Raw genomic sequence first — 72089 nt, 5'->3', positions numbered from 1 at the left:
TATATATATCAGTTGGTCTTCTAGTCTCGTTTCTGGTGTCCCAGCATTTCGATGTCCTTAAACTGATAAAGTTAGTGATTTGAACTGTTAGAATTTAGCAGACAGAATCCTGTCTGGTGGGGGGTATCTTAATGGGGACACGGTGTAACAGGCAGAGGTATCAAATGGCAAAGGTATCCCGTCAGGCTCAGCAGATCGTGTGGCTGTAAAACCACTTTTGAAATACAGCCAACAAGACTAATTGAGGTTCTAGCCCTATAAAATAAAGCTAATGTGTTTTCCTCATAAGGGGGTCCATGAAGCTCTCGTCTGTGGTTGGAGGCCGCACTACAGCAAGTACATAGGTGCAATGTGCCCTAGGCCTGGAATACATCAAAAATCTAGGCAAACCAGAGTGACAGGAGGAGTGCGACAGGGGGCAGAGGTAGTGTTTAGTCTTCAACCCGGAAGATCATCCGAAATGAAAATGTAGCTTTCTGGAGTTCACTTCAAAATAAATACAGATGAAAATATGAGGAGATTGTGAATGCAGTTCTCACACTTCTGAATTTCATTACAGGGATGATTTATACAGATGACAAAGGCAGTAGAAAAGGAAGAACCTAGCTAGGAGACACGCCTTACATGCCTCAAACCTGTCTGCATGTCTACAAAGTTGGGATGATAATAAAAACAATATTGTTAGAAAAAATAAACAGAAAGGGATTGTCAAAATATTCTTAAGACTGCACAGCACACATAAAAATGTAAGGAAGAAGACTTGCATTTTCACTTAGCATGTAGGAAGCTGCATGACAATGTCCATTTTCTCAGTGTATCAGGAAGCTGAGGTCAACAGACAACCAGGGGTAGAAATTTCAAATGGTTACCGCCCCTCTGAGGGGAGAGAGGGTGCACGAATTGTTTGACCTTCAGAAGAACACCGAAGGAAGAGGTCACCATAAACGTGGTTAAGAAAAAAAATGATATTTTAATATTTTTTAAGTAAATATGTAGGCTACACGACAATTTAGATTTCTTGGAACCTCAAGACAGCAAAATCCTCATTCATCTGCTAGGCCTATGACATGCTAAAAGTAAAAACATACGATATCAGGGACTGCATTCAGCATAGGAAACAGTAAATGAATTTGAAGCTAGATCAATAGAAAATATTTTTACTGAAATACGGAGAAGAAAAAGAGTTAAAAAAAAAATCAGACCTTCCAGGAGATAGGGGACAATGTCAAAGGATCTAAATTACATGTAATTGGAATAACAGAAGAAAAAGAGAATGGGACAAAAGAAATACTTGAAGATATGATGACCAACATTCTCCCTAAATTAATGAAAGAAAACAACCAGAAACTCAGAGACCTTCAGGATAAATATAAATAAAACTATAATTAAACACATCATAAATGATAGCAGACTTCCCATCAGACACTATACAATCCAAAAGAAAATAGAACAGGAACATTAAAGTACTGAAAGAAGAAAAGCTATCACTTCAGAATTCTATCCTGAGCAATAATAACATTTAAAAATAAAGATGAATTAAGCACTTCCTTGGACAAAACGCTACAAGAAATGTTAAAAGAAGTTCTTCAAGGAAAATAGTACTACAAGGAACTGTAAATCTAAACACACAGAGCAGCATCAACAACAGTAAATGTAGTGAATATGAAGTTTTCAACATTTTAAAAATCATTAAAATAATTAACCATAGAAAGCAAAAAGAGAAAAAAATTGTGCGGTTTATAACAGGTAAAATTAAGATACATGGCAGTAATACCATAAAGGATGAAAGGGGTGAAGTGGAAGGTTACTGTTGAAAGATCGTTGCATTACCTATGAAGTGGAAAACTATTCGAGGAGGACTGTGGTAACATAATGATCCCTACTGTAAACCTGTCGCAACAATGTAAATAATAAGCCAGAGGTGAAGGCAGAATAAGAGGAAACAGGGAACAGACGAGACAGAAGAAAATAATTTTTAAGACTGTGGTTTTAAATAGATCAATAATTACATTAAATGCAACGGTCAAAACACACCTATCAAAATTTAGAGATTGTCAGAGTGTCAGATGGGATAGATTGACTCAAAGTGGAAGGATGTGGGGAAAAATACGCCATGCCATCAATAATCAAAAGAAAGCTATAGTGAATTTACTAATATCAGACAAAGTAAACTTCCAAAGAGTTTTGCTAGGTATACAAAGGTAAATTACATAATGATAAAGGGATATAAAAGGCTTAAACATGAAAGGCAAAAGCTGATAGAAGTAAAAACAGAAATAGAGAAATTTTGGACCTGGAGACATCGGCAATCCTTCCTCAGTAATTGGGAGAACAAGCAGACAAGAATCCTTAAAAATATAGATTTGAACATTATCAGCCAACTTAGCTGAGATTTATAGAATATTCCAGCCAATAATAATAGAATACACATTCTTTTTAAGGTATACATGAAACTTCACCAGAGCAGACAACTTATTATTGGCCATAAGACAAATCTTGACAAATTCATAGGAATTAAAGTAATACAAAGTATGTTTCCTTAATACAAAACAAACGGTCAACAACCAAAAAATATATGGAAATGAAATAATCAAATATTTGGAAATTAACTGACATATATTCTAAATAACTAGTAGTCAAAAATTTTAAAGAAAATTAGAAAATATTCCAAATTAAACATGAAAACAGAGCATATCAAAATGTATAGGATGTAATAGAGCAGTGCCTAGAGGAAAATACATTGTACTACATGCCTATATTAGAAGAAAATAAACATCTATCTTAAGAAAATTAAAAAGATGAACAAATTACAATATCAGGAAATCAGGAAAAAGGAAGAAAACAATACAAAGTAGCAATCATTAAAATAAAATGAGCAAATGTTGATTCTTTTAATAGATAAATAAAAGTTATAGAATTTTAGAATGACTAATTTTAACAAAGACTGAAAAAAATAAAAATAAAAAGACTGAAGAAAAAGAATACCAGAATTAGGAATCAAATAGGGGGACATCACCACAGATTGCACAAATATCAAAAGGAAAAAAGAGAGTGGTATAAATAACTTTAATAATGTCAGAAAATGGATATATTATTTGAAAGATGAAAGCTATGAAGCGTGCAGTCAGGAAAATTGGCTACAATGATTAGTCCTATTCCTATTAAAGAATTTGAAGTTTTAGTTAAAACCCTTCCCAAAAAGGCATCTCCTGGCACAGATAACCTCACTTGGTGAAGTCTACCAAACATTTCAGGAGGAAATAATACAAATTTCACACAAACTCTTCCAGCAAATAGATGAAGGTTGTTATTGACTGAATGTCTGTGTCCCTGCAAAATTCATGTATTGAAATCCTAACCCCCGATTTGGAGGTGGAGTCTTTGGGTGGTGATTGGATCATGAAAGTGGAGCCCTCATGAATGGGATAGTGCCTTTATCAAAGAGATTCCAGAGAGCTCTCTCACTCTCCCTGTCCTGTGAGGACATGTTAAGATGACCACAATTTATGAACCAGAAATTAGGTACCCACCAGACACCAAATCTGCAGGTGCCTTGATCTTGGATTTCCCAGAACATGAGAACTAGATGTTTGTTTGTTAAACTGCCTAGTCTATGGTTATTTGTGTTCCAGAAGTCTGAATGGACTAAGACAAGCATGTAGTTCTTCCCAATCATTTTATAACACCTGTTACCAAAACTTGAAAAATATATTTTAAAGAGATAAAAGACCTATATCCCTCATTAATAAAGATCCTTAAAATGTAGTATCACTTCAAAGCCAGCAATATAGAAAAGGATAGTATGTCATGACCAAGTGGAATTTATATCAGAGGGCGCAAGGTTATAATTCACTAGGGAGTAGACGTTGAAGGTAGGTAACACTGGTAAAGGGGTAAAGAGGTGCAAACTTCTAGCTATAAAGTAAGGAAGTTATGGGATGTAATGGACAGCATGGAAACTAAAGTTAATAGTACTGTACTGCATATGTGGAAGTTGCCAAGAAAGTAACTCTTGAAAATTCTCATCACAAGAAAAAAAATTATGATTTTTGTATGGAGATCAATGATAACTAGACTTATTGTGGTGATCATTTCATAATGTACAGAAACATTAAATCATTACATTGCATACTGGAAACTAATGTAATATTATATGTCTATTATGCCTCAACAAAAAAAAATTAAACAGGAATAAATTTAACAAAATATGAGTAAGATTTATATGCTTTTTAAAATGATAAAAGTTGTCAAGGGAAATCAAAGATCTACATAAAAGGGAAATATACTATGTTTACAGATCAGAAGATTTAATACTGTTAAGATGTCACATTTTCCGAAATTTATATAAATTCAATGAAATCCTAATAAAAATCCCAGCAAGTTCTTTTGTATATTGATAAGCTGATCCTAAAATGTTTGTGGTAATGGAAAAGACCTAGAACAGACTAAAGAATTTTGAAAAACTTCTAGAAGGAAACATAGGAGAAAATTTTTTGCAAACTTGAGTGAGGGAATGATTTCTTAGGGCAAGAAAAGCATGATCCGTTTTTTAAAAAATGGCTAATCGGACTTAATCAAATTAAAAACACCTACCCCGTGGAAGACAGTGTTATGACAATGAAAAGACAAGTCACAGAGTGACAAAAAATTATAAAACAAATCTTATAAAATCCTTGTGTCCAGATATATCAAGAACTCTCACAACTGAATATTAAGCAAAAGATTTGAACAGATACTTCACCAGAAATATACGAATGGGAAATAAGTACATGAAAAGATTCTCAGCATCATTAGTCATTAAGAAAATACAAATTAAAACATAGTGAGATACGAGTATACATTTATTAGAATGGCTCAAGTTTTGAAAATGGCAATGAATGTCAAATGGTAGCAAGGGTGCTGAGCAACTGGAACTTTCATACATATCTGGTAAGAATGAAAAATGGTAGAACCACTTTGGAAATCAGGTTAGCTATTTCCTATGAAGTTAAACATAAACTGACAACATGATTTTGGAATCTGGTATCTATATTTGTCCAGGTGAAATGAAAGCATAAATATCATTCCAAGGACTTCTACATTAATGTTTATGGCAACTTTATTCATAATCACCCCAAAGTGGAAACTACCCAAATTTTCACCAGCTCGTGAATGAATAAGTAAATTTCGGTACATCCATCCACTAGCACCCTCTCATTAAAAAGAAAAAAAAAGTGCTGATACATTTAACAGCATGGATAAATCACAGAAGCTTTATTCTAAGTGAAAGAAGCCAGACACCAATAACTACATACTGTATAATTTCCTACAGTCTTCTGGAAAAGGCAAAATTATAGGGGCAGAATCAAATCGGTGGTTACCAGGACCTGTGGGTTGGGTAGGGGTGTGACTGTAAAGAGGCATGAAGCAAATTTGGTGGGGGGCATATAGACAAAGTCTGTATCTTGATTTTAGAGGAGGTTACATAATGTTTACATTTGTCAAAACTCCTAAAACACTACATTTTAAACTGCATCTCAATAAACCAAGTGACTTGAAAAAAATATTAGGAAGTATCAGATTTTAATTCAGGTAAATCGTGGCATTTGCAGTCACATTGGTCTTCACAAAGGATCTCATTTGTATGTCTTTTAACACACTTTTGTGGTTTGAATAATGTGCTGGGTCTTTTATCTACCCCCATTCAATCGCTTTTCCGGCTGGATTTGACCACAAGTAAACGTCATAGGAGATTATATTGAGAAAGCAGAGTGAAATCTTGGTGTTTATTCCCTAAGTTCCCTCCCCTGTAGGTTGCTTCTACTGACTGGCTGTGTCCTTGGATGAAAGGTCACACTTCTGCCAAGCAACTTTGTCTACCCATATCCCTCTGTCTCTACTTACCTTTAATCCTTCAAGGTTAGGGATACCTATTATTGGTTCAGTATACTACGCTATCCTCTCTGGTTCCTCTACACCCTGCCCACATTAAATTCGCCTCAAATTATTCCATTTCAACATGCCATCCCTTTACTGTCACAATCCTGACTGATACAGAGAGCAAGGTTCAACTCCTGATTCCATCACTTTGTAGCTGTGAGCACTTGGGCTATGCATTTCACATATTTGTGCATTAGTTTTTTCGTCCGTTAAATATGAATAATAATACCTCTTTGGCAAGGTTGTTACGCAGATTAAATAATGATTATACTAGCTGAAAAGTTTTCGTTATTATTTTCTCACTTTCTCATCTTAGTCTCTCCCTTCTATCACTGGATGTATATTCTCTTTCAACTTCTTCGTGTGCTCTTGTTTCTACTCTGTCTTTCAAGGTAACAGACTGTCTCTCTCATGTATAAATGCATAAGCAATTTACACAGGGGTATATGATGCGCAGAACCCTGTATAAATGGCTTAAATGTACCATGGTTATGTTCCTGGAATAAACTTGCTATTTCTACTGCTGCAGAACAGTTAAGTCAAACTTTTGAATTAGGTCAACAAAATCCACAAATAGGGTGGAATCTTTGGACTGTCTAAGCAGGGACAGATCTGGAATAAATCAGCCACAGATATCACTTGTCAGCATGCTGAGAGAGGCATTTCAAATAAGGGTAGAAGGTACGTCAAGAGTATTGGCTTCTGGTAGCGTTATGATGCATCCATTAAATCTATATTGAGAGTTTTCCATCATGTGGACTCAAGCTAACATAATCGTTTTATGGCAGTAATGTCTAAACAGGGGTCCACAATTAGGCTATATTTTTATCTTGACTTGTGAACTCTCACGGCCAACTACTCAAATTTCAAGCTTGTTGAGACATATGTTATCCCTGGAAACCCTTCATAAAAAAAAAAAATGAAGTATTTTACTGTCCCACCAATTCAGTGTGCTTTGGTCAGTTCCCCTTCTAGATCCAAATTAACCATGTAATAGTTTCTACACTAGTGACTAGTATTTTAAATGACTTTTAAAGCAAAACCAAAAAGAACAAATTTTTTTCTATTTGCACAAAACATAATCCGGCTTGGATTCTTTTCCTAGCTTTTTATTTTTATTTTTTTTTTTAAGATTTTATTTATTTATTTAACAGAGATAGAGACAGCCAGCGAGAGAGGGAACACAGCAGGGGGAGTGGGAGAGGAAGAAGCAGGCTCATAGTGGAGGAGCCTGATGTGGGGCTCGATCCCATAACGCCGGGATCACGCCCTGAGCCGAAGGCAGACGCTTAACCGCTGTGCCACCCAGGCGCCCCTTTTCCTAGCTTTTTAAATAGTGAGACAGGATGAAGCTGTGGGACCAGAACTGGATATGGAATTAAGATGCATATTTGAAATCAGTTCTGCTACTAATTCCTAGCTGTGTGGCCTCATAAAGTCACTTAATGTATCTAGCCTCAGTTTCCTTATCTGTCAAATGGAGACCTAGTGGTGAATCAGATGAGCTAATAATGATCTAACAGCATAATACCTCTAGGATTTAGTAACTTATGTTTTAACAATCTGTGTGTGTAAGGTTGCAAATGTGATTAGTAGGAAATGGGAATGAAGAAAGTTTCAGCCAGAGGCAGTAATGTTTTGGTGAAAAGGAAATTAGAATACTGGAGAGCAGAGAAAGATAAGAATGATTACAACGTCTGCATTTATAGCCCACATGTCACAGTTCAGTATTTATAGGTTTGTGAGTGACAACCTTCCCAGTATAGCAATGTTAATTCTGAAGTCTCTGTCAGTTTCACTGACACAGCACTGTGCACCTGACCGAGGCTGAAACTACTCACCATTACCATAGATGATCATTGCATTTAAGGGTCCAAAATATACACCAATAAATCAGTTTGGGTTTCTGATTATAATCACCCTATATCTTATTTTGAAATACTCTAGTGAGTTTCCTTTTAACAAATCCTAGTGCATTTTTGCTTCCCAAATATGATTTGTAATTATCTGAGCTAGACTAAAACCTCAGGGAGAAGTGATGGGTCTGAAGCTGAACACAATACTAAATGTATACTTAAATTTTCCAGAGCCCAAGCTCCTATTCCTACTTAAATACCATGATCAAAGAAATAGATAAAATAAATATAGAGAAGAGTAGGAGAGGGAAAGAGAAAGACTGAGAGAAAGAGAATAAGAGAGAGAGTGGGGGGAGAGATTAAAGAGAGGCTTGGGAAAATGTTCAGTGGAAAATCTAGAAATGATGTAAGAGAAAGCAAAGGCAGGGATTGGAGTAAGGGGTGTATAACTGAGACTATAAAAACTCAGAGAGAAAACTCACCATCAGGGCTGAGTTTGGGAGAAACTGCACAGACAGGACTCTAAAGTTAGAATCTCCTCATTTTTCACAAGGTAAGTTAAATATAAAAGCTATGAGAAAAATTTAGGGTTTTTTTCCTTTGAGCTACTTTTTTTAAATTTTCACATACTTCTTAAATGTTTTGATTATATCTTGATTTTGAATGTTTATTGGTAATATTTCCCTCTCTAAACCGAGTGGAAAATCTAAGAAGATATTTTTGTAATACAAAATTAAGGTGGAGCTAATTGTTCAGACATTTCATAGCTATTGGATTATTTGTTGCTTTTATTTCCCATTTCAAAACAAAGGGAAAGACAACTCAAGATAATGATTCTCTATATATGTTAATAGTATTAATTTTGCTTTCATTGAAGATATTCAATTTAGTAAATGTTTAAATGTATAAAAGTGGTCAACTTTTAAAAGCCTAGGTAGAAAAGAAAGGTTTTCTCTTATCTTTATTTCTATCAAAGTTGGAGCTTACGAAATATCCCTAAATTAATCAGATTCTAAAGTCCATATTCTGTATTCCTCAAACCTAAAGCACCCTCTGTTTTTCTTCTTGTAAAACTCAAATATACAGGTATGACATTAATAACAGTTTAGAGTAGGCTTAAATCTCCTCTATTCTTTTGTATTTGAAGTGCTCTTGCTATTAAATGATTGGATTAAGAGTTAATCTGAAGCATACATTTAAGTTATGTTCAAGAACAAATTTAAAACTTTGTTTCAGGTTTTGATCCGTGGGAATAGCATACATTCAATAAATTCAGTTTACCGATGCAAAATATTGCTCCTTCAGATTACAATGATAGATGCTATAGGTTTAGGAATGTGATTATTTGTTTCTAAGTTATCTTTTTATAAATTAAATAATTTTAACAATAATTTGTGATGATTGTAATGCCCATGTTAGCTATAAAATTGATAGGTCTCCCCAAAAACATCAGGCACGGTGTGTGTCTTGTCTTTACTTTGGTACTAGTCTTCAGCACTCTTCCAGAATTTTTCTGAGGAAACTCTCCCATGGATATGAATTCAAGTCTCCTCTTCGTAAGTGAATTGCACTGTGATGTCACTCAATAAGGTATTTAAAGTTCACATTTGTTTCCCCCCCTTACTTCTCAGAGTTTTGAACGGATTCCTAGATAATGAATTGTGGGCAGTAGAGAAGCAGATATGTTTCGTAGACTAGATTTTGGGTCCTCAGGACTATAATTTTAACTTCCTATTCAAATACTTCCAATGATTTGAACCTTTGATTAGTAAAATCAGACTAACTGAACTTGTCCCAAAGGAATAGAACTCAAAGTAAGCAGTCCCAAAATACTATCCCAACTCTGTCACTACGTAGTTTATAACTTCAGGCAAGTCTTAAGCACAGAGTAGGGCTCAGTAATATCCTGTTATTATGGAAAGAGACAAAAGAGCTGGAAGTACCAGGGATACTGAGTGGGAGAATGACCAAGGGAAGCTCCCACATCATCCAGTTTTCCTATATTAGAGAATGAAGACTCAGTTTCACAGTATCTTGGGGTTAATCTTTACACATCACCTAATTTAATCTTCTTGCCTTTATTTTCTCTGCTGACATCCCTACCTAACAGACAACTTTTGCTTAGAGATTCTGGTGTCCTCAGAGGAACATGAGTTTTGGGGTCAGGAAACCAGACTTCTAATCCCAGTCCTGACTTCAGCACCTTTCACTCAGGCTTCCCAGGGCTTCATTCTTCCCTGGAGACCCGGAGGTAATGAAAGGTGAGCCCCAAGTTCCCTACTAGCCCTGGGCACCTCTCTACACAGGCCAACTCCCCTGTCCCTGAGATCTCTCTGGTTTAGAGGTCTCTTTTAACTGAGCCCTCCCTTTTCTTTTGCCAGATAGTTCTCAGGGTCCCTCTCTGGAGCAGTAGTTAGCATCACCTGTCGGTAATTTCCCGGGGCCTTGGTTGGTTTGAACTGACTGTAGCCCACCCTTACCCTTATCAATGTCCCATCAGCTCAGACCTCAGCCCAAGGCTGCTCCCACAGCAACAGTTCCTCTGCCCTGCCTCACTGGGCTCCCTCCTCTTCTTTGTCAGTCTTAAGTCTCTCCTTCATCTCCTCCCCCTTGGCCAACTTAACTGTCTCTGAGCCTTGCTCTCTCTATCTGTTGAGAGTGTTAAATTTGACGGTTTCCAATGACCATCCCCTCCCTTTCTAAAATTCTATGTTCCCATGACACATAAGGCTGTAACCATGTGGAAAATGCACTTTTATTTTTCTTTGTTGTTTTTAAAGATTTTATTTATTTATTTGACAGAGAGGGCACAAGCAGGGGGAGTGGCAGGTAGAGGGAGAGGGAGAAGCAGGCTCCCTGCTGAGCAAGGAGCCAGATGCAGGGCTCCATCCCACGGTCCTGGGATCATGTCCTGAATGGAAGGCAGGCGCTTGACTTGACCGACTGAGCCACCCAGGCACCCCTAAAAACATGAACTTTTAAAATACCATCCATGCCGCTAATGGCAATTTGGCTGTTGACGCACCAAGTTAGAGCTATGGTTCCCGTGGGACCACTTTGGTGTTTGCATTTCCCTGTAAGCTCTGACTTGTCTGTCCACACCAGGGCTCTAAGAGGCATGCCTTCTTCCTCTGCCTTCTCTGCAGTCCATCCCTTCCCAGCTCTTCCAATGCTGTGTAAGCTGAGGTCTGGTGACAAGATCCTTCATTCCCATAATGCCCATGGTGGTTCTGCTTTCATGACACAGCTGACTATGCTATACTGTCAATATCACAAAAACTCATGAAAATCATGATCCTAACAACATAGAAATTAAAAAAAAAAATCAATAAAGATATGAACTATAAAACAAAAATATGTATCATATAAAATTATATTAAAATTCAATTAAAAATTCATTTTTGTTACTATAGAAATTGAATAATTATGTTTTGAGTATAACTGAGATTAATTCCTTTTGTTTCTTCCTATTATGATATTCTATTGCATGCTAATATTTTCATAGAAATATTTCATAGAAATATTATTGCTGAAATTAATGATAATGCATAATATACTGTAACATCAAATGTTGGAGTGGTAGCCACTTATAACTCTGGCAAACTTTCTTCTCTTAATATTACTTTATTATAATTTATTTTTTACCACTTTGTCATAATTCTAGATTTCAAATAATTTTGTTCCTTTCAATGAACAAGGATAAAAAAATATTTTTCATAACATAAAAATGTAGTATGGCATATTTTGTTAAGTTGCCAGATTTGGAAGGCAATATCAGGATAATGATAGCTATTATTTGCATAATTAATTTGTGCTAGTCACTTGTACTATTTGTAATCCTTATAATAAACCCACAAAGTAAACCTTTGCCCCATATTCCTGATGAAAATATTAAAAACAGAGAGGCTGAGTAGCATGCCCAGTTAAGAGTCGTATCTGTGTAACTTAAGGACCAACCTCTTTCTACTAATTGACTTCATTGTATTAGAAGGTATACGCGTGCGACCCCTGGGTGGCTGTGGGTTGAGTGTCTGTCTTCAGCTCAGGTCGTGATCCAAGGGTTCCCGCATTGGGAACCTAGCCTGTCCCTCCCCCTGCCTGTGCTCTTTCTCTCTCTCTCTGACAAATAAATAAATAAAATCTTAAAAAAAAAAGAAGTATACACACAGTACAGGGAGTTAGGATACCAATATTCTAAAGTAACTCAGCTTATCTCAGTGCATCTATTTTAAAAAGTACAATTATAATATTTTTCATGTAGATCTGGCATGATTGATGTGGTGATGAAAGGAGATAAATTAATCTCAAAATAATAAAGTACTATGCAAATGTTTAAAAAATGGTTACTTACAACAATCGTACTTGAAAGAAATGGAAGCATTCCAGGAAGAGTCTGGTGTTGCAGGAAGAAATCCAGGGACATCAGGGCAAGTGGTCAAGGGGTCTCCACTTTGACCAGGCTGGGAGTAACTGGAGGACAGGGAGGGTGTCTTACTCACTTTTATATTCCTGGTGTTTGATATATAGTATATACCTAATAAGTGCATCCTGTTGAGTATGATAAAATTTACACTTTTGGCCCTTCATGTACATTTTAGACAGTATTTTTAATTGATTATATGGGCTAGCTTAACGTTGTTAAAATGTAAGTTAATATTTTTTTTGAAATATTATATGTAGATACAAAATGGGGGTAAAAGGTAAAGGAGGTGGTAACATTCCACAATATCCTGAGGCTTATATGTGCCATCTTTAATTGAATTTTTATCCTTTGAAAGCCTTTTTATGCCAGATAAAAATTCCCCATGTATCAAATGGCCAAGCAGCACATTTATGTACAATTCTCCAGCTTTTCCCTATCCATAATTTTAAAGATCCTTGTTTTTCTCATTATAAAGTATTAGAATTAAACAATAAATCCCCTTAGCAGAATTATCTATGCTCATACACTAAAGGGTTTTTCTGATTTCCAGGTCACATCGTTTTATTTCAAGAAACTTGCATTAATTCAGGGATCTAAGCACAAATTAAGGTTTGATAAGGAGAAATCTTAAACTCTACTAGGATAATTATTGGAGAATACTGATTCATGTTGCTTTCATTATAATGAGAATCTGAGATGTGAAACATTAATGGATTTACTGGGATTCTGGCATGAACTTCATCACATATTACTGTGGTTGTACAACTTGAGCATATCTCTTCCCCTCTCTGAGCCTTAGTTTCCATATCAATAAAGCTGGAATGTTAATATCTGCTCTGCATTCCTATTTACCTCCCACGTAAGGCCGCTTCATTCATTTATTCATTCGTTCATTCAGCACATCACGTTGACTCTAAATACTTCGTTAAATATATTCACCTGGGCTTTTTATTAATGCAGTCTTCCTTTTAAATGTCATTGTAGATTTCCTTGTTAAATTTTTTCAAGAAAGAGACTACTAGTATGATTGAAAAGTCCAACCAAGCTAAAGAGATTTAACAACAAAATTTTTGAAATTTTCAAAGGCAATAGTGTCTAAAAAAAGAATGAAAAGAGTGCCAAATAGAATAAAATCAATTAACACATGTATAATAGTAAATTATCCTTCTTCCTGATTCATAGCATTCAGAGAAAGTCCTTTTAAAAATGCAGGTGTTTACCACATGAAGAACATGTCATCTGTAAACATTTTACTGTATAAGCAGTTTGTTTTGGAAATGGAAAAATGTTTTAGACTTTTACAAACCGGTTATACTTGAAGGAGCATGAAACTGAGAGTCTGAAAATGTAAGTTGTTTTTCTAGCTCTTCGAACTGGCTCTGAGATTTTGGAAAACGTACTATTGCCGACTGAAGAGCAATGAGAAATGAGAAAGAACACATTCCTGATATTTTAATTAAAACAAAAAAAAATGGAAAATGTTAAACTGCTGTCTCAATTTGCATCTTTCTTTCCAGATCATACTCAAAACATAAAGCAACATACCCACCACACAATTTACTGAAAATAACAAATTTTACAAAGAGAATTTCAAATAAATGCCTCAGCAACACGAACCTTTTTCTCCAATGTATTTTTGTGATTTATATATATATTTATATATATATATATATACACACACACACACATATATATATATATATATATATATATATAAATTGATGGAAGCTACAACTTTTAATTCAAAATGCTTTGGGGTGAAAATCCTCAGTGATTTTCAGTCTTTTATTTATGACGATCTGAAAGCAATTCCCCACTCCTAAAGTTCTAAGTGCCACAGGTACATTGAGTTCTCTTGTTTGTGGGGCCAGATTCAGCAGAGGCAGGGAACTGAAGCTCTAGGAAGCAGAGACCCCCACCTCACCCAGTCTGAGTCTCTCCTTCCAGCAGGCAAGTGTCAGGAGCACCTGGCTACATCACTTTTCAAAGAAAACTAGTAGCAACCTTCTTACCACTCTGTTCAAATAGTGCCACTCATTGAAATACCAAAATTGTCTACATAATATATCCTCTTGGTTGTTTAACATACATGTTGCACCTTTTGATTCTTGAAAATAAGTGTTGCAGATTGTCTTTATGAATGCCCCCAAATTTTCAGTTCGCTATCTGGTTGCTGAGTATAAGCTTGCTGTTCCCTGGAAGGATTTGGCTTCAAAGATCTGCCTTCAGCTCAATTATGATTCCCTTGATACCACGTAATTAATCTTTTCACATTATCTTAGAGCTTACAAAAACTCATGTACAATTTAAAGTTCCCATTGAAAAGTTTTTACCTATCATAAAATAAGGATAAAAATGGTAGGGTGTTTTTTTCTTAAATAATTGTACCTTTATACATTTGTAGTAAATACTATTAAATATAAGATTAAATACACTTATTACTCTTATTCAGCAATCCTAAACCAAATCCATAATGTTTATGTAAATTAATTAAATAATTTTCAATTAATTAAAATTGAAATGTGAATTCATAAAGTGAGTTTTATCAGACAATTCTGGCAATCTAAGCATCTTGTTCAGGGTCACCAGACCAATAAAATAGCACAGCAAGGACGCTTCTCTCTATCCTTCAAATCTAATTCTGAGCTTTTTCTTCACCACCACAGAAATATTTTTCTGATGTTCTTGAATCCCTATTTATTGACTGAAAGAGTTATATTTTTAAAATACTGAGCATAATGACTTAAGCATGATGAAAAAAAGGAGTAAAAAAAAACCAAGGGAGCCTTTGAAAGTACATCAGATGTGCCATATTTCATCCATTCTGATGCACATTTTAACATCTCGGAAATTGGAATGAGTCTTACACTGGATAGCATATCATAATTTAATTCGTAGCATTTTTTCTTTTAAAATACATGTATAAAATGGGATCTCTTACTATAAATGACATCTTAAAATGAAAGACTTGGAGGCCTTCCCTTTCCAGCTGCAAATACTTTAAATTCAAGAGGAACATGTTTATGTCAAAACCTAGATGCAATCTTAGGCGCAGACTGGGTGATTTGAGGGACAGCAGAAAGGCCTTTCTAGCTAAACCTTCACCAACTATTATCATTACCTACACTGTGTGCACTTACACCAGAAAAGAGACAGACTCACCAACAGACTTTAAAAAGCTAGAAGTAACATTAGATGTCATTTAGATCGAGCCCATTTCACTCGGCCTAGAGAGGAAAGGGTTTGCCCAAGTGATATGGTTGAGCCAAGGCAGGGCCTGAGTCTCTCCAGACCTGGAGCAGGTCTCTTTCTGTTAAAGTGAAGCACACAGACTTTGTGTTAAGCATTGTCCCTTTTAGGTCCTCTTTTGAAATAAAAAATGATAGTCATTCTGTTATCGACTCTTCCGGAAGCTTTCCTTTGTTAACAAAAGATCTGGGTGACTATAACTTATGGAGCAGGGTACCGGACACACTGAACTTACTCTGTTTTACAGACTTGCTCAGGGCCAAGCTGACTCACCAATTGCTTAGATGACCGCCATCGCTTTCTAAGAAGACAGTGAACAGTGCGGGGAAGGCAGGCACACACAACGGTCATTTCATAGTGTCGGAACCAGGGACCCTTTCCCACATGTCCTAAATGTTTTTAAATCTCATTTACGAAAATATGAAGGTTTAATTAGTTTGTCAGTCCTCTATCCTTTATCGTTAAGCCCTTTATTTTTAGTTTTTATTGAAAATGAGGTGCGGTAAAGTCTATTTTGAATATTTCCAATCAAGTAACTAGGGTAAATTAAAAACTCCCCAAGTTACCAAGGTTCACGCTCAAACTCAGTACTCTTGAGACTTCCTAACAGATACTAACCATAAGTCAGCCATTGATGATAAAGTCTCAGGTTGAAGAGAAATGTTCTCAATCACCACAGTAGTTTGGTTTTTTCCAACACCAGCTCTCAAGACAGTTTAAAAGTGTGATTCAGAAGTGTGTGTGATCAGATATTGACTCACATTGTTTCTCTTTTCAGCTTAACCTCTCACTCTAACACCTCCCCTCATTAGTGTTTGCTTTCTCTTTTATATCTGTGGTTCTCTCAATCTCTTCTTTTTTTCCATCCCAGCCCACATGAGAGACTTTTTTTAAATAATAACAATGACTCATCACCTCACCAATTCTCAACAATGCAAACATCTTTCTTCATTTTAACAGAATTCTCATTTAATTCTAGCCTAAATATAATTAAATAATTTCTTTGCCACTGTACTTTCAGAGCCTTTAATATGTCAATATACACGCTCAATGTTCCTTCGGGGAATATACAATATAGGTTGCGTCCCAAACTTAAATGACAAAACTTCACCCCCCGCCCCCGCCACCACCTTGTCAGTGCCACTCCAGCTACAGATTGGAGGATTCCTTTGGGATATAATTCTGACATGTGGAAAAGTCTTTGAACAAAGTTTGAAAAGTCACGCCATGTGAATGTTTGTTTATTTAGCAGTATTATTTAAAATGTGAAAACGCAGGAACATAGTAGACCAATTGGCTGACAATGAATGAAGTACGCACCTAACTTTGTATGGCAGATCCCACGCTCGCAGTCTCTTTCAAAGCTCCTCACTAGCCGGAGGAATATTATTCAAAAATCACTCAATCCAAGTTACTGATGTCCTGAAAATATTGCAAACATGTCCACTCCGGTGTATTCCTACAATGAACATCCTTCAGTGTTCTTTCTGTGATTTGGAGTGTACATGGGGGCAACTAGACTTTAAATCATAGGTTATATTTATCCACTATCAACAAAATAGGGAAATGGAGCTGAACCTACTCTTTTCCTTCCCTCCCTATAATTTCCTCTGTTTCTAATTTTGTGGCAATCAAGTTTCAACAAGTTAATCAAATGTCTTTTGTGTGGCAGGTGCCAGAGTGTTTGTTTTCATTAGTGTACCAACTGCCATATTTAGGAACTTGGCCTTTTGGTTAACTGGCTACAAGCATGGGTTTAAACCATTAAATGTGTGTATTTAAACTCAGCATTTATTTTTACATCTCCCTATCCAAATAATCAGGATGTGGTTATCTGTAAGATGACACATTACGACTCGTTTCCTATATACACCCAAGCACAAAAATATATGCCTCAAACATAATCATCAATATTATAAATGCCCATCATCCTGTGCCATTTATAATACTGGAGAGATGGAGAGAAACCTGGTTTGTAAAAGGTACATAAAAATAGTTAAAGGAAATCCGCATGGAAAGACTTATAAAATTGGGCAGTTTCACACTTTGTAACCTGTTTTTTAACATGATAAAAAATGAGGAAGAAAAACATCACAATTGTAGTTTATCTTTGATTGAATAAGAGAGCTATTTTTAAAAAATAAAAGATATGCCAGAAATATAAAATCATTTTTAAAATAGTTAAAGTTTTGATATCTCTTCCTTTACATTGAGGAAAGTTAAAGAGACAGCAGCATAATCAGAAGGAAAAAAAATATGATTCTGTGGCAGATATTGTAAGAATAGGTAATGTGGTTTTTGTTGGTATTTTTACCTGATAACTGTTGCATTCTTGTTATTTTTCTACTGTCTCAATTTAGAGTCATAGTCATGATTTATTGTTTTTTGATACTTACAAAAATACTCAGCTCAGATATCAATTTGTCAGAAAGAGAACACAGAATTTACTGCCCCCTTCCAGAAAGGGTGGAATATAGAGAAGTAACTAGCGGTTAACATTACAAGAGTCCAAAATATTTATTGGTGGCATACTGAAGAACTAGTTTAGACTATATAACATGAAAATTAAAGTTATATTTGATAAATGTTATCAACAACACTAAAATACGTTTATGCCCATTTTAAATGCTAATAGACTTGGTTAACACAGATGCTACCCTGTAGGTATAAAACACTTATTTGTCTATATTCTAGCAGATAGTCTCTATTGCTAAAATCTACCCTGAGGTTTCACAGTAACAGGATTATAAGGAAGTGTTGTAAAAAAAAATCTTGGGTCACACCAAACCGAATGTATTTACTAAAGAGATACTTAGTATCAGTGTTCTTTCACTTAAAATTATAAATATATTATAGGATAAAAAAGTTCACACAGATCAATTCAATCCTCCCAAAGGTCTTTTGAGGTGAGAATTACTCCTTGCTTCATGAATACGAAAAATAAAGCTCAAGTAGATTAAATGATGGCGCATCCAACATCGCTAATACTGAAGCCACGAGGAGACTCCAATCTGGTTCTTCAGCTCCATCTAAGCATCCCATCCTTTGTGATCTCAGCAGCTTTCTGAAGGATTGTTTTATGGAAATAAAAGTTTCCTGAGACTTCTCACTCATAATGTATGACCTGGTTGGGGGGTGGGGGGACGGACTTTTCCAAAACCATGTATCAAGTGGTGAAGTCAGGCCCATTCTATTGTAATCCACAGCCTGCGAGCTTCCCTAAACCACGCAATGCCTCACCTTTACCAGCAGTCAAAGTGGCAACTAGCAGACCTATTATAGACCATAGATTAGCATTCATTGTCTGTATAGTGGATTTTAATATAAAAAATCATAAATGTATAAATGACATCTTTGTGATTACTACACAGAATTAATAAATGTACTATTTAGACATATTTGCTTTAAAATATATATATAGATATATAGATATATATAGATATAGATTAAAACTAAGTCCTGGGGCACCTGAGTGGCTCAGTCGGTTAAGCATCTGCCTTTGGCTCAGGTCATGATCCCAGGGTCCTGGCATCTAGCCCCAGTCAGGGAGCCTATTAATCCCTCTCCCTTTGCCTGCCTCTCCCCTTACTTGTGCTCTTTCTCTCTCTGTCAAATAAATAAAATCTTTGGGAAAAAAAAACACTAAGTCCCTATGTTTCCCCCATAATCTTATTTACTTCCTTCCCTCCAGAGAAGCAATCATAGTCATGAATCAAGTTCTATTGGTTTATACTTTAAATATGTGTATAGATTTCAAAATACATAAAATTGCTTTGTGTATCTACAATTTAGGTAAATATATATTGTTCTACAACTTCCCATTTCCTCGCAAAGTGGCTTCATTGAAATCCATGCTCATAAATAGACATAACATTTAAGTCATTTGTTTTAATAGTAGATACAGATATATTTAAGTCATTTGTTCTAGGGGTGCCTGGGTGGCTCAGTCGTTAAAAGTCTGCCTTTGGCTCGGGGGGGGGGGGGGTGATCCCAGAATCCTAGGATCAAGCCCCACATTGGGCTCCCTGCTGGGAGCCTGCTTCTTCCTCTCCCACTCCCCTGCTTGTGTTCCCTCTCTCGCTGGCTCTCTCTATCTCTCTCTCTCTGTCAAATAAATAAAGAAAATCTTAAAAAAATAAATAAATAAAAAGTCATTTGTTCTAAGTCCATACTATGGATATACCTCAATTGATAAACCCATTTCCTCCTCAGTGGAGTACTTGGGTTGATTCCAGTTTTTTATCACTGTGAGCAATGAGTCTATGAACTTTCAGATATATATCTCCATAGAAACATGTAAGAGTTCCATTGGAATACATACCAAGAAGTGAAATATATGTTTGATAGGTAAGACATGATCATTTTCAACTTTTCTGGATATTGTCTAATTTTCTCCAAGTGATTGGATTCGTTTCCAACCCCACTAGCATCACTTGTGTTTTACTGTTTCCAAGCACCACTCTCACATTTGCAATGTTCACTTTGAATTTTTGCCAACCTGCTGGATCTCTATCTTTTTTTCTGCATTAAATAAGTTGCATGTACTTTTGGATAATGTATTTTTGGATGTTTATTTCCTATTAGGTTATTTCCTTTTCTATGAAGTGCCCATTCATAACTTTGGCCATTTTTTTACTTAATTGTTAATTAATTGTTATTTTTAAAATTTTACTTATCAGGTTTTAAATATTTCAAATGCTAATCTTTCTTTTATATATTATATTGAAAATATATTTCATTTTGTACCTTTTGGATCTTAAAAAATCCTTACATGACACAAGGACATAAATATATTTACTTATTGGATATGTGGTGTTTTTGAATTTGTGAATTTAAATGCTTTTAGACACAGCACATTTTCTCAGGTTCACACTGACCTCACTGGACCTTATTTTCTAAAACCTGGCCAATTTCACACATTTCCCCTAGATATATGAGGTTATAATCCTTGGATTAGATAGTCAAATAATAAGATTACACAAACTAGATTTCTCAAACTTTTGTTAGTTCAAATTATGATTAAAGCTATACCACCCCAGTCTAGGTTTCCATGGAAATGAAGCCTTAATAGAATTCATTCCAGGAGACTGACAGCTTCTATTAAGTATTATTTGAGTTTTGCAGAGATGCACTCCAGCATCTAGAAGCTGAATAATTTGGTTTATCACCTGCGTCTAACAAGCTTTACCAAAGCTTTTGTTTTTTATCTTTATATGCCAGACTAATAAATGTTGACCTGATGTTTGTGACCCTCAGATGCTGGACTGGAGATCGGCAAATGCACATTTTATTCTGGCCGTGACGTTGGTGCTGTGGGGTGCAGGAAGAGTACGCTCAGTGGATGCAGCAACAGAGGTAATGGAAATAGCTTAAGGGACCATATATTTTTTATGAACATAAGCCATTTCTACTTATGTCAGAAGCAGGTGCTGCTGACAAATAGAGAGAGGCCTTGATAGCACAAAATCAAGGAAACAGACTTTTTTTCCTATTGTCTTGACTTCATTGTAGATTCAGAGAAGGCCGGTTATCTGAATGTTAAAAAATGAACTGGAAGTAATAAAGATGTGCATTCCTTGAGCAAAAGAGCATTAGGAGAAAATTCGTTATCATTTCAGCCATATTTTTAATTAAATCAATTACATCAAGATGAAGTGCTTTTGTGTGAAATTTGAAGCTGTTATGTGTCAAAATTTGAGTTGTTTTGGCCAAAGTTTGTATGACTGTACAAATGTTTTCTTGCTGCCATGACTAAAGTACACAGGAAAAGAAATGCGAGGATGTCTCCACACAGAGAAACATTAATGTGGCTCATTTGTTCTTATTAGAAAGTGTTCTCTGTATTTCATAAATAACAAGTGAGAATCGGAAATGCATTTTACTGAAGGCAAGTTTTACTTGAGTTCCATGATTTTTTTTTTCCTGAGGATTAAGAACATCTTTAAAAAGGAACACACTCTATTTTGTACGTGCGGCAGTTGGAAGAAGGAAAACATATTTTTTGGAGGATGCACTGAGAGATAATAAAAGATCTCCTATCTTTGCCCTTTGAAAGATTGTCTGCTGCTCTTTAGAGTTTCTTTCTCATGATTATTGCACCCTTCCCTTCCCCAGTTTCTAAGTCATTAAGCTGATGTAGGAGAGTGATAGACATTGAGATTTTAGGCGGAGTTTGTGGACATTATGGAATCTGCACTGGAAATAACAAGAACTATGAGAGATTTCTTATTTTCTTTCTACAGGATGAGAGTGTGTTTGGGTTAATTAGCTTCATGGCAGTATTCAGATGGAAGAGAAAAGCAGGTTATGAAGTGCTTAAGAGTGTACATACATTAAGCAGTGAGAGGAGCTGATGTAAGTCACTACTGATGGGAATCAGAAAGAGCAAGAGCAAGAGAGGTTTTCTAGGAAGAACTGACCAGACTTAGCACAAATTTGGTTGGTTTAGGAAAGGGGAGGCTCAATAGCTTTGAGTATAGTTGTCAGACTATTTGTATTTCACAAGAGGGTTGCAGGAGCCAATGATGAAAAGGTTTGGAGAATGCCACTCTTTCATTCTGTTGGGGAAAAATGAAGAACATAGAAAGAGAATGGAAGAAATAATCTAAGAAGAAAGACAGGAAGTGAAGAAAAAGAGTCTTGCCAAGACCAAGAGCTTGGCACAAGGAGCAATGTGACTTATAGTGGGGCAGGGGGGAGGTCCCTGGAGCTAGTTTCTTCCCACAGGGGAATATTCTCACTCTCTTAGAAAAGAAGTAATATCCCCCAAACTCCGCAATGACTAAAGATAGTTCATAGGAACACATTTTAAAATGCTGTGATCGGGCTTAGGAAAGGAAAAGACACCCATGCTTTTATGCTTTGAATGAAGGGCAAAGTGGCAATATATGTAACAAACAAGAAATTTTACATGGGAGGATAAAGTCATTGGGATAGTTCTGACTCACTGTAGACACTCATTAACATGTGGTAAAACATCACATGGAAAGAGATGGTAAACTTCCTGAGGCCAGAGACTGGATTTTGTTCATTTTTTTATCCATCAGGTCTAATGCAAAACCTGGTACATAGTGGGTGCTTAATTGCTTGAATCAATAAGGTGTGAATGAGTGGTGAAAAGATAACAGTGTGAAGTTTGCATTTTCAAAGTTCATTTAATAAGTATTTAGAAATTTACTGAATACTAACAATGAGCAAAATACTGGCCTAAGCATGACTAAGCGAACAAATAAAAGACTAAGTAGACATACTCAGGTTACTCACGATCTAATAAGCAACACAAATATATAGTAACCAATCCAATACAGGGGACAATGTAATGAGTACAATGATGAAAGATAGATAAAGTGCTATTGGAATGATACGGAGGGATGCAGCTGTTACTGGGAAAGAATCTAACAGAATGATCAGTTAATATACTAAATTTTAGAGGCAGGCCTGTAGTTTTTCCTTTTTTCCTGCGTGTTGGTGTGTGTGTGTGTGTGTGTGTTTTGTTTTAATTGTGTTTAGACATACCTCATCTCTATGCATTTTTGTCCCCGTAGGTCTTTTTCTGGGGACATAAATCCATAAGAAATCATGTTTCATGACAGGCAGGTCAGCTAAAGTTAGCAAAAGCCAAATGCCGATGATTATATATATTTAAGGGTTTTTTTTTCTGAACAAATGGAATCACCTTACTTGCCCTCTAGGCTTTTGATTCTGGAGTCATAGATGTGCAGTCACCGCCCACGGTCAGGGAGGAGAAATCAGCTACTAATCTGGCAGCGAAACTCTTGCTTCTTGATGAACTTGTGTCTCTGGAGAATGATGTAATTGAAACAAAGAAGAAAAGGAGCTTCTCAGGTTTTGGGTCTCCCCTGGACAGACTCTCTGCTGGCTCTGTCGATCATAAAGGTAAACAGAGGTAAGTGAACTCTTGGAAGAGGAATATTTTTATTTTTAATTTTTCCATTCTAATTTGAGAAACAGAATTCCACATAAAAAATATAATGGAAACCTTGTAGGTAAACATATTTGACAGTGTTTTAGCTAACTTGTGAGTTTAATAGTATGATTTTGGAAATAATGGTTTAGAAAGCAAAATGACTGCTACAGTGTGCATTGATATTCACACTGTATGTGAAAGACCTACGGGGACAAAAATGCATAGAGATGAGGGATGTCTAAACATGTCATACTTTCCTGAGGAAGCTTCCACTGCATACAAATGTAAAATAGTTATTATAAGACATTACAGCCTTGTGAGATGAGGGGGGTTGTGTGTATTATGGGATAAATGTTATGGCCACTTGAGTCTTCAATTTAACAGAGGTAACCAGAATTCCATTTCTATTTTCACCTATGATACAAAGCTTTCCAGAGTGTGAATGAGCCCACTTTCATATACCGAGAGGTAGTGAAGATCTCTCAGGACTTGGAGTCAGAAAACGTGTGTTTAAATCAAATTTGTGAACATTTCTAGCCATGTGACTCATACAAGAATCCTACTTCCTGTGATCCTCAACTAACTTATCTGTAAAATGCGGATAATTACTTAACCTCTACAAAACTCAAATGAGTACTTTGTAGGCTATTATAATAGATTTAGAGTGATTAAGTCTCCTTTTAATCATTGAGTAACTATCAATTTAAATTTTAAGCAGTCGTTTCGATCTTGATTCATTTTCCACCTCCTCGGTCTTTGTTCCTGATGCTCAAGAGACCACCCAATTACCAAGGTCAGGAACCTGAGGAATTTACTAGGATTCCTTTTGCTTACTTGAAACATTCCATTTCTCGTGACATTCTTCAAATCCTATGTGCTTTGTATCTTAAATATTTCCAGAATATCTTTTCCCATTAAGGCTTTCCTAATTCTGGCCTCAATTATCCTTTTCATATTTGTCTTTTCCTCCAGTCTTTCATCATCTCCACCTCTACCACCATCATTACCTCTTTAGCACCAAGGTATCCTCTGCTCTGCTACCAGAGGGATCATTTAACACCAAAATCTTTTGGTGAAATGTTCCCATTGCTTACAAGATGAAAGAAAACTCCTCAGCAAACCGTACAAAGAATTTCAACATCTGACACCCCTTTTGTCATGCACTCATTTCCATGTCTTTGCCCCAGTCTCACCTGCTTACTTGGAGTTCTGGGACTTGTCATGTGTGTTCATGGTCTCATGATTTTGCTGTGCTCCAGGACTCAGCATACAGGATGCAATTTGCTAGACTTCTCTTCTGAGAGTCTCCAAGCTACGTGAGGAAATAAAATCACCATTTGGGGACTATAATTTATCACACCTGTACTTGAAAAATAATCCCTCACCTATATTTTGAAATTCAGACCCTATTTTTTTCTTTTTTCTTTTTTTTTTTTTTAAGATTTTATTTATTTATTTGACAGAGATAGAGACAGCCAGCGAGAGAGGGAACACAAGCAGGGGGAGTGGGAGAGGAAGAAGCAGGCTCATAGCAGAGGAGCCTGATGTGGGGCTCGATCCCATAACACCAGGATCACGCCCTGAGCCGAAGGCAGGCACTTAACCGCTGTGCCACCCAGGCGCCCCTCAGACCCTATTTTAATTAAACACATACAAATTAGTCCCACTTATTGTTCTAGACATTGTGTTGGCTCCTGTTGAAAACAGGAGGAAGGTATAGTCTCTTTCCTTCAAAGAAATCACATGCTAATAAGAAATATGAAAATACTGATAATGAATTATAACGTAAAGCAAGAAGAGAGATGTTTATGAAGCGATTTCTAAAGGCCATGGAATTCCAAGGAATCAGTGGAATTTTAGAGGAGAAAATATTGTGCCTTCTAATAAATGTGATTTCTCTGATTCCTGGGTCTTGCAAATAGTCTATTAAATAATTGAAAAATCAATATATAGATGTTATATGTAAATATTTAAATATAAATTTATAATAGCATAAATACATAGCTTATATACCAAATACATATGGCATTGATTTCATAAATACATATAATCTATATTGAGGTTTCGTCCTAACAATTTCTTCAGGAAGTATCTGAAGGGGAGACCATATTGGGAGATATAATCTATCTCACATAGCTTAGCTTGCAAGAAAAAAAAAGGGAGATTAGCAAGCATTTCATACCCATTTGAACAGATTTTCACTATAAAGGCTAAAAATAAGCTGTTATAAACATTTTAAAAATTAGGGAATATTGTTCCCCTGAGCACTTCTTGCGAAAGCTGCTAGATGAGTTTCTTTGGACGAAATGACTGGAGAGATATCAGCACAAGAATTGGTATGAGCATAACTGGAATTAAAGTGAAATGATGGTTACAAGGAAAAGAGTGCTGCATGTTATGATTACACAGATCCATCTGACAACATAGATTCATCAAATATCTAGCAGGGCAGGAACAATAGTGAGAACATTTACAATTTGGAATGAGTTTTGATTGTTTCATGGCTACTCACTGGGAATCAGAGTTATCACTACAAATAGTTGCTTGGAGGCATGGCCAAGAAGGAAAAAAGATTACAAACTGAATTTAACAAATATTTTACTAAAAAAGAAAACAGCTGAAAAGAGCAAAGACTAAGATTTTCATATAAAAGTATTAGAGTAAAGAAAGTAAGAAGAAAAATTAAAACTTTCCCATAAAAAAGACATTAAAAACTTTATATAAAATAACATATATAAATATAACATTTAACACATGATAGATTCTAAAAAATACTGATTATATTAATAAATGTAAATAGATGTAACTTGCCTATTAAAATGCAAGTATTTTTAGATTGTCTGATAAAGGAAAACCCAACACTCTTCTGTGTTTAAGATACATATCTACAAATAAAGATATTTAGAAAGGCTGGCACTAAAAGAATGGACAAATTATATCGGGAAAAATTAAAGGAAAATAAATTATAAACAAATAATAAGTTAAAAATTTTAAAAGAGTGAACACAATAGTATTTATCAGAGAGAAACCACAGGGAATGCTAAGAAATAGAAACATATTAAGAATAGGAGACTTTAATTCATTTTTTAAATCCAAGGGAGATTATATATTTAAAATTTATAGAAGACATACACAATATAATCCATAAAACAGAATTTATAGATCTACTTTGAACCCTGAATTTCAGTAATAGAAAATATAGATTCTTCTCAAGTGCATATGGCTTATTCACAATATTTACTGTATCTGAGGTGACAAACCCTCTAGAAATTCTAAAGAACAGATATATCAAAAAAGTACTGACTAACTAAAATACAATAAACTAGAACTTAATAACAAAACCAGAAAACCAGTGGCACTTTTACCTAGGAAGTATAAACCATATTGTTAAATAGCTGTTGGGTCAAAGAAGAATACAAAATAAAATTACATACTTTATTGAAAATAATAATAATGAAAATGTAATATTAGGGGCAGGTAAAGCAAATATCAGATAAAAATCATGATTATACCAATAAAAATAAAAAGTAAAAATAAAGCAAGTGACACACAAGAAAATTTAGAAAGAACAACAAAACAAGCCAGGAAAAGCCAGGGGAGAAAATTTAAAAAAGCAGAAACTAGGAACAATGACAAAAGTTGAAATCAATGTTTGTGAAGCATGACATAAGATAAAAGAAATAAATGCAAAGCTGTGTTTCTTAAATCAAGAAAAATACAAGCCACTAGTTAACCTAATTAAGAAAAAAGTAGATGAAGCAAATTCACAAAATTAGAAATGACAAGATGGAAACACCAAAATAGAGAATGTTTAAAAAGAGAGCAACTTTGGTCAACTGTATATAAATAAATCGAAGACCTGAAAAAAAAGGATAAAATTTTGGAAAAATATCATTTACAGACAATGACCCCAAAAGAGATAGATGGTCCAATTACCATGGAGATTTTTTTTTTAATTTTATAAGAGGTTGCCAAGAAGAAGCAGATGTAGATATTTTCATGGGAGGATTTTACCAAATCTTAAATTATCCGATAATCCCAAGGTTATTTTATCTTTGTAGATCTTAATAAGCAAAGTAAACTTTCCAAGTTCATTTCCTGATACAAATATAATATTGATCCCCAAATCACAAACATTACATTTTAAAAACGTAATTTTAGACTCATCTCATATATGAATATCAATGCAAAAACTATAGATATGAAGTTAATAAACAGAATCCAATAAAACTTTAAAAATATAACACATCTTAGCCAATTGGGCTTATTCCAGGAAAGTGTCATTCAATATTAGGAATTCCTTTAATGTAATCCATCCTGTCAATAGAGCAATGGAGAAAACACATGTGATCATATCCATAGATGGCAGAAAAGGCATTTGACAAAATCTAACATTTATTATATTGTTTAAGGTACAACAAAATGAGAACTGACAGATACTTTCTTAATATGGTGTCTGTGCGTGTGTGTGTCTGTGCGTGTGTGTGTGTGTGTGTGTGTGTGTGTGTGTGTACTCCTCAACCCAAAGACAGTATCTTACCTAATGGTGACATATACTGGAAGTTTTACTACAGTGAGGAACAGAAAAACCACGCCCATTATTTCTACTACAATTTAGAAACACATTTAGATAAGAGAAAACATTTGGAGACATAAGAATTGGAAAGAAAGAAGTAAAACTATGTTTATTTACAAATGACAAGCTGGGAGCCCCTGGGTGGCTCAGGCAGTTAAGTGTCCGACTTTGCTCAAGTCATGATCTCAGGGCCCTGAGATTGAGCGAGCCCCCATGGGCTCCATGCTCAGCGGGGAGTCTGCTTGTGCTTTGACCCCTCCCCTTGCTCGTTCTGTCTCTCAAATAAATAAATAAAATCTTTTAAAAAAACAAACAAACAAAAAATGACAATTTGGAAAAACCAAGATAATTAATGGAAAAACTACCACAACAAAACCCTGTTGATAAAAATGCGAAGTGCATGAATATATAAAGCTAATAGCACTTGTACATACTAGCGGAGATCAGATAGAAGACCTCACTTACAATTGCGTAAAAATAGGAAAATATCTAGGCATACAGCTAGCAAAGAATGTCCATCACTCAGCCATAAAAAAGAATGAAATCTTGCCATTTGCAATGACATGGATGGAGCTAGGGAATATAATGATAAGCGACGTAGGTCAATCAGAGAAAGACAGACACCATATGACTTCACTCATATGTGGAATATAAGAACAAAACAAATGAACAAAGGGGGAAAAAGTAGGAGAGAGGCAAACTAAGAAACAGACTCTTAACTATAGAGAACAAACTGATGGTTACCAGAGGGGAGGTGGATCAGGAGATGGGTTATATAGGTGATGGGGATTAAGAAGGGCACTTGTGATGAGCACCAGGTGTTGAATCACTATATTGTACACCTGAAACTAATATTACACTGTATGTTAACTAACTGGAATTTAAATAAGAACAAAAAAATGTCTATATATGAGGAAACCTATAGGAAAAATGCTAAAATAGGAAAAGTAGATTTGAACAAATGGAGGCTCACAATGTTCCTGCAACAAACGACTCAAAAGCAGAAAAGATGGCAGCTCTTCTTAAGTTAAATTACAAACTTAACACAATTACAATAAAAAATACTATCAGGTTTTTTTGGATCTAAAGAAATTGGTTTCAAAATTAATTTGGAAAAATTAAAAACTAGCATAAATGGAAAAACCCCAAAGAAAGAAAATCCCCACCAAATATTTTAAAATTTCATGTTTCCTTTCCCTACAGTGGTATAATAGCTCATGGATGGGCTGAAAATAAAATTTAAAAAAAAATTTTTTAGTTAGCCGAACAGAAATTCAAGAAATAGACATATTACTTGATTTAAAAAGCAGTATCAGATATTAGTGAGCAAAAGGATAGACTCTGAATAAGTGACCTGGAAATATGGAAAACAAAAGATAAAATTGATCCTTTCTCAAACTATACATTATGATAAATTCTAAATGAATTAGAGATTTAAGTGAGAAAACAGATGAATCCATTTCAGTGAAGAAAACATTGGCGAGTTCTGTTCAGAGAAAGAGTAGGTAAAATCTTCCAAATTCTGGTGCAAAAATCCAGAAAAATTCAGAAAAAGATAAGGAAGGAAAAACTAGATACACTTGATTGATTATATATTTTTTAACGTTTCCATAGCTACAGGTACCAGAAAGCAAAGTAAAAAAGAAAAATAACAAATTGGAGAAATGCTTGTAACTTAAAGACAAAGTGTTAACAACTTTAATATATACAAAGAACTTTTAAAAATAGAGAAGAAAATGAACAAGTCAGAATAATGAGGTAAAAATAGTTCGTCAAAAAGAAATGCAAATCATGCACGATCACGTGAAAAGATGCTACCTGTTGTCATAAGAAAAAAAGCACTTAAATTTTTGCTGATATACTATTCTTGTGTGTGTCCAATTGGCAAAAATCCATCAAAGAGATAAAATAGTCTTGCCCCAAGACCCACCTCGTAGGTGGATTTTCAGGAAATACGGAAGACAGAGAAATCACTCCAGAGACACTGCAGAGATGCAAACAGCAAGAGTCAGACTATAGGAAACTGCAAGATGAATAATCTAGTTTCTTCAATCAATGAATACAAGGTTTTGAAGAAAAAGAGATGGAGGGGAAAGGGCATCCGAAAGATTAAAGCAGAATAAGACATTTATTAACCAGTCACATTAAAAAATAACTTAGTAAGAAACAATGGTGAACATGAATAGGGGCTACTTGATGATTTTAAGTAATTAGTGTGTACCTTTAAATATGATAATGATACCCTGGTTACATTAAAAGTGAGAGATTCTCATTCAAAAGTTTGATTGAAAGCATTTATCTTGGATTTGCCTCAAAATAGTACGGGAGTAAGAATGGAATGGAAGAAGCAGGATTTGCCTAACTGGTGATTGTTGATGTAGAATGAGGGATACTTGGGAGCTTTTTATACAATTCTATTTGGCAGATCTGAAATATCCCATGAGAAATTGAAGGGGGGGTGGAAAAGACTATACAATGAGAGAAATAGTAGATTAGATCTGGCCAAACAGTAAATGAATTCCTCATATGAGAAGGCTAAGGAAATGACTTCAGAATATATCAAAAGAGATGGAGAACAGAATAAGAAATTATAATGTGTAAATTAATCTAACAAGTGTTTAGTGGGAACAAATAGAACAGAGGGAATCCCTATTTGAGGAGATAATGGGTATTGTTCAATAATTTTCCAGAAAAGGTAAAAAAAATGATGATTTTTCATATTCAACAGTAATAACAAATTTTAACTGAAATAACTAGTACTGCTTTTGAAAGGTTAAGTGGATTAAGAACAAAATTATTTTGTGGAGAGGAAGTCATCTAAGAGATGGTTTACAGACTTGAACATTCAGGGCATGTTCTTGTGAGGGCTTAATAGCAATGGTATGGGCTCAGTATCAGATACAGATAAGAAGCAGGACAAGAAATGAACTTGTGAAGGAGATTTGGTGCCACGCAGGAACGCCATTTAAAAAACTATGTTCAAAAACTATACAAAACCCATATACTCTTTCAGTATCTCTGAAACTAGACAGTGAATGTCCCATCCAACGAATGTAAAGCAAGAGAGGATTTTAGGAGAGTAACATGATCGTAGGAGGTCGAAAATCGTAGTTTTCTATTTCCTTTTGTTCCACCTTTCCCTTCACCTCCAAATACTTACAGAAGTTGGAAATGAGTTAAGTAGAACTAATACATTACACAGTAGTTTCCCCATGAGCTTGAAAAATTGAGGATTGCCCTTAACCTAGATTTTTTATCTTGCTTCATCTCTGGAATTAGAATACAGAGACTAGGCTTTTCTGTACTCTCTGGCATACCAACAAAGGTGAGCTCCAATGTCAGGATTGTTTTACTTAGAATCTATTTAGAATGACCTATACATATTAACAATTTTCTTATGTAGATGTAAGTTATTTATGCATTTTATATTTTTATCTTCTGTAGTTGATGGTTTACTCTTTCAAATTAAATTCAAAGGGCACACCTTGTGGGTTTTTATTTTTCAGGATTTATTTATTTTTTTTTTTTTTTAAGATTTTATTTATTTATTCGACAGAAATAGAGACAGCCAGCGAGAGAGGCAACACAAGCAGGGGGAGTGGGAGAGGAAGAAGCAGGCTCATAGCGGAGGAGCCTGATGTGGGGCTCGATCCCAGAACGCCAGGATCACGCCCTGAGCCGAAGGCAGACGCTTAACCGCTGTGCCACCCAGGCGCCCCTGGATTTATTTTTTTTTAATAGGGATTCCGGTTCTTGGTCTCAAAGTAAATATTAAATTTGGTTTGTACATTAGGAAGGTGGAAAACAAGGGAAAATAAGTAGTAAGTCTTGCATAAAATATTTCTCTATGCCTTCTTGAGTTTTAACAGAAAAACAATTTTAGATTTTTTTTAAAGTATAATGATAACTCAAAATTAAAAATTAAAATTTTCAGTCATTTACAAAAATATCTTTGTATCATTGAAATGTATATAATAAAGTGACAGGACAAAAATGTGCATTTCCCCATATTTAGTATAAAAAGATACAGTTTAGAGTTTTGCAACTATTTTATAAAGAGAAAATTCATAGAAGTTATAGTAATTTTGCTTGGGAGAGTCATACATAAGGTTATTTGCTGCTCTTTTATCATATTTGAGACAATATGATTAATCCAGGTAGCTTTAACCTCTTCCCTATTTATTTTTGAAATTTTCACGAAATTAGGAATTATTATATTACTTTAACATGTCTGAGTGTGCACACTTTCTTTGTTGCTTATAAACATCTGTGGTTTCCATGTGTATGCCATCAAGTTGTATCCTTCTCAGGCATGCATTCTCTACCTTCTCATATTTACCCAGAGAAAGGCATAGGTCCAAGATCCATTTTCATACTGTAGCCCCAAGATTCATTCATCACTTAATCCAGGGATTCATAGACTTCTTTGGGTCATGAGCCACTACAGTAGTTTGGTGAAACCTATGGACTCCTTCTCATATTATTGTTTGTAAGTGGATAATAGTCATAAGAGTTCAAAGATTACCAATATATAGAAACAGAATTATCAAAAAAATTAAAACTAATTAGTAATACAGCAATGTATTTATTAATGCATAAAACAACATGTTCTAACACGCAAGTCTAAAAAACAGCAATCATTTCAAGTAGTGCCGAACATAAAAGCAATTTCGAAGTATCTACAACGACTGAATGTGATCTGAATATATCTATGATTTCTATTTGTGGCAAGGTCTAGGTACTCCTAATGTTATTGTGATCTGATCCCTGCATTCATAAGTGAAGGAATCGCTGTGTTTCAATTAGGAGGTAATGAAACAGAAGATGTAACACTTTCCCATCACATTTATGCATCCTTGAATTATATTGGCAATATGACTCCATATTTAAAAACTCTGAATTTCGAGCATATGACATGCATTATTTTATTTTCAATTATTATAAAATATTCAGAAAAGAAAATTTTACACTCTGCTTTTGCAAAACTTCATAAGAGATGGAAATGGAAAGTTGAATAAATAGTTGGGGGAAAATAAAAACAAAAACAATCATGAAAAGATAAACAGAGCAAAGTCTATGTCAAATCATATTAAAATGAAGCAAAGAGCCACCTATTGGTTCCTATTTTGTATGATGCTTAACTTTTTTTCTACCTCAATTTGACACCAGTTTCATTTTCAAATGGATGTGCAAATTAATTCTCAGGGCAAAGTTAACCGTGTTTTGAAGTCCAAAGTATTTTCCTCATTCAGTTCGCTTGTTTAAAACCTGCAGTTAATGAATGGTTTTCTTATTTATGCAAATAAAACGAAGCAGCTATGATTATATCCCTGGCAAAATGGAATCTACTCTATGAATGACGCTTTAATATTAGAAGATGCTAATAATAGGCCTGGAATTTCTCTAAAAACTGTTTTCCCTCACTCCTTCACACAATGCTGAGAATACCTTGTGGAAAAGAAAACAACACTAATACTCTATTTATATTGACTTACTATAAGCATCTTCACAACTGTTATTGCTTGAATTCTCTCGTTAATATCTTGAGGTCAGCATTATTGTGTCAGTCGGGGTTTCTGCAGGAAATAGGCAGCACATTGGAAATAGGAAAGTTGGAGAAGCATTTGTTCACAGCAGGACTTACTACAAAAGACTGAGTAGAAGGGAATCATAATGGATGGCGCAACAGCCTGAGACACTGGTCTAAAGAGATAAAGGAAGGGAGAGGTTTCCAGAAGTCAGAGGGTCCTGAATAGTCAGATGGGTTCAGAGAAGCAGTGATCTTCAGTCGGGGGAAGTGAACTGGCAAGGCGGGAGGCAGGGGGCATTATCCTGACCTCACTTCCTCTGTTCTTCTAGTCTCTTTCCAAGGCTGCCCATTGCCTAACCCAAACGAAAGCCAGAGAGCAAAGGAATTTTTATGTGATCCAAACAGGTTAGCCTCCTGGACTGAAAGTCATATGAGAAAAGGCAGAGATTGACTCTGGCACGCAAGATGGAAGATATACCCAGTGTAATTATACACATTGTACAGATTCAGGGCAATAAACTTTGCTCCCATACATTGTTATTATAACCACTTAGTTCAAAGAGAAGGACTCCATGGGACATACTCAGAAAAACAATTTTAATCCCCACCTCCGTGCATTCTAACCTATTCAGCAGGAGCTGCTTCCTACGTCTTAGATAAAAACAAGGGCAGGTACTATGGCTCCACTGGTCCCATTGAAATAATAAAGAACCCTCTGGTCACTTTTATTAGAAAACAACCATATTTCAGCTTTTCAGATAACTATTCTTATATCTTAGCCCAACATAAATATGATTAAAGTTTCTCCTCTCCCTTGCTTGTGCCCCATTCAAGCCGTAAACCAGTAATGGGAAGGGGGTCGCCTGTAGTCAGTTTGTCCTCACCCATTCCCCTGCTACAGTGGGCTGCCTTCGGCTTCCCCGGTCTTGGGGATGGCAGTGCAGAGAGGTAAGGAAAAGTCTGACTTGAATGATACTATTATGCCCTGGCTTTACTGCTCTCTGGCCTCACTAAATGCTCAAAGCAGATTCCTTATCATGGGATTTGGGGGAGGGGGTCATCACATAACCCCCATTGTTTCTTGCTTCTTGCAATGTTTCTCCCCTGGTAGGTCAGTTTGCCCCTCATCCTCATCCTCCCTTCCCAACTTCTTCATTTGACACCACCCACCACCAGCATCCTACTGAGGTCGCCTCACTATCACCCCTGGCATCAAGCCCATCAGGGAAGGTGCCTTTTATAATGAACCTAGGCCAACTCTACCCATGCGCTTGCTCTGTGTCTGCCCTACAGAAATCCCACATCTTTGATTCTGGTCACTGAAACTGAAGCTGCTCTTTATGTCAGCATCTCTTCATTCTTGCCCAGAGCAAAGTCTCCCAGCATCTTGTTCTTCAGATCTCACTGACACTGCTCTCTCAGGCCTGCCCCTTCCACGGGCACATGTCAAGCCATCTAAGTTGTTTTCTTGAACCGCCCCCCCCCCCACCCTGGAATATGAAAGAGGAGGAAAAATGCCACTGTTCTCCAACAACTCATTTCACAGAAATTCTCCTTCTTCACCTATTCTACATCTGTCCTGTTATTGGACTCAAGTTCAGAAAATCAGTTTTTAGGAAACCCCTTTGCAAAAACGGCACGAACCTAGCGTCTCACTTTGGAATGCAAGAGGAAATACTTGCCACCTACCTCTGTTTTTCCTCAGCTTTTTGAGGCCACAGCTGAAACTGAGATAGAAAAAAATCCCATTTTAACATTCTGGTGTATATGGTTTTTTTTTTTTCCCAATCCCTATAACTCCCTAAGAAGATATTATTATCCCCATTTTATTTGCATATTTTCCGGGAGGCAAAATTATTTTTCTGAGATTACCAGCTAGAATGTTAGATTGTTTAACTCTAAATCCAGTGACTTTCCAGGTAAATAGCTGCTTCTGGTGAAGAAATTAAAGTTCTGTATGAAAAAGGCACTTTTCCAAGACCCGGAACAGCAAGGTTCACTTAGAATGTGTACATTAAATAAATAGCTTTAGAAAAATTATACCAATGATATGTGGGTTTCTGTCCTAAGCCAGACATTAAATTCAGGCTACAGTTGAGAATAGTAATTGCGGTTTCATTTTGTCAGATATGATTGCCCTTCTTGATGGCAGTCCCAAAGATTAAAGATAAAAATCTTAACATTTCATTTTCCTTTCTAATTAATTGAGAAGCAATGCTATAGACCGAGGCCAGCCTAGAAATTTCGTGATTTTTGCTATTCCTTTCCAGCTCTTATTTGGTGATGCCCTAAGGAGGTAGTTCAAAATGGGCTCCATTTCAGAGTGAGAAACACAGGAAAATGATTCAGAGTATGGTGTGCTATTTCCCTACTTCCTTCCTTCTAGTTGAAAAGCCTGCTGTATAATAGGAAATGCTCTTAAGTATAATGATCCGGGACCATTGTTCCTCATAACTGCTCTCTATTGCTGGCCTCTCATCACCGCAGCTCAATACCACAGACTGAGACAGTCCCTTTGCCTTTGCTCCCTACCTAACTCATGTATGGATGAGTTTAAAACCTTCTCCCCAAAGAGGCAATACTTGATTCTATGGATAGGCTTTGATATGTACGTCACCTACTCCCATCCCCAGAAGAAAATTCCAGAAGACATTTTTGTGTAAATCTATTTGCTGGGTCACAGAGGTTCATGAGCCAAGCAAATGAAGATCCCCTATGCCTTATCCTAATGCTTTACAGCAATTTCCAAATCAAGCATGCCTATGTTACTTTACAGAAACTTCAATTTCATTATTTATTCCAGTGCTCATGGTTTGTTTCTGCCCATTCCTTGGGGTAATACTTTAGAAGGTGACATTATGCTTAGCACCATCATCATAAATTTAATAGAATCCATTTAAAATTGAATTACTGCTTTGAAATAGAATTCCAAAAGCCATATATCAACTTTCTGCTAGGCAAAGTAGCACTTTCTTCCATCTTATTAAACATATCCCATTCGTTAAGCCTCAAATTTCCATGGAGAGGAACTCCAGTTAGGGAAAGACTAGCTTCTTGTCCTACCCTTGATTCACTCCCTTCTGGAAGAGAAAGCAGTCATTTATCTAATAGGCCATTTATTGAGAAAGAGTTGAGCATGTTTTGTTGATCACCTTTCTTCCTGTTACTTGATAACCATGACTAGTTGTATAAATTGGTCTAATCCAAGCAGGAAACATGAAGAAGCCCTTTCAAATGCAGGTGTGAAGCCACATCCTGTGTTCAGCTTGATCACTAATAAAAATGACATTTTGGTTTCCATGCATTAATCATAACTTATTTCTCTATTGTTTCTGAATGTAGACTCCGGGGAAAAAGGGACATTGTGTATTGGCCCTAAAAACTACACCATCATTCAGACTCATTGTGGTCCTTCATCCTAATATTCTGGAATTTGAATTTAAAAGCCTAATTGTCTGTTTTATTTTTTTAATTTTTTTTATTATATTATGTTAGTCACCATACAGTACATCCCTGGTTTCTGATGTAAAGTTCAATGATTCATTAGTTGCGTATAACACCCAGTACACCATGCAATACGTGCCCTCCTTACTACCCATCACCAGCCTATCCCATTCCCCCACCCCCCTCCCCTCTGAAGCCCTCAGTTTGTTTCTCAGAGTCCATAGTCTCTCATGTTTCATTCCCCCTTCTGATTACCCCCCTTTCTTTATCCCTTTCTTCCCCTACCGATCTTCCTAGTTCTTATGTTCCATAGATGAGAGAAATCATATGATAGTTGTCTTTCTCTGCTTGACTTATTTCACTTAGCATTATCTCCTCCAGTGCCGTCCATGTTGCAGCAAATGTTGAGAACTCGTTCTTTCTGATAGCTGAGTAATATTCCATTGTATATATGGACCACAACTTCTTAATCCAGTCATCTGTTGAAGGGCATCTTGGTTCCTTCCACGATTTAGCTATTGTGGACAATGCTGCTATGAACATTGGGGTGCATATGGCCCTTCTCTTCACTACGTCTGTCTCTTTGGGGTAAATACCCAGTAGTGCAATGGCTGGGTCATAGGGTAGCTCAATTTTTAACTTTTTAAGGGACCTCCACACTGTTTTCCAGAGTGGCTGTACCAACTTGCATTCCCACCAACAATGTAATTTGTTTTTTTGTTTCTCGTGTATTGAGTTTGAGAAGTTCTTTATAGATCTTGGATACCAGTCTTTTATCTGTAGTGTCATTTGCAAATATATTCTCCCATTCTGTGGGCTGCCTCTTAGTTTTTCTGACTGTTTCCTTGGCTGTGCAGAAGCTTTTTATCTTGATGAAGTCCCACAAGTTCATTTTATCTTTTGTTTCTCTTGCCTTTGGAGATGTGTCATGAAAAAGGTTGCTTTGGCTGATGTCGTAGAGGGTGCTGCCTATGTTCTCCTCTAGGATTTTGATGGATTCCTGTCTCACATCGAGGTCTTTTGTCCATTTGGAGTTTATCTTTGTGTATGGTGTGAGAGAGTAGCCAAGTTTTACTCTTTTGCATGTAGCTGTCCAATTTTCCCAGCACCATTTATTGAAGAGACTGTCTTTTTTCCACCGGATGTTTTTTCCTGCTTTATCAAAGATTAGTTGTCCAAAGAGCCGAGGGTCCATTTCTGGGTTCTCTAGACTGTCTTTTTTCCACCGGATGTTTTTTCCTGCTTTATCAAAGATTAGTTGTCCAAAGAGCCGAGGGTCCATTTCTGGGTTCTCTATTCTGTTCCATTGGTCTATGTGTCTGTTTTTGTGCCAGTACCATGCTGTCTTTGTGATCACAGCTTTGTAGTATAGCTCGAAATCCAGCATTGTGATGCCCCCAGCTTTGTTTTTCCTTTTCAACAGTTCCTTGGCGATTCGGGGCCTTTTCTGGTTCCATACAAATTTAAGGACTATTTGTTCCAGTTCTTTGAAAAATGTCCTCGGTATTTTGATCGGGATAGCATTGAAAGTGTAGATTGCTCTGGGTAGCATGGACATTTTAACTATGTTAATTCTTCTGATCCATGAGCATGGAATATTTTTCCATCTTTTTGTGTGTTCCTCAATGTCTTTCAAGAGTGATTTATAGTTTCTAGAATATAGATCCTTTACGTCTCTGGTTAAGTTAATTCCAAGGTAACGTATGGTTTTTGGTGCTTAATTGTCTGTTTTAAATACAACTCTGTGGACTTTGATGATTTGCCTTTTCATTCTTTCAGGGCTTTGCTGAATCCTTCATTTTAGTCTGTCCTCATACATCAGTCCTTCCAAGTTCATACAGTTATAGCTGTCCTCCTATAGTCATTTCTTCTTTTTTTTTTTTTTTAAGTTTATTTATTTACTTAAGTAATCTGTACCCCCAGTGTGGGGCTTGAACTCATGACCATAAGATCAAGAGCCGTGTGTTCTTCTGACTGAGCCAGCCAGACTCCCCCTCATTCAGTAATTTCTTAATTCTGTACCTTAATTATAAATTGTGATAACCAAGATAGGGACCATCATTTGTTTTATTGTTTCCATATGCTCCATAAATTCTTCCTGGAACACCCAAATTAGACGCGATCTCTTCCCTTGCGGAATTCCAGAGCATTTTGAATCTCGTGGTATTAGATATCTATTGCTATGTGGACAGGTTACCCAAAAGTTGGCAGCTTAAATCATTAATAAATGTTGATGTTCTCACATAATTTCTGTGCATCAGAAATCCAGAAAACGTTTGCCTGAATGCTTCTGGCTCAAGGTGTCTCTAAGGGTTAAAGTGAAGAAGTTGGCCAGGGCTGCAGTCATCTGGAGGCTATGCCAGGGCTGGATTATCCATTTCCGAAATGACCCACTCAGCATGGGTGATGGCAGGAAGTCTTAGTTCCTCACTGGCAGTTGGTAGGAGGCTTTAGTTCACTGCCACAAAAACTTCTCTATAGGACTGTTAGAGTGTCCTTAGGAAATGGCAGATGACTTCCCTAATCTGAGTGATCCAACAAAGCAGGGCAGAAGCTGCAATATTTTCATGACTTAGCTTTGGAAGTTACACATTAATCACAATATACTGTTGGTTACAGAGGTCAGCCCTGCTCAGTGCAGAAGGAGACTGAATTATCGTGGTATTATTGGGGTTCATGTTGGAACCTGGCTACTGTACTCATCTAAGCTGTATGGTATAATAGTTTAATTACATGTTTTACTAATCTAAATTACTGAGCTACTTAAGGGGCACCTGGATGGCTCAGTCGGTTAAGCCTCTGCCTTCAGCTCAGGTCATGATCCCAGGATCCTGGGATCAAGCCCCCTGTTGGGCTGCCTAATCCCTCTCCTTCTGTGCCTCTCCCCAGCTTGTGCTCTCTCTCTCTCTCAAATAAATAAATAAAATTGTTAAAATAAAAATAAATTCCTAAACTTATTTAAAAGAACATCCTCTGTTAACCATCACTACATCTTCCCTTTCTGCGTATTACTCAAGGTTGCTAGAGTGGCATGTCCATTTAAGACGTACTGACAAATCAGACTGTTGTTTTTAGGGAACATTCTCCACACTCTGATTCGTAGGTTTCTTTCCTTGGAACTCAAAATCATAAGCAGGATCAGTAAAAGTTGATGTATCCAACAATTGGGAGGGGGGAACATTTATGTTAACATTTAATAACTATTAAAATCAAGGAAGTTCCAGTCCACGAAATAAGCCTTAAAATTTTTAAAGCTCTGGTTACCATATAGAACATATTTTCACACCATGATATAATTAAATAGCAATAGGATAACCAAAAAAGAAGGTATGATCCTCAACTCATTTCATGAGAATGCATTATCTGATCATCAAACCATATATGGAGAGAACAAGAAAAAGTATAGGACAACTGCATTAATGACAGTAGATACAAATTCCTGCAAAAAAATTAACAAAACAGTTCCAGTAATGTATTACTGGGTTCATTACAAAAATACAGCATAAGGTTGATTTGCTTTGGAAAGTCAATCTACAGAGTTAATAGATTGAAAAAGTAAAGCCACATCATTCAACAGGTGCAGGAAAAGCACTCAATAAAATTAAACATCTACTCATGATCAAAATCACTGATAAACTAATAATAGCAATAGAAGGAAACTTTTTTTTTTAACCAAGTAAGGGGCACTATTTAAAACCTACAGCACATGTTTTTAAATAGTGTCACAACAACAACAAATCCAATAAACTATGGAAGGTCTTTATGGAGAAAATTACAAAAATTCTTGAGAAGGCATGAAAGATAACCTAAAGAAAAGATCTTAGATAGTAAGATTCGATAGCATAAAGATTTCAAATCTCTCCAAACTTCTTTATATCTTAGATTCAATACAATCCAAGGTAAAATTGCATAAGGATTTTCCATGAAACTTCATAAGCTGAATCTAATGTTTATAAATAACTGAATGTGAATATAAAAAAGCATGACCTTTGTCTCATTCCATAAATATATAATTTCAAAAGGATTAAAGAACAGAAATGTGAAAGGCAAAACTACAGAAAGATTTTAACATGAAATAGGAGAATATCTTCATAATATTAGAGCAGAAGTCATTAATAAACAAAAAGTAAAAATACTGATAAATTTTAAAACAACATTAAAGTTTTTTATAAAAGACACAATAAAGAGTAACCACAAATGGGAAAGGATATTTGCATATAACTGACAAAATCTAACATTCTGAGTATTTGTAACCCTCCTACAAAACAATATTTAAATGACAAACTAGGTTACTTGGGTGGTTCATTCAGTGAAGCGTCCCTTTCTTGAATTTGGCTCAAGTCATGATTTTAAGGTCCTGAAATTGACCCCTGGATCAGGCTCCAAACTGGGCGTGGAACCTGCTTATGATTCTCTCTCTTCCTCTCCTGTTGCCCCTCCCCCACCATCTCTCTCCCTTTTTCTCTCTCTCTCTAAAAAACAAAACACAGAACAAAACAAAACAAAAACTAACCAATAGAAAACAAAGCAACAGACTTGAACAGGCACTTCCAAAAGAAGAAATCCAAGTAGCCAATAAACAAAGGAAAAGGGGAGAAACAATTATCCAGAGGAAGCAAAATTAAAACCACTGTGAGATAAAATTACAAATGCTTGAAATCTTGCCATTTGCAGCAACGTGGTTGGGCCTAGAGGGTATTAGGCTAAGTGAAATAAATCAAAGAAAGACAAATATCATATGATCTCATTCATTTGTGGAATTTAAGAACAAAACAGATGAACATAGGGGAAGGGAAGGAAAAACAAAAATCCCACGTTGCAAGGACTGGCCTAGATTTGAAACAATAGAAGCTGTCACACTCTGCTCTTGGATATGTAAATTGGTACAACTTTGGAACAGTCTGGCACTATGTAATATAATTAAGTACAGGCATAGCTGACAATTGTACTTCTAAAAACATACTTGAGAGAAATCTTTAAATGTGCACTAAAGGCATCTATAAGAAAATTTTCATCTCGAGAATACATAATGACAAAAAAGAAAATAACTCAAATTTCCATCTATGGTAGAATGTCTAAATAAGCTGTTGTATATTAATACAATAAAATATCATACAGCAGTAAAAATAAAGAATGCCGCTTATATATATCAAAATGGACAAATCTCAAAACAAAATATTAGCTGAAAGAAGTCAAGAAGAATTCATACATGATTTCTTTTAAATAAAATTTTAGAACCATCTACACTAAACAAGAGAGTTTGGAGGAATACATAGAGATTATAAGGAAAAGCAAGGGGATAATTAGACCAAAATTCAGTCTACAGATTACTTCTGGGACCGAGCCATGAAAGGGATGCAATCTGAGAGCAAGAACACTGGTTCATTCCAAAGTGTTGGCAATATTCTATTTCTTCCTTTGGTGCCAACAGGAATGTTCATTTTATTTTTCCTTACACTGAACATAGATAAATCTATAGGCCATTATGTATGTGTGAAGTGATTCTCAATAAAACATTTAAATACACATTTTCTAACTGTGTTGTTTTAGAATGTAAAAAGTTTTTCAGAAACTGGATCATCAAAGAACATAAATGTTTTTAAAAAATCCTATTTACCACAAGAATTGCATTTTAATGTAAAGTTTAAAGTTGTATTTAAAATAATCCATTCTCTTTATTAATTTGGCAGATATTTTGTATCCTTAAACTATTTCAGAATCTTTTAAAATGGAAAATGTAACGTGGATATATAACATAAGCCATGTCATACCATTATTTTGTCACAAGAGGGACTAGATAGTCAGAAAGTACAGATTTCCCCTCTGGTCTTAAGACTATTTCACTGTCTTAACATTTATGTTTTGCACACTGTTTTTTTCTGTAAGTGTATGTTACAGAGTATAGTACTGTGATATATATTTCATGTCAGCAAAAATCTTAAGATAAATACTAGTTTGCCATTTTACTTCTAAATGGATGGAGTCTGTATAGAGATTATTTAATTTACTGAGCTATTTTCTTTTCTTTTCTTTTTTTTTTTTTGGTTTAGCTGGTTTATGGGAATAATTTCATTTCATTTTGTATTAGTGCTAAAAATTTTAAATATTGAATGGCTTTTCACATGTATTTGTTTATTTTTCATATTTGATTTCAAGATACATGTGAGCATTTGAAACTAATCCCAAATTTTAGAGAATGAATCAAAGTAATTATGGATCTATGGCTAGAACAAAAACATTCATATCCACTTGACCAGTGGTTTTCAAGCTCTGCTCTAAGTACCCTTAAGTGTTTCTGGAAGCTCTTTCAGGAACCACCATATATGGAGAAGGAGGGGTACTTCTTTACAGGGACAATAACATGTATTTAGGTATTGATCTCTTTTGTAAAGCTTTTATTTGTAGAAATAGTAAACTACAAATAGTTTGAAAGCCATTGGACAGGACTGATAGGAAATAATAGTAGAGTCAGTAAAATGTATAAAATAATTTCAGGTGTGTTACCTCATTAGCTTTTTTCAAGTAAAACATCTTATTCACCACTGTATCCCCAGTGCAGAGAAAAAATAACAACAGTTGTGCATAAAGCAATCAAATTTGCTTAAGAAAGAAGTATTAAATAAACAAACCAGTCTGAAAGATAGGCAGAGCAGGTATTATCTAAATCTTATCGAAAAAAGAAAGAGAAGCTCAGAATGATAACAGTCGTGCAAACTCTTACACTATGGATAAGTAGAAGAACCAAATAGAATCTAAGTCTTTCATATCCTGGTTCCCAATCAAATCTTGGGGAAAGAATGGAATGAAAGAACATGGAAGGAGGGAAGAAGGAAGGAAAAAAGAATTTATTTTGCTTTCCACCACTGCAGCTGCCTCTTTTTTGCTCGAGCAAAAAAAGATCAACTATAGGAAAGAAAGAAAAAAAATGCTATTTTCATTTATTTTACTTTTATTTTTGAAAAAATGCATTAGTACTCTTTTTTTAATTTAAATTCAATTAGCCAAGATATAGTATATCATTCGTTTGCTTAGTAATCTTAACCAAGAAATGTTCTGTTCTAATTTATGATGTACACGATACCATCATACTTTCCTTTAAAAAAGCAGAAGCGTTCCTTTTCCTGCCACCATCCATCCCACAGGTGCTTGGGAGGTCAGTTCAACATGTGTGGCACTACTCTTTTTCCCAGCTGCCATTTCCTTCCCCTTCTTACCAGTCCTTTAAACACCAGAAGGGTTGGTTTCTCACTTCCTCTTCCTTATTTGTCTGGAACTTCTCCTGAGTACTCTCTCCCTGAGGTAGCTTCTATCTTACCCCTTTCTGGAGTTATGATGGAGGTAGTCAGTAAAGGAATTGAAAGGTTTAAGTAATAAAGAATCATATCAGTCTGATTTTTTAAAATATATATCAACAACAGGGGCGCCTGGGTGGCTCAGTCGTTGGGCATCTGCCTTCGGCTCAGGGCGTGATCCCGGAGTCCTGGAATTGAGCCCCACATCGGGCTCCTCTGCTGGGAGCCTGCTTCTTCCTCTCCCACTCCCCCTGCTTGTGTTCCCTCTCTCGCTGGCTATCTCTCTCTCTGTGTCAAATGAATAAAATCTTTAAAAAAAAAAAAAATAAATAAATAAATAAATAAATATATATATATATATATATATATCAACAACATCACCCTCAGACATAAGATCTAAATCACACATATATATTCATATTTTATTGCTATGGTAATAAATTACCTTAAACTTCTGGACTTAACTCAAATTTATTATCTTACAATTCTGTAAGTCAGAAGTCCAATGTAATCTCTGCAGTAACCATATGCCAATCTACACAACTTTTCTCAGTCTTCTTTCCAATTAGGTGCAGCCGTGTGATTGTTAGCCACTGTGTAACCTCTAAAATTCTCCCTGCTAGCTGCTCCATGCTCTCTTTTGCCTGCTCTGCCAGCTGGCTATGGAAGAAGTCAAGAGGTCAGCGGCTGACACTCCTTGGAGGCTCTAGAGAATTCATTTCCCGCTCATTAAGGTTGTTGGCAGAATTGAGTACATTTTGGTTGTAGGACTGACATCTCATTTTCTTTTGAGAGCTTCTAGAAGTCACAGCATTCCTTTTTTTTTTTTTTTTTTTTAGATTTATTTATTTGAGAGAGCAAGAGAACAGAGCGTGAGGGAAACAGAACAGGGGCTGAGGGAAAGGAAGAGAGAGAATTCTCCACCAACTCCCCACTGAGAGCAGAGCAGACATGGGGACCCTGAGATCATGACCTGAGCAGAAATCAAGAGTCAGAGGCCCAACTGACTGAGACACCCAGGCACTCCTATCATTCCTTAGTTCTTGATCCTTTCCTCCATCCTCAAGGCCAGTTATGGTAAGTTAAGTCCTTCTCAGAGTGCAGCTCTCTGACCAACCCACTCTTCTTCAGTCATCTTTCACTTTTATGGAGACTAGACTAGATGGGGCCTACATACCCAGATAATCCAGGATTATCTTCTCATCTCAAGGTCCTTTTTAATCCTATCTGCAAAGTCTCTTTTGCTACGTAAGAGGACATCACTTATCACTTATGGATTCTGTGGATTGTGGTGTGGACGTCCTTGGGAAGACCCTATTCTTACTACCACAAGGAAAATAACTGCTTAAAATAAATGTCCATAAATTATGTGAATAAAAATAAAAAATATAAGAGGTTTTTTTTCTTTTTTCCAACAATAATTATTTATAATTATATCAGAATACCTAAAGCACAACTGATATGCATATTTCCTATGACTCTTCATCATTAATTTTATGCTAATTTTACAGATAACATGTCTCCCCTTTGATTATCAAGTTGAAAAATATGTAGTTAATGTAATATCAAAAAATCCAGAAGTACAAATGATAGACCTCACTTAAAAAAGTATGTTTTTCAGAAATTTGAAGAGTAGAGGCAGAGGTATGGCTAGGTTAAGGATAAGCACTAAATATTTTTTTCCTAGACTTTCCCCCACTGATCAAACTGGTGTCTAGCAGACAGCCTTATAAGATCATACATACAATACTATCTGCATAGACTAGCAAAACTAAAGGCCAACCTATAAAGGAAGATGGATGTGAATCAACAGAAAAGAAGGCTGGGTTCGGTAAAAACAAATAAATAAAAAACATAACATGGCCCTGTGCCCTGTTCCTACAGTATCATTTAGGGATAAGATTCAAGTCAGGTTCAGGCCTATTTTTATCATTCTTGTCTACATAGTACTAAGCACAGTGCCTGGCATGTATAAAGCATTAAATAAATATTAATTACCATCAAATTTATTGTTTTGATTACAATCCAGCAGAGTTTATGGAATGTTCTATGTGCAAGACACAGTAATAAAAATACCCCATGTTTCCATTTTTCTCTATACTTCTCAGAGCTTTTAAATCAATTATTTACCTAATAGTGATATGAGGAACACTGGTTAGACCTGGCAGTTAAGGTAAAAACTTGGTGTCGATAAAAATGAGAGATTTTTTCCTCTACTTACTTACATTAAATCCTTACTCATCTGAAAGTACTTAATTGTAGGTTTGTGAAAGCAAAGTCTATGTCTGATTTATCAATCCCAAGACAGCCACAAAAAGAACCTTGTATAGTAGTTACATAATAGATGATAATAGGAAAAAATGATATTGAAGTTTTCATTCATTTTTAGTGCTTAAATTGTGTAGTGTATATTGACAATCCAATGCAAGTAGTTAGAATAAAAGCTATTAAAAATATTCTGAAACAAATCTTTTTAACTCTTTAAGCTATTGAAAACTGATTCAGTTGTTTCTCTCTCCATTGAGAAGACTCAAAACTTCTCATAGCTCCAAGGCCAGTGAAAGTTATGTTCTGAGAGTTCTGGGACCTCCCCTAGTAGGATTTGACTTGGTAGAACAAATCAAATGAAAATGTTTCTTCTTTCTAAAAAGAGAACTTACAAAACATACAAGCTGGAAGTTCCCTAGTTGGACTTTTTAAATTTCATTTTAATAATGAAGCTAATTTTTTCCAATACTATTTGACACAGAGAATGTGTAACAGACATAGACCATTGTGTACAAAGCTTCTGTGGGTAAAATCCGAGCGAAGACATGAGAAGCACCCTTACTCCACAGTCACTGTTGGCATCAGCACTTTTTCCTCCCCCATCACCATTCTTCCCTGGAAGAACCATTCTGAGTCAGAGATTGGGGAAAACCACTGACCTAGTGTAATTGTCTTCCATTAACAGAGGAATACACCAACATTTGAAGAGAGAAAGGGACTTACCCAAACTAAAAACTTAGCAGATTGGTATGTTGATAAGACCCAGCTTTTCGTCGGCAATGTTTGATTTTGGATAAGTAATTTAATTTCTCAAAGCTTTAGATTCCTCAGATATAAAGTGGAGGTGGTGAGACCCACTTTGACAGATGTCGAAAGGATAAGAGATAGTGTCTGGCCCATAGTGAGTAATGATGAATGGTAACTATCATGTATATTCAAACTCCCAAAGAAAGCCCCCAGGTGAGCAAGAAATAAAAGAGAAAAAGTCATTAATTGATAACTTGGACTTTAGTTTAAAAATATTCTCCTTGGTTTGTTTCAGAAAAGTAGTAGATCACCCAAAAAGGAGATTTGGTATCCCAGTGGATCGGATTGGTGGAAACCGTCTCTCTAATTCCAGAGGCTAATTGATTCCAGCCGTGAGTACAATTTGAGTAACAGTATATGCAGACTTCTGATTAACATTTCACAGTGGGCTAATTGATCCATCTTGATTTATAAATGGCCCTTTTAATTTCCTAGCTTATAAATTCACATTTCTGTACTAAATCAATATATTGATGCTAAGTAACTTAAATGACAGTAAAGAAGCAAAGGAATGCCCTAGATCTACTTCACCATAAAAAAGATTCAGCTATTCCCACAGATTCTTATATAATTATTGAATATAAATATGTGAACAATGGTTAAAATTCTAATTGACGTAATAAATCACCTTCATACGTATACGTAACTGTGTAGTAATCCCTTTATTATAAAGAAGACACATTTCAGACACACACCATTTTGTTGCCAATAACTAAATTCCCAGATTTATGATAACATGGAACATAGGAGAGAGAATGGTGTAGCAGAAAGAGTATTAGCTATGGAATCAGAACACCTAATGCAAATCCTGGCTCTGTCACTCATTCGTTCATCACCTCGTTTCCATATCTTATTTCTCTACATCTTGTACATTTAGATAGTACCATAGTGGTACTGTGAGAATTCAATTAGATGTGTATTGGGCACACAGGACATGCATATGGTCTTAGATGACAGTTCTGAAACTTTACTCTGTGCTGGGCCCTATACTTAGTGCGTGCACATATTGCTTCATTTAATCCTCCTGTTCCATAAAGTAGGTCCTATTACTGTCTCCAGTATCCTGAGTAGTAGTACAGTGTAAGGGGTAAAAGTGCCAGCTGGAGAGGCCAGCTTTGTGGATCAAATCCCAGTTCCGCTATCTGTTAGCTGTGGGACCTTGGTTAAATTCTGAAATCCCCCTCCATTAAACGAGGATAATAATAAAGTTCAACCACATTACATTGTCCAGAGGACTAAATGAATTGATACACGTTAAACATTTAGAATAGTGTCTGACATGTAAGTATTCAATAATCATTATTATTATACAATATTATATAATATTAATATTATACAATACGTAGAAAACTTAGATATATTAACTCACAATGCCATATAGCTAGTGATGTAAGTAGCATTTAAATCCAGAAAGTTTAAATTCTGAGCTTCTATTTTCAAAAGTGTATTTGGTCATATATATTATATATTTTAAACATGAAATGTTAAACATAAAATCTAGGCAATGTATTTTTTTCTCAGTAAAGCTTACAGGGGATGTATCCTCCCTCCCAAGCAGATGAGACAAACTGGAACTGTTTTGACAATTTCAAGCGTGACTTTCATGCTTTTCATTTCTCTCGGGATGATCCTTAGACCAATGCTGCAGAGTCCCCAAAAGCATCACATTAACCCTGAACCTCTCAATTTAAATCATGCCAGTTTGTTCTCTTCATCAAATGCCCTAAACCACAATGAGAAGTGAATATTTTACTTCAACTTTCTTATTCTCAGAATGACTTAGTTAAAAGAATTTTTTTCCATGGATCTCTTGATCAATGAAGTTATGAAGTTACTGAATGTCCACAAATATAAGAGGACTTAATGAGTACTGTGAAGAATAGTGCATTTTGAGTAGTACCATCTTCAAAATGCAGACTGAACATTCTTTATGTCTAGAGATATACCAAGTATGGTCACTCTTCAGAATTTTAAAATCACATTTATCTGAGTAGGATCTAACTAATTGCTATTAAAACCAAGTAACTCCTTGAAATCAGGATCACAATCCTCCAGTTTCTTGATGTGTTGAGAGCATTCTGACACTGAGATTAAAACAATTAAGTTCGATTAGTTTCCACATGTACTCTATCACCTTGGACACCCTGGATTATCACCAGGTCAATCATTGCAGGAGCACTGTTCAGCCATTACATTTCTATTCACAATTTCCTGCCATTATCACCAAGATTTTTCAGATGCTTTTTTACTTCCTCATGTGAAGTTTTATGTTTTATAGTTTATGAATAATAAAAAATAAATAAAAATATATATCTAATTTCCATTTAACTTTTCCAAATCGTTTTCTGATATATTGTTTCTTATTTCTTGGATTAAGTCACTAAGAGATTCAAGAACATCAAGTCTCATTTAATCCAACCCTTTTGTTTTGTTTTTTACAAATGAGGACAATGGGTCTGTGAGAGAAAGTTGATTTGCTCAAAATTTTACAGACTTTCAGACAGAACAAGATCCAGAATCCAGGTCTCTGGACTTCTAGGCCTGTGTTCTCTTCATGACCTATAAGGTCATCAGGAGGTTAAGTAGTCATTACTGGACGCCAGCTTCTCTGCTTATACATTTCTAAAACAAACAGAAGTGGTATGTTAGACTTTGTGAAAATCTCTGTTCCACTTCCGTGGGAGTTAAATGTATACTCTTTTAAAGAAGGTCTATTTGTGGGTTTTCACCTTCTGGGTTTCACTCTTAAGTCTTCACACTAAAAGCGAAACTGGTTCTAATCGTGGAAGTTTTGCGTGGTTTGAGTTTAGATCTATATATCACTGCTCTGTGTTACCTAGTTTCCAGAACAAATGTTAACTTCTTCTCGATATGTGTTTTGGAAAGGAAGATAACCTGGTATTTGCAACAATGTCATCCTCAGATCATTAACATATTCCACAATTTTGAGGGTTTTTTTTTTAATAGGCGTCAGCTCTAAGCAACTCAAATTCAGAGAGAGATTTTGTCTAACGTTTCACAGCTTCTCTAAATGCAGTTAGCAAGTTCTAGGTCTCTGCCATTGAAAGTATGATGCCTTCCTGTTGAAATTGGGTAGAAATAACTAATTATGCTACCCCTTGCTGCCAAATGCACTAAGACTTTTAATAATGTAAGGCACATGTTGCTGTGTTATACCGACAGGTTTTTGTTGTTGTTGTTCTGTTTTAGACCAATATTGATGCCCTATCATTCAAATATTAACAGAACTCTCAAAGAGCAGAAGAATCATGTTTAAATACCAGTGTTATGTTGGTCCCTTTCAGTAGAGCAAAATATACAATTATCAATGTGTTATCATAGCAATAAATAAAAAGTAATAGTTACGTTTTCTTTATTTCTTTTTTATGTCATGGCAAACGTCCTTGAACCAAGATTGAAAACTGAAAAGAAATAGAATATAGCAGGTACCCAAAGAAAGGAACTGTGGCTTGAGCATAAGCACCGGCTTATACATTGAAGATGTTCTTCTTAATGCTTTTTGATCTGAAATGATCATTTTGCATTATTGTCTTTGCAATTAATATATGTCTCAGGAAAAAAACTATAATGAAACATCATGTAGAATTTTAGCTCTTCTCCACTGAAATTTATGGTATTCCCCTTATCTATGGAGCTCTCAGTAGCTTTAACAATTTCAACTTTCCTTTTTGCAGACACAGCTTCCTCCGGTGAAATGTCACAGAAACATGGAAGATGCTTCAGTGAAGTTCTTTACACTCATTAATGATTAAACATTTAAGGAACTGACCTTCTGCAAATTCTTTCCACAGTTCGAACTTCAGTCCATCCCATCACAGTATCGTTATAACTTCAATTAAATTATGCAGACCATTTCAATGCATGGATATTTTTTTAAATATATATTTTAATTAACAGGATAGTTACCTAGCCCCAAAACTTGCTTTTCTAAGAAACAATCAAAACACACTGTACAGTGAAATGTTTTCTATATGCATTTACCATTTACATTTATGCAGTTGAAGAATAATAACCTAAGACTGATTTTTTTTTTTCTGTACAACTTAGGTACAATCTGTTTGCTCATTTTTGAGGGATAAGGAAAGACAATGTTGTATGTGTTCTCTTAAATATTTGACTTCTCTCGTATCCTTTGTCTGTGAGCCTCTTGGGTAATAATTATGAACTTAGGCTTCTCTTAACATATTCACATTTCAGTGAGGTTCAACCAAATAAAACATAGCCCCAGTTCCAGAAATCAAAGAAGAAAGATGTAGAAGCAAGGAAAAAAACAGCGGTAATGAAGCCCATCAATTTTACTCTTCCAAAGAACTGAGAAAATACTTGTAGGTCAGAGCAGATTGAGAGAACTAGGAAGTGAAGGATATCACTCATTTGTTAAGTTTGCAGATCTCACACCCCCTAACAACGTTTGTTTTCTCTAAATTACAACTGGTAGTTAATTAAGAATGGTGCTGGCTAATTATGAGAACCACCACACAGGAGTAACAGATGAAATTATGGGGGAAGGCAGAGAATCACTACTATTAAACCACTAGACCAGTCTGGGGCTCGTTAAATACACATAATTTTAGCACAGTACGATAAGCCGTCATGTCGATGCTACTGACTCACCTAGGGAACTGTTTGATTGGTTTCATATACTGTGTTTAATAAGGCATTGAAAAGTATAATGTGTTTAAGAATGATTTCTTTAAAATGATTCAAATTATTTTTAATTGATCGAGCAAAGCACAAAGTCTCATATTCTGGAGAGCTCGGTTCTCAACAGTAGCTGTGATGTTACTGCCACTTAGGTACATAAGCCCATTACGCATGGGGTATGCTTTCAAAACACAAAGATAACTTATTTCTTGAACTAGACATTTAGCATAAGTTAATAGAAGTTCATAAAGCCTCTGGAAAACACTTCTTTAAACCCTAATAATCACTATCAAACAGACCTGATACATTGGAGGAAAAAAGCTTGGTCAGTAGGACAGAGGTGTATTTTAGCATAAAAAGGAAGAATGTTATGAGAAGGTATATTCATATCTCAAGGGGAGAAAAATGGATAGTTGTTAATTTTAACTAAAAAAATGAATAAATGTATGATTCAAAGAATAAAATGAACTTAAACATATATATGAACATATTTCAATGAACACGTATACTCAGAAGACAGAGTGGCTTTGTATATAAATTCTTAGTTCCGGGGAAATTTTTCCAACTGCTAAAATTTAAGCTTAGAAAAAAAATAATAAATGAATGATTCTGTTAACCATCATAGATGGACTATAGCAAAGAAGATTGAATTCTGAGAGAGCTAACCAATTCTGTTTTTCATAAACTTGCATTAGAAAGTTAGCCGTGGTACAGGGAAAAATACCTTGTAGGACTCACTATTTGAAAGAATTTTTTAAGAAGAAGTTAGAATATTTCTTGCCACTTTCCCCCAACCTTCTGTTGAATTGTAGAAATGTGTTCTATTCCTTGGAAGTTCTTTCTTCCCTTTTTCTCCATCTGGATATTTGTAAGCTTCTAATTCAGCTGGGGGCTGCTGCTTCGCGCATTGACAAAAGGTATTAAAGCCTACTTTAGCTGAAAATTTTCTCATGGTGAAGATTTAAGGTTGAATTAAACAAATCGACTTCCTATCATCTTTATTTTCTTAATGCAAAGTTATGCTTATGGCATTCAGTTTAAAATCAGAGGTCACAATATATGGATTTATACTCTATTCTAATGTATAATGCATTTATCTCATAATACGTACCCAAGACTTCAGTGAACACAAAGAGAAAAATGTTTTCTCCACTTATAACTATTTTATTTCATATTTTAATTTTTACCACTACTTTATACAAAGTAGAAAATAAGTCAGCAGTACGCAAGTTTGAAATAGGGCATTCTTTTAACACAGCAGGAAATTAAAACATAATTTCTGTTAAGAATATGATGAGTCATCTCATTCCTTTGTGAAACTTCACAGAGCAAATTGTAAATATGAATTTCCGTGGTCTGGCATCAATTACATAACCAGTTTTTCATGAGGGGTGTTCATTTCCGGTTACATCATCTTAAAATTTTCTTCTACTACAGAAAGTCTAGCAAATTCTACCTTTAACCTACAGATAGCTTTAGGGAATTAAATTTCTTAAAGCAAACTATTAAAAGATAATTTAATGGATTCTTCTAAAAGGAAGAAGTAGCAAACGTTTTTGGAATGACCTTACCCCTGAAGTTTCAAAACACCTGCATATTGTTTAACTGTTCCAAAGTTAATAAACATGAGATGGTGAACACAGGAGTTTTTGTCTTTCTTTATAACAATATGATGTTTGTGTTTACAACTAGTGTAAATAAGTGGGAATACTTAAGCATTACTGAGCAACTAATATTTATGTACATTTGAGTGGCCCCTAACAAGTATACAAATAGCACTTTAGATATATTACTCGACTTGGTTTGTTTTACGGTTTTTTTAACTTAAACAATATTGTTCCTACTCTCTTCTGAGATAGTTTTCTCTTTAAACACCACAAAATAGATATTATGTAGATTAACTGCATTTCCCCCAGACTGTGAAGTAAGGAACTGTGTGTAGCCTCTTCTACCATCTATTCTAGCCCTTAATATTCCTTAAAGTTACTTTGATGACGTTCTGTGATAGCACAAGAGACAGACAAAATTGAAGTTGAACTCCCAGCCTTGAGCTGACGAAATAAGCTTGTTCAGAGGTAAGCAAGAGCGGTTTGACGTACAGATGTGAAAAAGGAAAAGAAAAAAGACTCAAGAAAAGCCAATGAGTTTTTGTTTTGTTTTGTTTATTTTTTGGTACAATGAGTGTAAGCTCTTACAGACATGCTGGGTCTCAAATAGTTCATGGTGTTGTGGAGGAGACAGGGATGAGAATTAAGAAACCAAAAGGCAAACCGTTTTGTAAGAAAAGTTTTCTTAATATCTGTCTCTGATAGATATTACTTTCTCCCAGAGTCCAATAAACCTTATATTCCTGCTCTCTAGTAATGTATTCATTTGGTTGTAGTAGTTTTAGTGACAGTTGTCCAAATGAACAGAAAAGAGATAGTAGCCAGCACAATCACAAGAGAAAGGACAATGATGCATATTTTTTCCATAAATTGAGACAATATAATTTATTTTAACGCTTTTTAAAATACTTTAATTGATAGCTCAACAGAGTGGTCATCACCAGACAAAACCATATGTCAACAATGAATCTATGGAAAGCATACAATAATAGATACAACACGTCAACCTGAGCACTACAAGCCATTTGATAGCCCGTGCCAGGCAAAGTGCAACTGATTTGTCCTTATTTACAACTTAATCCTTAAGTATACAATAGGCAGAATAAATGCCACAGTTTTTTGATGCTTGAAATAGCTACAATCTTGAAGCACTAGTGAGTAGCTGTGTATCTTTTTTCTAGTGTTCTCTCTTTGTATCCAGAGAAAAAACTTCAGACACAGTATTTCCAAAAGCAGGCTAAAAAACAAAGCAAACCAAATTCTTTATTAGGAGGGTATTTGATGAAACATTTGAATAAAAGGTTATGTGTGCCTCAGTATGAGAAAGAGACTTTTGTAAAAGGAATGTTCAATATGGTTGTTATTAGCTTCATGTGAATCTATAAATTAATTACAATTAAATAAAATTTGAAAATTCAGCTTCTCCATCACACTAGCTACATTTAGAATATTCAATAGTGACTTATAGCCAGTGCCTACCACAATGGGCACTGCATTAGACAATGGTCACATCATCACAGAAAGTTCTATTGGATAGCACCGTTCTACATGATAATGCATGTAATACAGTTCAGAGAATACAGTAGATCATCCTATTAGATACACCCTCCCTGTTTTATATTTGGGGTAACTGAAATCCCAAAGAGGAAGTCATGTGAGTAAAAACTATGATAAATATGTTTCAGTTTACTGGGGGGGAAAAGAAGGAAGAGAGTCTGAAGTTCACTTTGCAGATCACCAAATGTTATTTAAGTAATTTAATTGCCACAGTGAGTCCTCACATTCTGATCATAAAAATAATGCTTCAGGGGCGCCTGGGTGGCTCAGTCGTTAAGCGTCTGCCTTTGGCTCAGGGCGTGATCCCGGGGTCGTGGGATCGAGCCCCACATCAGGCTCATAGGCTGGGAGCCTGCTTCTTCCTCTCCCACTCCCCCTGCTTGTGTTCCCTCTCTCACTGTCTGTCTCTCTCTCTCTCTGTCAAATAAATAAATAAAATCTTTAAAAAAAATGATGCTTCAGAAAAATCAAACCAACTCTAACAGTTTTTTAATCCTCAAGTGCACGAACGAGTCATTTTAAGTCTTCTGTAGGTTGCTCCCTACTTACAGTAGCTTCATAGACTCATTATAAATTTCTCCAATTTCCTTCAATCTAAGTGGTTTATAAAATTAAGACCTTGGGGAGACAGGTCTTTGATTCATTATTGATGAATGGGACGCACAATGAAAAAGAGTTAAAAAAGATACTCTTTGAAATACTCTTTGAAATAAATGATAAAAGTCTGTCTGCTTGCCAGGTTTCCCTCCCTCTCTATTCACTCCATAAACTGTAACCCTCAAGCTCGTCACCACCTACACACGCAGCGTTATGACAGCACTCAGAGTCCACTTTTCATTTCTACAAGAGCCACAGCTTCCTTTAAATGAAACCACATTCAAATCCTATGAAAGGAGTTTATTTTCAGACATTAAACTGAGGAGCCCGGCCCACTAATCCAATCTTCTTTATATAGTGTGCTTTGGAAAGTTATCGTCACTGCCCTTTCTGGCCCTTCAGATGTCATTGACGATCTCAGTCTATCAGGAAAATATACATGTACACATATCCCAAAATTACTCGTAAGCGGCTCAAGTAGGCAATGGAATATAGTTTGGGAAATTTTCTGGACCTGGATGAAAGGAAGGGTCGTGAATGACATCCCCAGTAGAGCCAACCTTCAGTGCTTGTCTGTTGGGTATCATCTGTGTGAAGGAAGCCTCTCGCTAGCATTCTGGTGTCATTTCATGTCTGTCCGGTTCACTCTTGTAACCCTGTTTTTAGCAGAATGCTATGTGTTGGACAGCTATATATTTATTTTTCATTTCCCGTCCCCAAGTTTCTTCAAATGTGCTGCTTCTATCCTACGTCAGCTTATGAATCAAAAAAGTCATTAGGAGTGCAGCTAAGTAAATAGACCAGAGTGAGAGCTAAGGAGCCCTTTTTTCCTTCTTTTTTTTTATTTGATCAATTTGACATTACATTTTGTAAATTTAAGGTGTATAGTGTGTTACTTTGATAAATTTATACATTGCAATATGATTGAAGTAGTCTATGTCAGATTACATCATTATAGTACAATATTATTGTCCACTTTCATTACACTGCAGATTTCTATGACTGACTGACGGTTACAGGTGTGTATACTTAAACACCACCAATCTTATCCAAACCCCTTGCCTCCATGATCCCCTGGTTACCACCATTTTACTCTCTGTTTTTTCACAGTTTCGACTTTTTTAGATTCCACATACAAGTGATATCATACAGTACTCACTTGTCGTTCTCTTGTGTGACTTATCTTGCTTAGCATAATGTGCTCGTTTCATCCATATCATTGGAGATGGCAGGATATCCTCCTTTCTCATGGCTGAATAATATTCCGTGTGTGTGTGTGTGTGTGTGTGTGTGTGTGTGTGTGTGCGCGCGCCATTTTTATCCATTCATCCATTGATATATACCTGGAAGTGGAATTGCTAGATCGTATGGTAAATCTATTTTTAACTTTTCGAGGAACACCCATATTGTTTTCCATAGCGGCCGGATGAATTTGCATTCCTACCTACCGTGTGTAAGAGTTCCCTTCCACCACATTCTCACCTTCAGTCATTGTCTCTTGTCTTCTTGATGATAGCCATTCCAACAGACGTGAGGTGGCATCTCATTGTGGTCTGATTTGCATTTTCCTGCTCATTAGTGATGCGGAGCATCTTTTACGTGCCTTTTGGTTGTTTTGATATCCTTTTTAGAAAAACAAGTATTTATTTAGTTCTTCTGCCCATTTTTTAATCAGATTTTTTAGGGCTTTTTCTGTTGCAATTAAGTTGTGCTCTTTATAATTTTTGGATATTAACCTCTTATCCAATATATGTTTTGCTAAAATTTTCTTCCATTCCATAGCCTGCCATTTCATTTTATTCTTTCCTTTGCTGTGCAGAAACTTTTGAGTTTGATGTGGTCCCATTTGTTAATTTTTGCTCTTGTTCCTTGTGCTTTTGGTGTCATGTCCAAAAAGTCATTACCGGGACCAGTATTGATAAGTTACTGCTCTTATCTTCTTCTAGGAGTTTTGTGTTATCAGGTCTATGTTTAAGTCTATTATCCATTTCAAGTGAATTTTTGTGAGCGGTGTGACGTAAGGGTCCAATCTCATTGTTCTGTAGGTGTTTCTCCAATTTTCCCAGCATCATTTTTGAACGACTAGCCTTCTCCCTTTGGGTGTTCATGGCTCCCTTGTGAATATTAGTTGACTCTGTACACCAGCATTTAATACAGGGCTTTCTGTTCTGTTTCAGTGGTCTGTATGTCTATTTTTGTGCCAGTACCATACTGTTTTTACTACTATGGTTTTACAGTATTGTTTGAAAACAGGTTTTGTTCTTTTATCCTCAGAATATTTTGGCTATTTGGAGTCTTTTGTGGTTCCACATAAACTTTAGCATTATTTCTTCTATTTCTGTGAATAATGCCTTTGGTATTTTGGTAGGATTGCATTGAATCTGTAGATGGCTTTGGGGAATATGTCCATTTTAACAATATTTATTATTCTAGTCTATGAATACAGATTTCTTTCCATTTGTTTGTGTCTTCCTCGATTGCTTTCAGCAAAGTCTTATAGTTTTCATTGTGCAGATCTTTCGCTTCCTTGGTTAAATTTTTGCCTAAGTAAATGGGCAGAGGACCTGAATAAACATTTCCGCAAAGAAGCCATACAAATGGCCAACAGTATATGAAAAGATGTTCAACATCACTAATCATCAAAGAAATGCAAATCAAAACCACAATAAGATATCACCTTACACCTGTCAGAATGGCTTTTATGAAAATAAATAAATAAATAAATAGCAACTGTTGGCAAAGTTGGGAGAAAAAAAGAGTCTTCATGCACTCTTGGTGGGAATGCAAAATGGTGCAGCCACTATGGAAAACAGTACACATGTTCCTCCAAAATTAAAAATAGAACTACCATATGATACAGCAATTCTACTTCTGGGTATTTAGCTGAAGAAAATGGAAGCAGTAATTTAAAAAGGTACATGCATCCCTATGTTGATTGCAGCATTATTTATTTACAATAGCCAAGATATAGAAGCAACCTAAGTGTCCATCGATAGATGAATAGATAGAAAGATTGCACACAAATACACACACACACACACACACACACACACGGAATATCCATTAAAAATGAAATGTTGCCATTTGTGACAACATGGATGGACCTAAAGGGTATTATGTCAAATAAAATAAGTCAGACAAAGACCATATGATTTCACTTATATGTAGACTCTAAAAAATAAAACAAATTAACAAACAAAACAAAACAGAAACAGACTCTTAGACACAGAGAGTAATCTGGCAGTGTCAGAGGGGAGGGAGTGAAATAGAGGAAGGGGATTAAAAGGTACAAACTTCCAGTTATAAAATAAATAAGACATAGGGATACAATGTACAGCATAGGGAATATAGTTAAAAATATTTAAAAACTTTATATGGTAACAGATGGTGGATAGATTTATCCTGGGGAACACTTCCTAATGTTGTATTGCTATGCTGAATACCTGAAACTAAAATAATTTTGTATATCAACTATAATTCAATTAAATTTTATTCCTAAGTATTTAATTGTTTTTGACGCTATTGTGATTGGGATTTTTTTCCCCAATGTTTCATCGTTAGTATAAAGGAATCCCACTGATTTCTGTAAGTTGATTTTATAATCTGTCACTTTACTGAAATCATTAATTTTTTAGTTTTTTGGTTAACTTCTTGGGATTTTGTATGTATAAGATCATATCATCAGCAATTGGTGACAGTTTTACTTCTTCCTTCCTAATTTGGATGCCTTTTATTTCTTTGTCTTTCCTAATTGCCCTAGCTAGGACTTCCAGTACTATATTGAATAGAAGTGGTGAGAGTGGGCAACCTTATCTTGTTTCCAAACTCAGAGGAAGTCCCTTTCAATTTTTCTCCATTGAATATGATATTAGCTGTGGGTTTGTTATATATGGTCTTTACTATAGTGGGGCATGTTCCTTTGATACCTAATTTGTTTTTATCCTGAGAAGATGTATTTTATCACATTAGACAGCACCATTCTTAGTGACTTCAGCAGGTGTCTATCAATTATATATTAAATGAGTAAAGCAAAATATAATATTCTCCAGTAAGTATAAGTTACTATTGTATTAGCTGGATCTCTGGGTCCATTTTATCTTCACACAATGTTATTCATGGTAGACAACTCCTAGTTACGCAATAGAACCACACTTTAAATGTGCGTTGTTTTTGTGACCTAACCTGGGCATCTACTTCATATGTTTATCACCACAAATATTTATTTTATTCCAATTACATATAAATATGTTTTAATATCTCCTTGCTTAAAAAACAAAGATGTTTCTTTGACCCGCTTTCAAACTGCTCTAGCTAATATCCCAATTTTTTCTACCTTTTGAACAAAATTTCTCAAAAGCAGTGTTTATTGTCTGTGGTTCCTGACAAATGATAAAAATACTGTTTTATCATATTCTCTTTAACCCAAAGTTCACCAAACAATTCTTGTCAAAGCCATTAATAATCTTTCATTGCTATTCAGAAGGAAAGTTGCAGTTATCAACTTACTGGACCTATTATAGCTTTAATATATATTCACTACTTCCTGGAAACAGTGCAGTCTTCCTTTCTTTGTCACTTTCTTCCTTGATAGCTACTCCTATTAAGCCTCCTTTGCTGATTCTCTTGTCTGCCCAAACTCTAACCTTGGAATCACCTGGGCTTCAGCCCTGGCTATCCTCTCTTTTATATCTAGAGTCATTCCTTAGATGGTCTGATCACAATACCAAGCAATATTGATATGCTGGTAACTGTCAAATTTATACCTCCAATATGAGCTGTTTTCCTAAACTTCAAATTTATATATTCAGTGGTCTACTCAGATCACTACAGAAGTTCCCCCTTATCTGTGGGAGATGTTTCAAGACCCTCAGAGGATGCCTGAAACTGCAGATAGTACTGAATGCTACAAATACTATGTTTTTCCTATACATACATACCTACAATAAAGTTTAGTTTATAAACTGGGCACAGGAAAAGATTAACAACAATAACTAATGTTAAACTAGAACAATTATAAAAATATACTGCAATAAAAGTTATGTGAATGTGACCTCTTTACCTCAAAATATCTTATTATACTCTAGTCACCCTTCTTCTGGTGGTGATGTAGATGATACAATGCCTACGTGATGACATGAAGTGAGGTGAATGACGCAGGCACTATGACGTAGCATTAGGCTACCATTGACCAGAATTCTGCTGATATGTCAGAAGGAGGATCGTTTGCTTCTGAACCATGGTGGACCACAGGTAACTGAAATTGCAAAGTGTGCATAAGGAGGCTACTATACTGGGAAGATACTCTTCTGCATGGCATGACAAGCTCAAAATGTCTGTGGTAGGGACATGACACTCCAAATATTCCTTGTACTTTTCTTTACATTTCCCAAGTGCTTCCCTGACCCTGATAAGTTAGATTAAGATCTGTGTACCTAATTTTGGCAGTTAAGAGTGTGTTTACCTCCATTTCTCTCCTGTTGTACTACAGGGACACGTAGAGTAGATAAGGAGTAAAGGAAAACGACCAACATACACGAGGCTTCATGTAATCAAAAAATAAATCTTAAAGCAAGCTACATCACTGAGATTGTAAGGTTAGTCTGCTACAGTAGTTTGCCTAATTTATCCCCAAATACAATTTGACAACAAATACAAAGGGAATAAAGAGAGTCCTGAAATGTAAGATCTTGAAACATTGGAAGAACTAACTTCTTCTAGATCCCAAACACTATGAGATTTAAAACTACTCCAAGGGACAGAGGCTCTGTAAATAGCAGTTGGAATAAAGAACGCAGGGCAAAAATCAGATTGAGTGTGTGGTCTTTAAGATATATTCCAGATACTTTCAAGGCAACTGTGACTAAATTGGGGGTGAGAATGCAGAATAATTAAAATTGCTTTTTTAAAAAGTATTTGCATGGAGCAAGTACATGAGAAGCTTTCTAAATTTTTGAAAGAACATCATTGTCAATCCATAACTCCTAAAATAAAAATATCTTTAACACTTAAAGACAAGATAAACCTTTGGCCTCCATCTTTGCAAAAGTAGAATGAGACCTGAGAAAACTGTGCCATCCTGGAGAAGGGAATAATCCCCAAGTAGCATGTAAGATGTGTCCAGGGATAAAAATGAAAAAGAAAAATCTCAAACAGTGCAGCCAGTGGAAATATTACAATGGGCAGATGACTCCTCCTGGATACGACCGACTACAGTCAAAACACCTTTCCCCATCCCCGGGGTAGGAGACCTTTATAGTTTTGCCCAGTGAGATTTCAGAATTGCTGGAGAGCAGCGTTCTGTGTGTGTCTTATTTGTTTCCCTTATGAAAGGGATTACTGGTTGTGATTATCCCATCCTTGTTCCTCTGCCAATTATTGGATTTGTCTTTTTAGCCAACAGGTCTGGAATGAAGAGGAAGAAGCCACTCTGTAGCTGATGAAGACTAGTGAGTATCTCCTCCTGGAGAGCCTGTTCTTTGCTCTGGATTCAGTCAGTGAAAGAGATCTGGAATTGTCTTTAATGGGAATCGGTTGAGTATACTATATGGCTAAGGGGAGATCAAAGGATTGAGTGTGGTAGAGGCAGTGCTCCCCAAGTATTGTATGTACTTCCTAAAATTTCTCAGCCTACCTTGCCAATATTTTGGTGGCAGCCCATGTGACTAATTCTAGTTAATGGACTTCAGGAGAAGTGACACCTGTCACTGAACTGAGTTCTGAACTCAGGCAGTTTAGAGCTAGGATGTGTCCTCTATCCCTTTCCTGTGTCTTGGCAATATTAGGGGCAGTCAACGTATAACAACCTTCTAGATGATATAGCCAGAAAATAGAATAGGATTGTACAACATGCATTGGACTTTATTATATAATAGGCCTCTGAGATTTGGATTAAAACTGGTACCATATCATAGCCTAAGCTATGCTAATGATGGGAAGGCCCAATAAATCTCTACACCAATCTTTCTATGCCACCAAACTTTCTCCTCTTCCAGCTGTCTCTGGCTCATTAAATAGAAATTGCCCTCTTTTTCCTAGTTGCTCAAAACAAAAATTTTGGAATCATTTTTGATGCCTTCCCTTTTTAAAAAAATACAAACCACATGTAATCCTACAACAAATTTTGTGGATTTTTTTGTTCAAATTATATTCAGAATCAGACCCCTTCTTATCAACTCACCACTGCCACCCTAATCCAAGCTACGACCACTTACCATCTGAACCACTGAATTCTTTTTATCAGTGGTTTCTCTGCTTCTACCTTTGTCCATCTTTTGCAGTGTATTTTCCACAAAGCATCAGAGTGGTTCTGTTAAAACTTATATTACTCTTTTGCTAAAAGTTTCCAATGATGTCCCATATGGTACCCAACAGAAGCTAAAGTCCTTAAAATCCTGAAGGTTCTCTCCTTTCCAATTCATCTTCTACTGCCCTCTCCTTCAGGCCCACTTGCTGAGTCATGAAGCAGGTGGATTATTTTTGGCATATAAGTTCACCTCTCTGAGATGTAATTTCCTCATCTATAAAATAAGCATAGTAATAGCTATCCTATGGTGTTTATGATGAAAATAAAATAATAATTATAGTATTGATCAAAACCATAAAAAACAAGTTAGGCTTACATAGTACTTACTATATGCCAGGCATTATTCTAAATGCCTTTCAAATATTTACTCATCAAATCCTGCTGACAATCTTATAAAAATTATTATTATAATTTGTATTTGGGGGCAAAGAAAATGGGGCGCAGGAAGTTATTAACGGCTCAAGATCACACAGGTAGGAAATGTCAATGTTGATTTGAACCCAGGCAGTTTAGCTCTAGACCCTATGTATTTACCCACAATATTTTGACATATTAAAGTATATAATGTCTGGTATATGCCAAGTGTTTAAATAATACCAGTGCATCCTCTTTCTACTTAGTAGCATTGTGAAATAAGTTTTCGCACAAGTTAAAGACAAATCTGGGAGGAGGAAGAAAATGTAAATAAGTAAAGTGAGGCTTAGGAAGGCTCACATCACTCTATGAATGGAGAAATACACATACAGTTTTTTTCAAATATAAGAACTAATTCAGCAAGAAACAAAAATTGCCCAAGAAATGTTATAAAAAATAAGAAGGATCCGAAAGACAAATCTTTCTAAAATTAAATGTTATGATTCAAACCTTGAACCAAGTGTTAGAGCAATGAGCGTTCTCCTTACTTCAATAAAGAGGTTCTAAAATTTGAATTGACTTAAAACTTGCTTGCTTCCAGTTGTGATTCTCCCAACTCCAGTCTTTAAGCCAAGTAGCAAGGGTAGGTCACAATTTTTAGCAACAAGGGCCTATTTTACTTAAATCCGGTATGTATGACCTTACTATCCCCTCCTGTAAACACCACAGAGCTTACATATATTCATATGGGAACATATTCATTGGCATGTTTTTTTCTTAAATATGGACCTTGATCTTGATAATCAGCATGGGATTGAGAAATGTCAAGTCAATCTCTTCCCTCTTAGTAATAATTGCAAAAGTAATCTTTGAGATGTCAATTTTAAAGCTTTGAAATTAAAATTTACCTCGCTTATTTGGATGGGAAGAAGATAGACCATCCATAGCATAGGATATCTCGGCATCTTTGGCCTCCATGAACTGCTCTTTGAGCTTTTCCAACTGTTAAAAATAAAAGTCAAATATAAAAAATTACTGATCTTAATAAGAATGATGCTGCTTTCTATTGAAGAAGAGGAATAATTAGAATAAGAAAGGAAAAGAGTAGGAAAAATGGAAGAAAGGAAGAAAGGAGGGAAAAAAGGAATGGAAAAGGAGAAAAAGTGATAAAGAAAATAAACAAAAAGAATTAAGTAGAAAACTCCAAGGGAACTCGTATTTAGACACTGGCTGGGAAAGGTACATGACTCAACAGGAGATCAGGAAAAAACAGGTTTATGGTGAAGGAAGTCAGTTCTAGGTGTTAATTAATGGGGAGGCTGTAAACACAGCCTGTGTTGCTGGACTGGATTTTATATCACCTATAATGAGCAGTCCTTTTCAAGGAGCTCCAAAGAGTTATGTAAATGTTTGAATTTCCTGAAATATTTCTCCTTTCCAGAAGGAAGGGAGAAGTATTTTGAGGCACTAGGGTTTTTACCTGGAATTCAACCCGTGTTAATTTTTAGCAAGCTCTCCGATTGCCCATACCCTGAAGACCTAACTCTACCCGAGTTCAGCCTGGCTACTGAGGGTGTCCATGTCCGACCCGCTCAGAATGATGGGGCATGATTCTCTCTCCCAAACAGCCACACGGTTTGTATCATAATGGATTTGCATGCATGTATGTAGACAAGTTTTGAAATCATCTAATCTGGAGACTTTCAGATTTTCTTCCCAGCCTGTCAAGCAGTGGGGGAATAAGGCTGCTAAGACGCTCCCTATCAGGAGGGCTGAGAACAGGTGAGCAAGGTGACAGTTCAGGCCCCCAACCAGGGGGGAGCAGGACAGCTCCACCTTCAGATGCTTCATTTACTAGGACCACATCCAATTTATTTGGGAAAAGGTATTTCCATATTTAAAAATAATAATAAATTTTGAAAATCACCAATCTAGGTATAGCCTCCCATTTTACAGATGAGGACATTAAGATCCAGAGACTTTTAATTTGTCCATGGTCTTCTAGTTAGTTAATTGGAGAGCTGGGACGAGAATCCGGATTTTCTACACATTTTATCTCAAGTTCACTTCAGCTATAGTTTTGTTTTGGTTTCCTTTTCTTTCTTGGTCGTTTTTTTTTTTTTTTTTTTGAGTGTAATTTGACTTTTTTTTTTTTCTCTAGTGGATTACTTTACTCTTTCTCTAGCAGGACCAAAAAAATTTTACAGTATAGTACTAATAATTTTTCAAACTGTGGGCAAAGAAAATGTCTTATAATTATTATTAAAATTGAAATGTAAGTATTTCACATTCTCACCTGGTTAAGTTCTTCCAATTTGTTAGCCAGTTCTTTATCTGCAAGATATGTTTGTATATGAAAAATTTCATTGCAAGTAGTATTTGATTCATTTCAGGACACACATTCAGGATTTATTTATTTGTTTGTTTATTTATTTGACAGAGAGAGAGACAGCCAGTGAGAGAGGGAACACAAGCAGGGGGAATGGGAGAGGAAGAAGTTGAGCAGGGTGCCTGATGCGGGACAAGATCCCAGGACTCTGGGATCATGCCCTGAGCTGAACACAGACGCTTAAAGACTGAGTGACCCACACGCCCCCACATTCAGGATCTTATGTGGAAAGCAAAGGTCTTTTTCATATGATTTAAGACCACCCATCATCCCTAATATAAAACCCAAATATTTTCTCGATGCCTATAATATTGAATTGCAACCAGTTATGTAATGAGAAAATACCTAATTTCTAGCAATAAGCACAAAACTTTCTAAAATAGGCCATAGTTCTGGGGTGCCTGGGTGGCTCAGTTGGTTAAGTGTCTGCCTTCGGTTCAGGTCGTGATCCCAGGACCTTGGGATTGAGCGTAGGCAGGGAGCCTGCTTCTCCCTCTGCCTGTGCATGTGCTCGCCCTCGCTCTCTCTCTCTCTGTTAAATAAAGTCTTTTAAAATAACAAATGTAAAATAAAATAGACCCTAATTCTAACAAGCACTATTATGTAGAAATAAACTATTTTACTGAATAAGGAAATCTTATGAAACAATATTAAGTGAAAACAGCGGGACACAAGCATCTATATAATTCAACTGAGAAAGAAATGCCCAAAGTATGAATAGTAACTCCCTCCCTTACAAGTTGAGTATCAATTCTTTTTTATAATTTCATTTATTTTCTTCAATGAGAATATCTTACTTCTAATTTTAAAACCTTGTATTTTTGAAGTATTTATTAAGACATTATTGTAGTCAGCACATTGTCCCATGAATAGACATTTTCTTTAGAAGACCAGATGTTTTCTGAGAGTGTATCACATTAACATATTGTCACATTTTCTCTCAGACTACACTTACTGAGTTTCTGACAGTATTTGTCATTTCTTGGAGAACATTCTGATATGTGATTATAAATTAGATTCTCCTGTTCTTCAAAGAAAAAAAATCTCAATTGGTGTAACCTAAATTTCCCAGTGGTCTCTACTCCAATCATTTCCCACATTGGGAGAATTTGATTGCAAAATGTGTTAACTGCTATGAGACTGCAGTTAATTTGTGAAATTTTTAGTGGAAACCTATGAACAGATGTGAAGCATTTAGATGAATAAAATCTTAAAAAAAAAAAAAAATATATATATATATATATATACACACACACACATATATATATATATATATACACATATATATATATAAAACCTGTACCAGTTAAGAGTTGCATAGATAAGAAGAAAATATGAGTAAAGATCACTATTGTGTAACTAGATGGTTACCGATCCCACTAGGACCTCCTAATTGAAGAAAATAGGATTTTAATATTTGTTCATAATGCTATTGCTTTTAGTATGAATATGAAATAATAAAAACACTTAAGCCATCAGTCCAGCATAAAAGGGAGTGGTTATTATTTTATTTAATATAAATAAACATTTAGAAAGAGCAGGTCAGAAGACAGAATAAATTCTTGACTCACCAATGTTGGAAGGTCTTTGGAAACCAAAATTTTTATTCAGTAGAGCCAGCAGTAGTTCCTCGCGATTTGTATCGTCTTTATCTGGAAACAATTCATTTCCTGCAATAATCACCTCAGCGTAATAAAACCTCCAATTTCAATCTGTGTCACTGAAAGTATTTCTAATTAAATACATTGTACAGGTAACTATTAATACTACAGTCACCAATAAAAGGGGTGTGGAGAAAGGTGTGTAATCCCAAAAGATGGGCTGTTAAAAAAATCATTGAATGTATATGAGCACTCAAAGAGAGATTGTGAGAGAGGGAGAGAGAGAGACAGAAAGTATGTCTGAAAGGCAACACCCTAAAATTTACCTGCCATCATTCCTAGGTAGTAGAATCATAGGTAAATTTCTTATTTTTTTTACCTGCACTGTTGAAATTTTCCACTCTTATGTTTAATATAAAAATCATAAATTAAAAGTTATATTTTTAAGAAAAATAAGTATTTTTATATTTTAAGATTTTATTTGCTATACACATTTAAATATGAGCCATTTTGTTCTCTGGAGATTGCCTTTAACCCTCCAAGGAAACCTGTGGAAGTGGTGGTATGATGTCTATTTTCTCCCTATTGACATCTTTCCGTCTTTGTCAGTTTCCCTCCCAACCCAATCATTGATCAGATGCTCAACTCTTTCAGCACTTAGAAATATCACCCAATTTTTTTTTTTTTTAATTTGACAGAGAAAGACAGGCAGCGAGAGTAGGAACACAAGCAGGGGGAGTGGGAGAGGAAGAAGCAGGCTCCCAGCGGAGGAGCCCGATGCGGGACTCGATCCCCGAACGCCGGGATCACGCCCTGAGCCCAAGGCAGACGCCTAACGACTGCGCTACCCAGGCGCCCCACGCCCAAATTTTTATAAACATTTTTATTCTGGAGTAGAAATCAGGACAATAGCCTCTACTCAAGCTATAAAACCTGAAGACTCAGCAAGATATCTGTTAACAAATAATACAATTGAAATAACAACTAGTGTATTACAAACAAAATAAACTTTCATGAGGTGGCCTGAAAAATCAAACCTTTATCATAGAACTTCTATCGGATCATTCTCTCCACTTCCTCACTCCTCATACCAGCTGGCAGTGTGAGCAGAAGCTAGATTTGTGAGTTTGAAGTTTAGAAGTGAGAATGTTGTGGTTTTAGCTACAGAAATGGCTCATGACTTGACTGTATTATTCCGTGAAATCATCTGCCTTTCCTGTGTCTACAAAATGTTTATTGATGAACTCAAATGACTGAGAGCCTAATGGAAGGAACGAGAAAGCCTTGGTGAGGAAGCAACTGGACGACTTGGAGCAAGTGAGAGCATTGTTTCCACACTAACCAAGCGTAGTTCGTTGGTGCTCAGCTCTTCATTTTCCTTTACTTCATAAACATAGAAATTATCTGTGACATTCTGTTTTTTCTCTATTGATCAATTAAAACACTAATAGAATATCAACGGAACTTTTGCTTCACATCAGTTAAATGAAGACCCTCAGAGAGAGTTTAGTTTAAGACGTGGCCATGCAATAATGTAATTGTTAGTACAGTTGTTTGTGAAAATGTTAAATAACAAACTTTAAAATGTTTCAGTTTGAAAAAGAAATAAGGTACATTTTACAGCCAGATGATAATGGCTACCTATTTGTTTCAGAAACAGAACTGTGATAAGAGAAACGGACTCATTGCCTTAACTAGAGAAGGTCTAAGACTAGAAGGAAGTAACAAGGAAAGTGTGGAGCTGAAGCGTTTATGTGCTTAATTCACAATCCACTTCTGCATATGTAAGTGGAACATTTTTCACAAAAGAAAATTTATCTATTTGCCTTTCTTTACCAGTTTTGTTTCCAGTAACTACACTCGTGTAACTGTCCTCAGAAAGTCTCGTCACTACCTCTCAAGGCAACCATCATCTACAGGAATCTCTGAAGAAATCATTTTCTCGAAAATTTTAAAAAATATTTTGTATTCCTAAAGTTAAGTAAGATAATTATCTAAGAAATATTATAGAAAATAAGTATTTTTTTCTTTTCATTTTTAGTTTTAAAACAGATACAGCGTAAGAGAAAAAGTATACATACTTTGCTATGTTTCTGTCTTTGGACTTAAAGTTAATATTGATAAAGGAAATGTTTGAATAAAAATTACCTGAGTGTAGTTGCCCCCTTAATACAAAGGATGGCAAAGTTACCCAGACGTGACAGAGTGAATGCTTTTGCAAATACACAGATAATACTGGTTCATTATTACTTAAAATACTGAATCAAAAGATTTTGTTGTCTCCTTGCTTTTTGCTCAAATTTGAGGCATTTTAGTGGAGGCAGAGGAGAAATTTTACCAGAAGGAAGACTGGAAGCCCCCCAAAATGATAAAATACCAAAAAATTAATGAATTTTCCACAGTCTTCTGGGTCATGATACTCATTCTTCAATCTTTTGTGGTAGGCAGTCTGCTCAGTGTCAGCTTTACCTATCAAGCCAAGCTTTTCTAGAGCCCCCACCGAATGAAAGCTTGTGCCATTTGTCTTGAATATTGTCTTACACAGAAAGAGCAAGGGATGGTAACCCCAACTTTGTACTCTGTCAGCAGACAAATGCTTATTTGAAAAATGTGTCAAAAGACCACAATAAGTCAAATGTTTGGCTGCTTTGACAAATGTGTATATGGAGAGAGTTTCACTCTAATCATAGACAATTTAGATCAGAAAATAACCTTACTAGTAATTTAATCTTTTCCATTTACATACAAGGCAACAGATACAAGGGAGTCCCAGAGAGAAACCTTTCCAATATGCTGCCAGTGATAGAAGGATATCAGTGTGTGGTATTCTGTGGTCAGAGGTGTTATTTAATTTTAATCGAGAAAAATGCTTTAGAGTTGCATTTTGCTGTAACCCACATCCACGTGAAATCAGACGTTACATTTACCACTAACACCCTAATTTTGCGAAGTCCTCAATGAATGGTCTCATTTTTCCTCACACATTTGCACTATGGTAAGAACATTGAAAATCTCATTATTTCACAGGAAGAGCAGTAGAGGCCCACCAAGTGCAGTGATTTTGACCGGCCAAAGACAAAATGTGGACCATGGGTAAAATCCAGACTTTTTGATTTCCAAGCTTCTATTTATGTCTCCGGGACAATTTGTTTCTCAATGGGAAAATCCCTATAAACAAATAACAAGGATTTATGCACTTTTGTTTTCTCTGCCAAAAGAACTGCTCTTTCATTGACTTTTAAAACCGCATTTGAAGCAACGTAGTCTAGATAAATTGAATTCCACCTAAAAGGGAGAAACTTGATCCCTCTTCTCAAACCAATATCATGTAAACCAAATGTACTATGTTCCGATTTGGTTCTCATATGTAAGACAAAAGGCTCTTTCCTTCCCATCAAGGGGGTCAGATGACATTAACCTCAAAATCTCAGGCTGGAAGGGAAAAGAGAGAGCACTATTTTAAGTTACTATTTTTCAAACATAAATATATAAAAATTTCAATGAAGTCGTTGGCCTAATAAATCAACATTAAATTTAGCTCTACTGATTCTCAGATGAAGAGCTATTCCACTACAAAAATGCATTGAAAAATTTAAAGAAACATCAATATAGGTTACAATATTACGAGAGCAGAAACTTATTTTCTCCAACTTTATATGGTAAATATTTGTAGATGTCATAGATTAAATTATTTCATTTAACATAAGTTCCCTAAGTATGTTAGAAATCTAATAAATGCAGTCACTGCATAACGTGGCTGACAGCATCATCCTCCTGAAAATACTACGTAGATTTCCGCACGCATTATTACTTCCAAATGTCTGCAAACACAAATTTCCATCCTAATGTGTTCTTCTCTGAGCCACTCTCCTTTCATAAGTAACTTATTTATAAACTCATTGGGTAAAATATTATTTTTCCCCAAATGTACTTTAAAAATATGCACATATTAGCTAATTGATTGTATTACTATTTATACATTCACTACCTTTGGTCATAGAGTAGAAGTAAAAAGAATGTTCCCCATGATTAGAAAAAAAAATAAAGTGTGGTCAAAATAAATTTAGTACAATGTTGGTTAAAATTAATTTACTTGATAAGAACAGCATCACAGATTACATTTAATTTAAAGCAGCAACTTCCGAAGGGGTATTTAATGATAACATCATACTAATGCCTTCAAGTATTATTTTGATATTGGCAGAAAAATCAAGGCAATGCAAAGAGGAAGATAAGGATTATTTACCCATCTTGTAGGATTTTAGATTCATGTGTACATACCTTGGATAAGATATGGCCGTCCGTGCACCAATTCCAAAAAAAGCATTACAGATAACAAAGTTAGGAGTCCAAAGCAAAGAGTAGTTGAAAGGATCTTGTTCATGTTAAAAATCTTCTGTGCTAGCAGAGAAACTGGACCCTCCAGGTCAAGATGAATACTTCAGTGGCTCTGGACTGCTGCAGGCATCACTTTTAAAAGGTGGCAAGTGTGCTTCAACTACAAATGATCTGGACAAAGAAAAAAAACTTATAAAACGTAATGCATTCTGTCAACATGATTCACTACTTGGAGAGGTGACAGGTTTGCTACTCGGTCAATGACAGGAAGAACCCAATCGATACATCTCATACCTGCCCATTTCACTAAAAGCAGGTATTCCTCGCTCAGACACAAGCACAAGCACAGAGCAAAAACTGGCCATGTAGAACCTGTTGGTTAGATTT

The 72089-nt window shown here is 35.7% G+C and overlaps 2 protein-coding genes across 2 annotated transcripts; one reads left to right on the top strand and one right to left on the bottom strand.

The window, feature by feature from the left end:
- Nucleotides 1-20703: 20703 nt before the first annotated feature.
- Nucleotides 20704-47611, top strand: OSTN (osteocrin). The gene is made up of 3 exons (XM_008705157.2): nt 20704-20802; nt 23139-23353; nt 47527-47611. Exons 1-3 carry the CDS (start codon nt 20704-20706, stop codon nt 47609-47611), a joined length of 399 nt encoding a protein of 132 aa, XP_008703379.1.
- Nucleotides 47612-54774: 7163 nt separating this feature from the next.
- Nucleotides 54775-71748, bottom strand: UTS2B (urotensin 2B). The gene is made up of 5 exons (XM_008705156.2): nt 71646-71748; nt 67335-67433; nt 65671-65708; nt 64283-64376; nt 54775-54800 (listed from the first exon to the last, which is right to left on the bottom strand). Exons 1-5 carry the CDS (start codon nt 71746-71748, stop codon nt 54775-54777), a joined length of 360 nt encoding a protein of 119 aa, XP_008703378.1.
- Nucleotides 71749-72089: the final 341 nt, after the last annotated feature.

The sequence above is a fragment of the Ursus maritimus genome, unplaced genomic scaffold, assembly GCF_017311325.1.
Source record: "Ursus maritimus isolate PB19 unplaced genomic scaffold, ASM1731132v1 scaffold_4, whole genome shotgun sequence".
In the NCBI taxonomy this organism is placed as follows: domain Eukaryota; kingdom Metazoa; phylum Chordata; class Mammalia; order Carnivora; family Ursidae; genus Ursus; species Ursus maritimus.
This window is presented reverse-complemented; position numbering and strand designations above follow the sequence as displayed.

Excerpts from the sequence above, each read along its gene's own strand:
- OSTN (XM_008705157.2), top strand. The coding sequence starts at position 20,704 with ATGCTGGACTGGAGATCGGCAAATGCACATTTTATTCTGGCCGTGACG. Across the intron at positions 20,803-23,138 it reads CAGTGGATGCAGCAACAGAG|GCTTTTGATTCTGGAGTCAT; the intron begins GTAATGGAAATA and ends CTTGCCCTCTAG. Across the intron at positions 23,354-47,526 it reads GATCATAAAGGTAAACAGAG|AAAAGTAGTAGATCACCCAA; the intron begins GTAAGTGAACTC and ends GGTTTGTTTCAG.
- UTS2B (XM_008705156.2), bottom strand. The coding sequence starts at position 71,748 with ATGAACAAGATCCTTTCAACTACTCTTTGCTTTGGACTCCTAACTTTG. Across the intron at positions 64,377-65,670 it reads AATTGGAAGAACTTAACCAG|TTGGAAAAGCTCAAAGAGCA; the intron begins GTGAGAATGTGA and ends TATTTTTAACAG. Across the intron at positions 54,801-64,282 it reads TTCCCATCCAAATAAGCGAG|CCTGCTTTTGGAAATACTGT; the intron begins GTAAATTTTAAT and ends TTTGTTTTTTAG.